General features: G+C 40.1%; 5 protein-coding genes across 6 annotated transcripts; 2 read left to right on the top strand and 3 right to left on the bottom strand.

The window, feature by feature from the left end:
- Nucleotides 1–4,774: 4,774 nt before the first annotated feature.
- On the top strand, nucleotides 4,775–23,605 carry hs3st1l2 (heparan sulfate (glucosamine) 3-O-sulfotransferase 1-like 2). Its single transcript, XM_044025273.1, has 3 exons — nucleotides 4,775–4,843; nucleotides 20,600–21,008; nucleotides 22,227–23,605. Exons 2-3 carry the CDS (start codon nucleotides 20,736–20,738, stop codon nucleotides 22,890–22,892), a joined length of 939 nt encoding a protein of 312 aa, XP_043881208.1. The 5' UTR covers nucleotides 4,775–4,843; nucleotides 20,600–20,735; the 3' UTR covers nucleotides 22,893–23,605.
- Nucleotides 23,606–27,870: 4,265 nt separating this feature from the next.
- Nucleotides 27,871–30,535, bottom strand: LOC122769624 (histone H2A.V). Its single transcript, XM_044026310.1, has 5 exons — nucleotides 30,422–30,535; nucleotides 29,332–29,409; nucleotides 29,109–29,222; nucleotides 28,881–29,010; nucleotides 27,871–28,764 (listed from the first exon to the last, which is right to left on the bottom strand). Exons 1-5 carry the CDS (start codon nucleotides 30,422–30,424, stop codon nucleotides 28,703–28,705), a joined length of 387 nt encoding a protein of 128 aa, XP_043882245.1. The 5' UTR covers nucleotides 30,425–30,535; the 3' UTR covers nucleotides 27,871–28,702.
- A 474-nt stretch (nucleotides 30,536–31,009) lies between these two features.
- LOC122769623 (transcriptional activator protein Pur-beta-like) lies at nucleotides 31,010–34,369 on the top strand. Its single transcript, XM_044026309.1, has one exon. The coding sequence runs from the start codon at nucleotides 31,025–31,027 to the stop codon at nucleotides 32,114–32,116; it is 1,092 nt and encodes a 363-aa protein (XP_043882244.1). The 5' UTR covers nucleotides 31,010–31,024; the 3' UTR covers nucleotides 32,117–34,369.
- A 20,767-nt stretch (nucleotides 34,370–55,136) lies between these two features.
- Nucleotides 55,137–66,752, bottom strand: ckap2l (cytoskeleton associated protein 2-like). Of its 2 annotated transcripts, none has more exons than XM_044026967.1 (9): nucleotides 66,555–66,752; nucleotides 65,148–65,214; nucleotides 65,005–65,072; nucleotides 63,174–64,333; nucleotides 62,511–62,706; nucleotides 60,807–60,965; nucleotides 59,904–59,964; nucleotides 59,349–59,511; nucleotides 55,137–55,625 (listed from the first exon to the last, which is right to left on the bottom strand). In XM_044026967.1, the coding sequence occupies exons 3-9, from the start codon at nucleotides 65,029–65,031 to the stop codon at nucleotides 55,325–55,327; spliced, it is 2,067 nt and encodes a 688-aa protein (XP_043882902.1). In that variant the 5' UTR covers nucleotides 65,032–65,072; nucleotides 65,148–65,214; nucleotides 66,555–66,752; the 3' UTR covers nucleotides 55,137–55,324. The 2 variants fall into 2 exon arrangements, with proteins under 2 accessions (XP_043882902.1, XP_043882901.1); XM_044026966.1 differs by having other exon boundaries at nucleotides 65,005–65,059.
- A 1,074-nt stretch (nucleotides 66,753–67,826) lies between these two features.
- LOC122769171 (interleukin-1 beta-like) lies at nucleotides 67,827–69,866 on the bottom strand. The gene is made up of 5 exons (XM_044025497.1): nucleotides 69,805–69,866; nucleotides 69,388–69,609; nucleotides 68,895–69,059; nucleotides 68,598–68,731; nucleotides 67,827–68,381 (listed from the first exon to the last, which is right to left on the bottom strand). Exons 2-5 carry the CDS (start codon nucleotides 69,584–69,586, stop codon nucleotides 68,160–68,162), a joined length of 720 nt encoding a protein of 239 aa, XP_043881432.1. The 5' UTR covers nucleotides 69,587–69,609; nucleotides 69,805–69,866; the 3' UTR covers nucleotides 67,827–68,159.
- Between the last annotated feature and the right edge of the window lie 2,223 nt (nucleotides 69,867–72,089).

Genomic DNA, 72,089 nt, shown 5'->3' with positions numbered 1-72,089 from the left:
ATTGAATTGATCTACAGTTCGGCATTGTTGATTCTTGAGTCACACTTCTTGTTAGTGACGACACTTTGACCAATTAGTGACCGGCAGTCTGACGACGTCACGCAAAGTATCGGCTCAGCTCCTTTGGAACCTCACCAGTGCAGGTACTAAAAAACAGTACCAGGTACTATCACTAGTGGGAAAGCAAAAAAAGGATTATTTTGCTACTTAGCATAGCAGAGTACGACACTATTGAATAAATAAATGACCCACTTGTGCTAGTATTCTAGGACAAGGACAGTTATCCATTTAAACTGCGTAGTCAAGCTACTGTGGTTGGAACCGTCCCTTTATCGTCAGAACCACAGCACCATGTACAGTCCTGACGTATGTATTGCAGCGTTTAGAGTCGCTTTGGGGGGTTTCGTATGTTGTATGTGTATGAAGACATTTCTTAAAACGATGCTGTGTTAATGAAAAACTGAAAAGAATGAAAAAGAAAAAGATCATATCGGGAAGGAGCTCTGTGGATGAGGCCTGTGTCTCTCAGGTGACCCTAACAACCCTCTTTCACACCTATATATATAAAATGTACATGTAAATAATATATAATATATAATAATATCATTAATACATAGAATTGGACCTGATCTGTTTGTGTGTGTAGTTCTGAATATACCAACATTTGTTATGTTTCTCCGTTGCTTTAATGGGATTTTCCTCGCTTTCCTCGAGTCTGTGAACAGATGTACAATTTTCCTTTCATAAAAAACAAATGACTCTGTGAACCACTGCAATAATGTGGTGCTCATCTCCTTTAGATAATGTTGCCTCCCTAAAATATTCATTTTAAACCAATTCACCAACTGTACAGACACTCATGGCCAAGTTCTGCCTCTCTGGGCTCTGCAGCGCAGCATGTGGTTCCCACCATGAAGATCCTTGGAGCTATTTTGGACCGAAAGCTCACTCTGGAGTTAAAAGACTCAGTGATGTTTGTCTCATGTAGGATCTTCGAGGTTTTATTACTTCTCATATCCATTATTCTAGAGGGGCAGAAGTCTAATTCTGTCTCGCAGACCACATCATTTACTTTATGCTTAAATGATATTGTGTAACTTTTAAACAAATGACTGTAGAATGAGTTCACACAACTTTCACCCGACGACATTCCTGTGCTGCACACAGGAAGTGATTCCTTTGTGTCAAGACCGTCCGTGACAACAGCGGCAACAGTATGACACAAAGAAGCATGAATTCAGTGGTCAAACAATAACAATAACAAGTTTCTCAGCAATTTGATGGGTTAAATTTTTCTTGCTTCACTGCAGGTGTATACACACAAATGCTCCCTCAGGCAGATCTGTTAGTATCGCTTTCAAGACCCTGATTTTAGATGAAGAAAACAGCATAAACAGAGGCAGAATAATAACATCACCATCATCATCATCATCGTCAACAGAAATCGCACAGCAGCTTTAAAGGCTATCATCAAATTATTGATCCATAATGACAATACTATACTCTATAAAACACTGACGGTATTTTTGTGACGGAGAAGGACGAAGATGCAATAGAAATCTTCACATCTTCACATCCAAAAAAAGGCTGAGGACTCACAAAAGGTTTCTTTAACAGGCTGCAGCTTGGAGAGGATACTTCACCTTGCAGTGCTCTCATTTAATTTAAAAAAAAACAATTCAGTCTGTTTCAGTCAATTTTCACATGTGTTTTAGCAAGTTCTCCCCCTGCACACACATCCCTCTCTCTCTCTAGCTCCCCCCGGTCTGTGTCAGGTTATGGGTTTGCTCGTGGCAGTGGGGTAATGGGGAGCGGAGATGGCGAGGCGGAGTGCACCACTCTGCAGACAGAGGGGCTGCTTTTCGTCCTTGCATTATTAATACCTGATGTTCACAGTTGACCTGGCGCTCACACACTTCCTTCTCCGAGCCATGAATGGAGTGTGTGTTTGTGTGAGTAGGAGAGAGAGGGAGACAGTATAAGCAACTACTACTGCTACATCCCACTCACTGTATAACATAACATAACATAACATAACATAACTTCTCGTCGTTTTAAAGAAAAATGCCCACTAATACCTTCTTTTCAGTCTCACAGTGTGAGTGTGAGCGTGCGAGGAGCTTCGCTCCTAATAGCCGTTAGTTCTGTGCAATAAGCTTTGCAATTTGCTCTCAATAATTTGCCTTGATTCAGCCAGAAGTGGCGCTTCATTACTTCCTTAAATGAGACCAGTTCTACCCAAATACCCCACGACAGAAGGAAGCAGAATGTAATATAGATAATTTGCCCTGAAAAGAAACAAACAGAGCGAAGTGGAGTTGAGCTATCTGTCACAAACCCTGTGAGAAAACGTCACTGACAAGCATATAATGAGCGTCTGCGAGGGTCTCCCACCAGTTTATTGTGTCTTTATCTCCTCTCTCTAAACTAGAAGAGTGAATAGGAAAAAAAAACAAGGGGCTGCAGGTTCGGAGCAAATTACCCATGCTTATTTATTCAAAGATGTCGCCTCTTAAAGCAACCAACCCCCTGGGTATTCTCACAGGCCTGAGCGAGTGCCAAATTACTTTACTGTTAGGAAGAAGAGAGACAAATGTCAAAGAATGAAAAGGAGAGACAAGAACAAAGAAAAGAAGAGAAAATGAGTGTTTGTTTTTTAAAAGCAGTTAAGAAAGAAGAGAAAGAAGAGTACATGCCAGGGTCATCACAGTGAAGATGAGAAATGGAGGAGAAACAGGACAAGGAGAACATAGCAAAGAAAGAGAGGAAATGATCAGAGCAGCAGATCAAAACGAAACTTAACTCAAGTCTCGGAGGGAAGGAAATTAGAGAGAGACTTGGAGGGAATTTGGAGGTGAAGGAAACTGGCAAAGGAGGAGGTAAAGAGAGGTGGGGTGCTGGTTGAGCCTTTCCCAGGAGTCTCAGAGGGAGAGGAAGATGGCTCAGTGAGTACACCCCCCACAAAGAAGCTCAACAGGGGGCCGGCTTTTTGTTTGGGAGAAAGAGAGAGTGAGAGAAAAGCTCCTCAGTGCGTTCAACAGTAATATGATGATAACAGAGGCGCGTACACTCCATATTTCAGCATGGTGTAGAAGCTTTGTTCTAAGAGATGTGGAGCTCCTTCTCATCCAGTCACTCATCTCCCACCCCCACAGTCTCACACACACAATTTAAAATACACAGCATGTAAGGACAGAGACATTTCGTTTCCTGTTCTAATTTCTCAGGAATCTTTATAATCTGAAATGAAACATCAGGTGTGAAGCAATTGTTCAACGTGTCTTTACGCACATTACTTAAAAAATGCCACTGACCTTGACAAATGACACAGAAAGTAACAGACCTGGTGAGTAAATCATGTCCTACAGACTGAAGGTTATGATGTTAGTTCAACCAAAACCAGAGTCTAAAGGGACTAAAAGTGGCCAGGACGCTCTGTGCACGCACCACAGTGTCCAGCGTTGGTTTAAATCCAGAAATAATAGACGAAGCTGCACTTCTCACAATAAGTGACAAAAACATGGCAGAATTCATGCTGATTTTATCCTCTGTCAGCTAAAAAAACGTACATTTTTAAGTTTATAGATGGTATGGCGCTCGACAGCCGTCAAACAGCTTAATATAATAAATCGATTCCATGCTCGTGCCGATGGGAAGAGGAAATTTAAAAAAAAACAACAAGATTAAGTATTTTTCAGAAGCAAATGACAGAAGTTCGCTTCAAACGCCAGCGAAATAACGAAAACATCCAGTCTGTACAGAGCGATAAAGAGACCGTAACAAGGCTCGAATTAAGACATCAAACAATAATAGTCCTCATCTGAATGTTCTGTAAATGTTAGCCATTTGTTTCCTAATTGTTCATCCAGATGTTCATTTGTGTTCTTCAAACTTTGGACAATGTCAGAAATGAGGGATTTATACGTTTTGAAATGAATGTTAAACATCCTAAATGAGGTTTACACCACACTGCCTCTGATCAATGTCTGATCAGGAATTATCACTTAAATTACTAAAAGATTAATTTCTTTTTCCACCTACTCCCTCATGTTCTGCAATTATATCTCTTTTTAAAAAAAATATGTTAAGTGCAAACATGGTATTTTTTTTTTAACTGATATAAAGCCAAACAAAAAGCAAGAGCTTATAGAGAGAGAGGAGATATTTGAGTTATCGTGTTGCCTCTGTGCTGTTCTGGTCCAGCTCTCTGTAACTTATTCATGAATCAGCAGACGAGCAAACTGAAGAGGGAATATGAGGAGTAAAGACAACAAAAGACGAGGTTAAAACCTGAAAAATCAGGCAGGAGTCAGAGAGGAGCGGGATGAGGAGGGAGGATGGAAAATGTTTCCCTCCGTGTGCCCTTCCAAGGTGATGAGATGAAAGAAAAGATCCGATGGAAGAGAAAGAAAAAAGACAAGAAAGACGGGCTGTGAGGGAGAGAAGGGTGTTTCCCCAAGGCAGTGATATGTTTGTGTGTGAACTAATCTCTCACACACACACACACACACACTCACACACTCACCCTCTCCCGTGCCGTCAGTTTCAACAACACGCTCACCAAGGACAGCAGCACAAAGCAGAGCCTCTCTCTCTCTCCCTCACTCACACACACACACAAACAATCCCTCTCTCTCTCTCTCTCACTCACTCACTCACTCACACACACACTAAGACGTGTGACACACACCTCCTCAGGAACACCCGGGAAGCTGAAGCAAATCTGACAAGAGGGAGGAAGAAAGAAGGAAAGAAAGAAAGAAGAGAAGGAGACAAGGTGAAAGAAGAGGAAGAAAAGCACTGAGAGGAAATATAAAGACACATTTTGGGACGAATCAGCGAGGTAGGACCTCTTTCTCATCCCTGCTCATGCTTATTTTCTTAATTGTGCAAACAATTGTGTGTGGAGTCACTGTACCTGCACAGTGTGAGACTCCTCTCCTGCATGTGAGCGGACACAATTTAGACACAGACGGAAACTTTGAGTTAAATCACTGTTTGTTACTCCACAGAATGAGAGAGAGACTCAGTTGTCTGTTGTCTGTGTGTGCATTCAAATGTCCTCTGGATGTGATGTATGGTGGTGTGAAGAGACTTGTGTCCATCACACTGTGAGTGTGTGCTGATGAGCAACTTTGACACTTGTTCCTGTTCCGTGGTACGAGGAAAATGTACAAAAAGTTAGTTTTAGGTATCGTTGTCTAACCATAAATCTTTTTAAACACAAACTTTTCTGGATGAATGAATACATGCTAATACTTTTTCTCAGTTAAATATCTGGGAAATCCACTGATAGAATTGTACGGAAGAGTATGAGGGACACTTTTTTTTTTCTTTCTCGCCCTCATACTCTTCTGTAGAATTGAAGATATCACTGATTTATGAAAGAAAAACACCAAAATATGGACTCAAGGACCAAAGATTACTCTCCTCTCCAGAAACACAAGCATATTCGCGATCAAAGATCTGTTTAAATTTAAGTGACCGTCACGTCTTTAAGAAACAGTGACACAAAGTTCACAGAGAGAGAGAGAGAAGAGGTTAAAGGCTTGAAGGACGAGTGACCTCTGTATCCACTCTTTTTTTCTTTTTAGCCACAATCACTTTTAGATTTTTACTGGGTGGCTATTATTGTAACCATGACAACGAGAACAATAGAATATTGCAACCAGTTTTAATCATGTTAATGAAGCTTTTTTTTACGTTTACCTTTTGTTTTCCCAACAACAGTTTCTACAGGTGCAAAACAATGTGTCCTTTTACGTACATCAAATCAAAAAATGATTGTGTCTAACTGATATTTTGTTCCTTTAATCACATTTTGAGTGTTAAAGATTTTATTGTGTTATCTGTGATATGATTGGTGTTTTATCTACACATCTGCAGCATGATTTACCTAAATTAAAGGAAGCACCGAATCAACGTAGCAATCCCACATGACTAATTATTTATCTCAGCCAGTGCCATGAAAACAATAACCCTATAACCTCGGTAATCTAACCTGCTGTGGAGCATCGGAAGAAACAGGCTGTTAAAAGACAAAAACCAGAGCAGATCGAGGTCAGCGAGGCTTCAAGGCCACGGGCGTAGTGTGTGTGTGTGTTGTGTTTTTGACCTTCACTGTGTTTATAAAGAGCTGATGTGAGCGGAGGAGAGAGAGCTAGGAAATGAATGGTGTTATTGTATGGTCTGTTTGCGTGTGTGTGTGTGTACCTGCTAGTCCATAGCTTGTGGGGACCTTGACACAGTCACATTATGGGGACTTGTCTTCCGTATTGGGACTAAAACCAAGTAAATGAGGTTAGACTGAGGTCAGGGTTAGGTTAAGGTTAGGGGTCAGGATTAGGATTAGACCAGTAATAATTATGGTTAAGGTTAGAGTGTAAGTCTCTAGGAAATTAATTCAAGTCAATACAATGTCCTCTGAAGTCATGGAAACATATGTGTGTGTGTGGGGTTAGGGTTAGGGTTAAGGTTCAACAAAGATGTGCATCATGTGACAAAGGTGATCACATTATAGTAAACATCCTTCAACCTCTCATGCAAGTACGTTTTTTGGTAGGTTGACTCTCGGCATCACAGGAATTCCAAAAAAATCCATGTGCTATGTTTTCAAAATTATAAGGAAGAACAACTGGAAATAAGTTTTAAAGTCCTACCCTACATCATAGTGCAATCAAAAAAGATTATCCTTCAGATCCTTAGTATTATCCTTAGTAAAATATCTTCCTTACCAAGTTACCAGCTGTTTCGTCAATCATTGTCAAAACAAAGACAAATGTGGACAGATATGGAAATACAATAACAAGCTGACAGATGGACATACTGAGGATAATATAATGTAAACTGGGACTCCTTTAAGGGGTCACCACAGCAGAACGTCTGCCTCCATCTTGTCCTAACCCCTCATGTCTTCTTCTGTTACACCAACTGTCCTCATGTCCTCCTTCACAACATCCATGAACCTTCTCTGTGGTCTTCCTCTGTTCCTCCTGTCTGGCAGCTCCATCTTCAACATCCCTTTTTCCAGTATTATCTCTAACCCTCCTCTGCACGTGACAAAACCATCTCAATCTTGCCTTAGTCTTATTATATTTTCAAACAGTTCAACCTGAGCTGTCCCCCATTTCTAATCCTGTCCATCCTGGTCACTCCCACCAAGAATCTTTTAGACAGTGCCACTGTCTCCAAGCCATAGCAGGTCTCACTACCGTCTTGTAGACCTTCCCTTTCACTTTGGCTGCTGTCCTTCTGTCACACATCGGTCCTGAGATTCGTCTTCACCCACAGAAATAACAAATTTTCAAGTCTTGTAAATTGTTAGCTACTCAACTGAGTTGAAGCCTGGTGTAGGCCGTCATTATTTCATTCAAAGAAATTGTCTCCAACCTCCTGGGAGGTGTTTAGGTGTGATGAAGGCAGGACACATTTGTGAGGAGCTGTTGAAATGGGACAGGTGATTCATCTTCAAATGTCCTGAATTAATCCGGTACAGTGAGCAAAAGGGATATTTCATGAATACATTTTAAATTTGACACACACATTTTGAACATCTAAAACATCATTATTAAACTATGTACAACCCAACCCTATGTACAAGCCATAAGGTCATGACCTTATTTTTAGCATTCAAACTAGTAAAAGTGAATTCAGGCACGACCTAAAACACGTGACCTTGTGAATGATTGTTTAACTGGAACCCTAATCCTGGATTAGGGTTTATTTTTATTCTCAAAAAGTAATATAAAAGTGTAAAATGCAGCAATATTAAAAAAATAAAAACAATTGTAAATAGTAATAGCAAATAAGAAGCCAGCGGTAACAGACAGCATCCAGAGAGGGGAAGTAAAAAGTGCCTTCATTGTTTATATCAACTTCTAAACTTGAGTTATTTTGCATTCCAGAAAAGTTATCGTTCCACTAAAAAACCCAAACAAAACACACGGATCACAATCTGCCAAAGCAATTAAAACCACAGACAGTAAATGGGCAAACCAATTACAGAGTGATTAGATCATAAAACACTATCAATAAAGTGCACACAAGCAAAGCAACAGCCATAAACAGCACACCTTAAACTGATTTTATGCTTTTTCAGGTCATCGTCTCTCTGAACTGTATTTGTTCACCCCGAAACTGAATCAATTTCATTTGAACAGAAACTAATTGAGATTACATTGCTAAGCTTCACTGCCAGAGCTTCACAGCTACAAATCTTTGTTTAGACAAAATCATAATTGTGCAGAGAGCTGACACCACCCTCCTCCTCCTCCTCCTCCCGCCACAGTTGGATTTTCTGTGCTCAGATGCATATTTTCTGTTACAAAACAAAGGGAGGAGAGGTAGCGTGGAGAATTATGGGGGGAGGAGTGGGACACGGAAACACCAACAGTGGAGAATTAGGGACAAATCACGCAAAGTTTGATGCAAATATGGCGAGACAGCGAGAGCGTGAGCAATTTGGATCAAAAAGTAAAATGGATTTATGTCTTTTTTTTTTAAAAATGGAACAATTTTAAGCATGATGAAAGCCGAACAGTGACTCTGACAAAGACATCGTGTCAAATCCAGTAATGGCAGTTTGACATTGTGTGTGTGTCTGTTTGAAGGGGTCTCTGCCACCTTGATAGCAAAGTACATTATGGCTGTTTGGGCACATTAAGGGGCATTAGCTGGAGGAGCATCCATGAATAATGCATACCCCTTATTTATGAACAGAGTGCCTGCGTACCTCTGAAGTGCACTGAACTGGGGTGTATACACACACACACACACACGCACACACAGTCCACCTTTTCACCCACTCTGACATACTTATAAAATCACACATTTCTGCAACCCGGCAACATGCACAGACAGATAATCATTTATGTGTGTGTGCGTGTGTAAGAATACTGTATGTGTTACCTCTTCTTGAGACCTTTTCAGGCATGAACATTGACCTTGTCAGGACCACTATTCCTTGTGGAGACCAAAACCTGGTCCTAATGAGAGAGAACCTCATTTCTAAAGAACTGTTTAGAATAACACAAAGCAGGACTTGCGTAGGTTCAACTGTCGTAAACTTATTGTCGCTGTAACATGTAACGTGTGCTTAAGTACCGACCCTAATGGAACACACAAAGAGTGCAAAACCTGTGTGTGTGTGTGTGTGTGTGTGTTGTGGGGAATGAGTGAGTCCAGTCAGTGGGACGTGGGAATCAAAGAGAGAAAAACAGGCAGAATGAAAGGAAAGAATGCACCACCAGTGGAGCTCAGTGGAAATAGCGACAGAGCAGATGCAGCGATTAGGCTGTAATTTGTCCAGCTACATTGTGTGAATAAATAGTGTGTGTGCATGTGTGTGTGTTCGTGTGTGTCTTCTGAGTCAGAATCTCGGCCTAATTTGTAGCCGCGGCAGGACCCCGTCCTTTAAACTTGCCTTTTTCCGTCGTCAAAATAAAGAACGTTCAACTCTGCACACATAACAATATCACAGTCACGGAACAGCATCTGAACTAATGAGGTACCAAACTTTTTTTTTCCCCTCATCTGCATGTTGATCACAATCTCTATGGAGACCCTGTCGTAGGCAGGTTTTCATCATCCGTCCTAAGCTACTTATCAGATGAGCACCGACAGATGCACAGTTATCGATTATTCATTTATCACTAAATCAACCGTTTTGAAAAGCGATTCATTCTCCAATCTTTCAGCTTCTGTAACGTGAATAATGGTTTGTGGACATTTGAGAACAACATCTTTTTGAGCTTTGGAAAACAATGACCAACATTTTTCACATTTCATGGACCAAACAAGTAATCAATTTAGTTGCAGTCCTAGCGACCCATGGTCACAGGCAATCACTCCATTTCTATACAGCTAATTTGTCTTGCTTTTTGCATTAATTGTCTAACTGTCTAATAGTTTGCGGCATTGAAGGTTGTTACCAGTGTGCGATTATCACTCCACCGTAGGAACTGCCCTGTGATTGGTCAAAGTCTCTCATTATGAATCAGATTTCACCAAAGCTGGAAACAGTCTATAGATTTGCATTACCCCATGAGGTTATTATGATACTGATCAAGAATCTCTCCTGCTGTGAAGAAACAGATCCTTTATCAACCCCCTTATTTGGATCTGCACCAACTTGTATTGGTCCTCCACATGTTTGTGTTAAAATCTAATAGATTTTCTAAGATCCTGGTTACAAATAAACCAACTGACACAGGTAAAAACACAGGTACTGTCACGTCCTACAGACCTAGTTGCTTGCCTGGGTAAACATCTCTGTTTTTGTCTGCTGAACAGGTGAGACACTTTTCAGACAAATCATCCGTTTTGGACAACAAAGCCACCTGCAGTTAGTTTGGCCTATTATTATCGCCGTAGGGCACCATTTGGCTGTAACACCACCCACCAACTGTGGCATCGTCTGTAACTATCACTGCCTCCCTCCCTTCATTCTTTGATTCTCCCTCTGTGGTTTCTCACCTTGTCTTTCTCTCTTTTTCCATCCATCCCCTACCTGCTCACTGTAATAATCCTCAGTCCCTGGGGTCTGCCGCCCAGGTGAGAGGGATCCAAACAGCTGTTGCCATGGTAAGCTGCCAGCAGGAGCCCAAACACACCTGATGACGCAGCTATATTTCTTTCCTTTGTCCGTCTCCTTTTTCCTTCACGTGTCGCGCACTTTCTTCTCCTCTTTGTCCAACCATCGACACAATCTGCTTCGTTATCTCCTTTAATCCCTGACTTGTTTGTGTTTCCCATCTGCCGGTGTAGTATGTAACCCAGAAAAAGAAAATGCAGTTCAGGACCCAGATAATATCTGGGGTCACTGGCCTGTGATGATATTGACCAGACACAAGTTGCCCCCCCCCCATCTGTCAGCTTGCCCTCGTTCCACACTGATATTTGTACTCAAGTGTGACACTCGCACATGTTGATGGGGGTCCACTGTCCCAAAAACTGCTGCCTTTATGGGCATAACTGAATCCTCCTATTGTACAGCTGATGCGATCGATGGGAGATCAGACATGCCGTTCTGTTCGGAAAAAGAGAGAGAGACACGGAGTGTTGCCTCTTGCTGTGACAGTATGATGTTTCATCTAAAGACATGACGGACTCATTCATCACGTGTCTCACCTGCTGTGAAGAAGACGTGTGTCCAGCTGTACACGAGAGCATGTCCCGGTAGTTACCGGAGTGATATATATGTATTATATCCGGTTATCGGGGCCAGTCTGCCTCGGCCATGGACAGTGTTCTAAATTTTGCGCCCCAAAGTTTCCTATATTTTGCATTGCAAGGGCGTTCCCGTGTGCATTGCAAAAAAACTCTATGGTAAAGATTTGTGCGCCCCAAAGGAACCGGAAATACGGCACTCGCTGTAAATGAGTGAGAGAAAGCTTTTAACTACATTTGAATGCAGGTTACACACAGTAGTCATGGACTGAATAATGTGTAGCTCATTTATTTAAATTTCCCATGTTTTTATAAATTATTTTAGATGATTCCTATCCTCCCTAGCGCCCTCTATGGACGGGCCGCCACTGCTCCTACTGTCTCATTGCTGCTCAGTCCCGCTCTCCTGCTTTGCCTCAGTGACAGTCGGGTTAAATCCACTCTGACAGGTCGGGCTCCTCTCACTGTCAGGCCAAGCTGTCCCTGTGAGAGAGACCACATATGTTGTGTATGTGTGTGTGTGAACAAGGATTCGGGCAGTAGGGCGCTACAGGACTGTGAATTAAGCAGGATGCTGTGGTGAGTAAAATCAAACGTAATCCCCAGAGGTGTGATCGCCTTTAATTCTTTGAGGGAGTTAATCCGTGACGTGGTGGAAGCGTAAAACGTTTGTTAGTGTGTGAACGAGGGGAAAGCCGGAAAACTTGAGGAAAAGAAAGAGAACACCCACAGACAGGAAACGTGGAGCTGAAAGAAAATGATGGCTCATCATGTGTGTCGTAGACTCCGGGAACGACCAAACATCCCCAGCAGGTGGGCATCCTCTCGCTCACCTTTATAAACCTAAAGCCCATTCAGTGGTGCCAAGTGGGACACACACACACACACACACACACACACACATAACCACACAAACAGCTTGCTTTTGTATGCATGCATTCACAAACTGCATTATCTAAACAGGCCCCACCCACAGTGCAGCCCCCTTTTCTGTGCACATGCACACAGTAAACACACGCAAGAGTAAAGGAGCAGACATATTTTGGGCTTGTGTGTGTGTGTGTGTGTGTGTGTGTGTGTGAAGGGGGCAATGGTTTCAAATGGAGAGGGGAATTATCTGCATGTTATGCATGTTTGAGTGAATACAGTGATGAGGGGGTAAGAGGGCGGTGGGTTTGGGCCTCTGGGCTCTTCAGAGAGTTTTTTTTTTTTCCCCCGGAGAGCCTAATTCTGAAATCAGCGGGGGGCTGATGGGTAACAGACGGACAGACCTCAGCGAAGGTCAAAATGAGCTCGGAATAAATGGAGAGAGACCCAGATAAAAGCCTGAGGAAAACGATAAAGCTACATGAAGTGAAGAGATGCTTTGAGCAGTCATTAGTTCTTCTCGTCAAACGTGAATCCGGTCCTCGTCAATTGCGTCAAAGGAACTGAAAGGACACACATGATTTGCTGCTTTCTAACTGGACATGAAATCATCTCTAACGTGTGGCATGTAAAATTGGTGGCTGGCCGACAGTCTGCGTCTTAATTCAGCCGGAGGCAACAGCTGACAGATGACATTGGCTCTTGCATACTTGGAGTCCATCAACTTCCTTTATAGAAAAACAATGGTATCATGTATTCAATGTACATTTTAAATAAGGTGTCATTTCTAGAGGGATTTGAAAACCTGACCTGAGCCCATTGGTTAGAGTGTAACAATTAGTGACATCTAGTAGTGAAAAAGCATAGTGCAATAAAAGGAGGATTCCTCTGCTACATATATATATATATATATATATATATATATACACACTGTGACTTTACACACTGGATATTCTTAATAATGCTTTTACAAGCTTTGGCAGCACAGGTAAACTTAGAAGTGAGAGACAAAGAGAGGAGAAGAGGCTGTTGTCAAACACTTGGACAGTTCAGGATTCTTTACTTTGAACCTGTCGAGAAAAGATCAAACCTTCCACCCGTGCAGGCAACTTAAGCAGAGTCCCCCCCCAAACTCCTCTAACGCTGCTTGACTTCAATAGAAATGGCAGAGTTCTTCTCACTCTCTCATTCATATCTCATGTTTCTTTCATCTTATCTGTGAACTTTGAAATACCTGGCAGGAGACGAGATACTTTGTTAGACTTAAAAAAAAACACACACTGAGATGGGTTAAAGAAAGCGCATGGACTTTTCCTTTCATGTTTCTCTTTATCCCGACATCATCCAACATTACTAACCACTATCCAAACTTTCCCTGTTCATTGTCTTCCATCTTTTCTGTGCAATAACAGAGAAACAGAGGAAGAAGACCCATTGTCCACTCGATTTAGAAGCATGACTGATGTCCCTCTTTTTCAGACGGCTTCATCTATTTTGATTACATACACCCCACACACTGAGTGTTGGCCATCTCTTCTCTTTGCGAGTAATGGAAACGAGATGGGAAAACGGACCCTGTTACATTTCCTTTGTTATTTTGAAAGGCAATCATCTCTGTGACAGTGATGTATGTGAGGCCTAATCAGTGAGTGTGATTGGTCGGGCCGTGATCTAGGTAGGTATATGGAGACGAGCAGAAGACCAAGAAAGAAGTTTGGAGGTAAAGAAAGACAAATGGTGGAGGAGATGAAGGTGGGTCCCAGCAAATAAAGAAAAAGCCAGTGTGTGGAATGGTGATGGATGGAGGTTGGAGGACTGGATGAAAAGACAAAAAAAAAACGGAAGGAAGACAGAGAAAGTTTTATCTGACTCTCGCAGCTTTGGTGATACTACAGCCTTAATAATCCAAAGTAAGGATTTCAAACATGCCACCCCCTACTAGGGACAATCTTCCATGCACACACACACCCCCTCCTGCAGAGAACACACACACACACACACCAACTGTACCTCAGCCACATCCTGCTTCCCTCCTGCCCATCTCCTCCCTCCCTGCCACCCCGAGTTTCTCTGTGCAGGATTAACCTTCCCCCACGCCCCCCCAAATACCAATGTTCAGTGAAAAAGATATTTCCAAGGGCCTGGATCACAGGCAATGGCACGCTGCATTGTTGCCCAAAAGGCAAAGGCACTGCACACATGCAGATGAGACTAGATACACACACACACACACACACACATACACACACTCTCTCCCAAAATGCAGATGAAAGCATCTGCCTCTCACAGATAACTATACTCCACCCTCCAGATTTTGTTCTTTCCTCTCCATCTCTTTGCTTTCCCGGGCCAGACACGAAACCCTTGTGTTCGTCAATATGGAGGATTCATGCATCATTGACAGCGCTGGCATCTTTGTTGTTGTTTGTTGGCTAATGTGAATCACAAGAAGCGATGAGTGGGAAAGACGAGGACTCGCCATGATTCATGTGAGCCTCATTAAGCAGAAGCTAAGAGGCTAAGTAAGAGCTCATATGGTGCTGATGAAAAGCCCTTCAGCCATTAAGTGGTGCAAATGAAGACGGCCCGATTTTGGACCAGTGTTCTTATGTCCTTTAAGACTTCTTAATAAAGCTTGTTTTAGCCTGTGTGCAGAAACTCACACATCTAAATGAAGTTTAAGCAATACACAGTTCTAAAATAGCAGAACATAAATATAAAAGGTAGAAAACACTTGTACAAACAATATCAGGTATTTGGTAAATCACTTGTACAAAATTCTGACAAAGGAAAATCATATTTTCAATTTTTTAAGAAAGTTGAATAAGTCAAAAATATGTTGGGGGTAAAGGCACATTGATGTTTTATTTATGAGCAGCTAAGAGGCTGCTGCAGGGCATCCCCCATTAACATGGGTCTGTTTTTTTGTTTTTTTTAGCTATCCCAGAACAACCCTCTCTCACACAAACTATGTTCCCGCACAACTGAACTGCATTCTTGAAAGTATATTTAAGTGTGTGCATCAGCATCTCTGTGTTGTAAACAAGAAGTTCAAGTAGTTTTTGTCCATTTGAAGTGGATGGATTACAAAAATGATCTCTTCTAATGTTCTTTTTTTAATGTCAGGTGAAAAATAAAACAGGCCTACGTCAGGAAAATCAGAAACTATAAATATCAACATTTAAAAGTCCCTTCAGCAGTAGCGAAGACATGCAAATTAGTGTCATAATTATGGTTCATAAAATCTGTTCCTGTCTAAGCATAATGAAGTTTATTTGTGTGGGGAGGCGGCCCCGTAAACATCAACAAAGAGTTCAGAGGACACGGAGAACAGCGGTGAAGGTACGGACAGAGGACAAGGACACATGAGAGGAAGGGTAGAAAAGGTGGACGAGGTTGATGAGACAAGGTGGACGTGAAGTGACTTGACAGCAGGGAAATATTCCCGCTAACAGAGGAGTCACAGGGGGGACTCATGCAACCACTTAACACAAGACATGTGTTTCACTGTGCAGCACGCACACACACACACACACACACACACACACAAACCTCCCCAAAGATCCGTCTTTGTCTGAGTTGCTCACACACACACGCCCAAACTACACTGTAATTGGCATCAGCGGACTTTGAATTTGGGATTCTCTTTGTTTGCTTCCGTAGCAGCATGTACATGTTCACATGCAAGGACAGCTGATTTTAGCATTATTTTATAAAATGTAAAAGTATTTAAATCACAGCTTCGAATTGGTGGTGCCACACATTTATCACACTGTGACGGGCGTGGAGTCAGGTAATAATGATGCAGAGCGAAGTGTGATGTCCCTGAGGAGGAAAACAAAGTGCTGGCGTATTTTATTCAACAACCTCAACAGCTGGAGTCAGATCATGTTGACTGACTGATTTACACCAAGATATAGTAGATGTTTTCACACCATTCCCACTGTCACAGGTTTGTGTGTTCCTATCACAGTAATGATTTTTTGGGTTTAATTAATCAGGTTTTTAAGAATCAAAAATAATTTTCTAACTCATTTCTGACGGATCTGCACTGTGGATCTGTTGCTTTACTTCACTCGTGTTGGGTGCAGTAGAAACTGAGGAACTTTCCATGAGGCACTACGTGATAAAAACATGTTTTGTTTATACAGTTGAGGACGAAATGATTAGCCCCCTATGAAAATGAAAATGTTATCATTTTAAAAATAGTGCAGAGCAAAGAACTTTTAACACAGGTTTTTTCCTTTTCAAACATCCTAGTTTTATTTTGAATACTTCCATTAAGAACTGAACTTAGCACAAAAGGATGTACAAAACTATCACAACGTTTCCAAGTGTTAAGAACTGGAGTTGTTTTTCGTGGAATAATTTAATTTCTGTGTGCAAAGTCAAATAATGGAAGTATCCAAAATAAAACTAGGATGTTTGATGTGTTAACAATGATTTGCTCTGTTTAACAACACTGTCAATGTCGTCCTTGGTAGGTCAAATATGGGTATTTGACTAAAAGTTGACACAAATATTAAAAATTTAGCCAAAACACAGTTTCAAAGTTAACAATGCACGTAACAACCTGTCCTATAATTAAATATTACGAAGATTACACAGATTCAGGATTTGTTTAAAGAGAGTGATCCTGCAGGAGGCATAGAGTACAGGTTGGGGAGGGTTTTTATAGTCCAGGCCTCCATCACTTCATCCACTCACGTTGAGCCAAGTCTTCCTCAAATGAGCCACTCACAGTGTGCCACCTGACATCCACCCAAGAGACTGACAGTCAGTGACACACCACACAGACAACACACTCAGGGAGGAGAGCGCTGCAAACAAACCCAAACATGTGATCCAGGGTCATAACATCCCTACAGAGTCGGCCATGAGAGACAGAGACACAGCTCTGGTAACTTCCGAAAGCAGCAGCAGCAGCAGCAGCAGCACACTGACTGCCAAGTATGAAAGCGACACATGAGGACCAAGAGGTCAGATTAGTCCAAACAAAATCTGTCCTGCAATTATAAGCTGTTATCTAACAGGGTAAATCACCTGTTTATGGAAGCCCATTTCCCCAAGAAAAAAATCAAAAGAAAGATAAAACTTAGCCTTGGTAAGGAAAATATCCTCTAAGTAAATCGAAATTATGAGATAAAAAGTCGAAATTATGAGATAAAAAGTCGAAATTATGAGATACAAAGTCAGCAGTTCAATAGCAGCTCATGTGTGGTGTGGGGAGACTGACAGACATGGATTGCGAGTATATTGAGGACTACTTCAAACGTGGCTTTACAACAAATGAAATCCGTTGCGATTACGTCTGATCTAAGTAAAGTCACCTCAAATTACCTCATTTATGATTGCATATTGTGAGCATGGTTAGGCCAGCGAGATGATGGATGAAGGGACCATTGAAAACACTGCCACTGAGGCGCACACTTGACTTTTTATCTCATAATTTTGACTTTTTTATCTCATAATTTTGACTTAGTGTCTCATAATTTCAATTTAGTATGTCATAATTATGACTTAGCTATCTCATAATTTTGACTTAGCTATCTCAAAATTTTGACTTAGTATCTCATAATTTTGACTTAGCTATCTCATAATTTTGACTTAGATCTCATAATTATGACTTGCTATCTCATAACTTAGCTATCATAATTTTGACTTAGTTATCTCATACTTCTATCTCATAATTTTGACTTAGTATCTCATAATTTTGACTTTTTATCTCATAATTTTGACTTTTTATCTCATAATTTTGACTTAGTATCTCATAATTTTGACTTTTTATCTCATAATTTTGACTTAGTGTCTCATAATTTCAATTTAGTATGTCATAATTATGACTTAGCTATCTCATAATTTTGACTTAGCTATCTCAAAATTTTGACTTAGTATCTCATAATTTTGACTTAGCTATCTCATAATTTTGACTTAGTATCTCATAATTATGACTTAGCTATCTCATAATTATGACTATCTCATAATTTTGACTTAGTTATCTCATAATTTTGACTTAGTTATCTCATAATTTTGACTTAGTATCTCATAATTTTGACTTTTTATCTCATAATTTTGACTTTTTATCTCATAATTTTGACTTAGTATCTCAATTTTGACTTAGTATCTCATAATTTTGACTTAGTATCTCATAATTTTGACTTTTTATCTCATAGACTTTTTATCTCATAATTTTGACTTTTTTATCTCATAATTTTGACTTAGTATCTCATAATTTTGACTTAGTATCTCATACTTTTGACAGTATCTCATAATTTTGACTTAGTATCTCATAATTTTTTTTCATCCAGTGGCGGTAATGGGCTTCCATACCTGTTAGATTAAAGCACTTCAAATGAAAAAGGAGATCAAATACAGGACACTCCGTAAACATTCATTCTCACTGCAAGTCTTTGTTTCAGTGTCAAGTATCAGTGAACATCTCACCTGCAATATCAACAAAGAGCAAACAAACACCCTTTACAACGAAACTCTCACACACAATTAGCGATAGACAACAAAGGTTGCAACACTGATGACGACAATGTCACCGAGCCAGGGGAAGCAGCGGAGGTCGGAGGTGCTCTAAAGATCCCTGAAGGTACAATTAGTGTTCTGCTACAGGAACAGCCGCAGACAGGGTTTCTCATCTGAACCGGGACGATGCTGTAATTAATAAGTCTGACACGTCAGAGCAGCTTCAGCTCATTTGCAACACCGACAACAGCAACAATGAGGAACAACAAGAGGTTTTTGTTTTGCTTACAGTTGTTTGTTGTGGTGTGAACTCGGCCCAAAACAAACTGCGCAAGAGCAAATCATCTTCCTACACCGAGGGGAAATGAAACATCCGAGAAGTCAAACCCCAAAGCTAGTAAATAAAATAAATATAATAAATACAATTTTTTACCAAAACTTGTGGTCATTTACTTACAAGTGAAACAACGTTAGTTATACCTTGAGGGATTTTGTAGCTGCAGAATAATGAAAAATATTTCCAAACACTTCCCACCTGAGTGATCAAATAAAAGTGGGAGGAATTAAAACTTGTACCTTTTCTTGCCTTGAATAATTCCCTCTCCGAGTGTGATTTCACCTACTAGAGACCGATTGGACAGCGTACAGAATCACAAGTTTGCTCCACCATAAATTAGGTAATGCAAATCGAGGGCATGTTTACAAAAATGCTAATGGAAAGTGCAAATCAATTATGCTGTCTTCAAAAAGTGGGTCATGCTTTTAATAAACACGCAGAGCTCCCAGTTCACAAACTGACATGTTTTCAGGAATAATGAATTCAATCAATTGCCATTGGATGATAATGTCAAACCTACAGTTACATTATCTAAAAACAATTCGCACGGGGAAGCTGTGGAAAACAAATCTGTTGGATTTAAATCTTTGAAGCTCATTTAAAACAAAACCACCTTGGCTCATTTCATGCCAAAATGGAAAACAAAACGGGGAAAAGGGAGCAACACAGAATACAGAGTAAACCCAGACGCCAGGAGACGTACTGCAGCATTCAGGCATTTAGAATTTACTGCATCGCGTCTCCTAAACTGTAAAAGTGGTTCAGCTGAACTCAGGGGGCGTGTTGGTTCTCCTTGGGGAGACCCCAAACCTCATAACATCATTAATTTTCCATGCCTCTTCTCTGTTTCTGCTTTAGATGTAGATAAATATTTTAATATCTTCATGGTTGTAATCACGTCCTGGCTCGAATATTCGAGGCTGAAAACCACAAGTGCTTGGACGGAGACTTTGTAAAATGGCATAATATATATATATGTGAGAGTGCAGCTATTTCATACATGTGGGATTATGGAATTATCGAGCAGGGATGCGTGCACGAAGCAAAGGGAGACACAGACTCTTTGTGAATGTAATCTTTTACAGTGCCTGATTTTAACACTACGTTTCGCTTCTCCAAATGAATATTATATGTTGTAATAGACTTATTGATGTTATTGTTTTGTTGTTGTTTTCTTGTAATGTTCAATAATGCATTTGGCATTTGTTGGATGTGATTTGGATTTGGATTGACAGAAGCTAAGAATGTGTAATAGAGGGCAAAATAACAGAACAAACTATGTATAACGTTACGATATATAATATAAAATGTGCAATAAACAAGTGTATTTATTGAATTTTGTTGTATTTAACTGTATTTTACTGTGTGTGTACACATTGTATAGCTTTCTTGGTTTCTTTATTATTTATGATGCTTATTACCACTCTTTTTTTTTTTATTCTGCTGACTCAAGACGCCTGCACTCACACTGTAACCATATCTTTCTACAATGCCTGCAGACATGTTTTTGTTTGTTGTTGATGTGACACTATATGTTCTGTGTGATTGCAGGTGTCATTTAATGAAAGGTTTTTGCTGAATTTTAAAAAAGATAGCTTTTAAAAAATTGCCCGGCACAACTACACCGACCAGATTCACTGTTATTTTTTTATTATTATTATTAAGTTGGGATGTATAATAACAAAAAATGGTGGAGTGAGACAGCAAAATAGGCAACGAATGACCTTTATTTTTTTTGTCTTCTTGGCTTTTTAGGTTGTGAAATTGAAGAGCTCCCTCCCGACGACCCCTGCAGAATAATAACAAGCACAAATCCGTACAAGTCTGGGAGCTTCATGAGTGTGTGTCCATAACAGCCACTCTACCTGTGTGTGTGTGTGTGTGTGGCACCATGCTGTGGACGGTGCTACTAGCTCTGTTGGTGCTTCTGCTGCTGCAGACTCAGCTGTCTGTGTGCTTAAGGGAATTACGCTCTGGGGTTTCCAGATCCCCTGCCGCCTACTCCACTTCATCATCCTCATCATCTTCCTCCTCCTCCTCTTCTTACAATGCAACCAAGCAGCGGCTGCCCGGAGCTATTATCATTGGCGTTCGGAAAGGTGGCACCAGAGCCCTGCTGGAGATGCTGAACCTGCACCCAAACGTGGAAGTCGCTAAGGCTGAGGTGAAACACTGTCACGGTTAACGATTAACTGTCATCAGAGTAACTGTGTAGATTTACTCAAGCATTTACTCAACCACGCTGTTTATTAGTTGTCATTAGGAAAAAAAATTACATTTAAATCAAATGTTTAATTAATACACCACACTGTGAAATAGTTCACTAAAGAGATGGAAAATGAGAATCAAGTTAACACCCAGCACCTTCCCTGAACTTTTCAATGGAACCACTCAGGACTGTCCCATTCACACAAAAAGCCTCTGGTGGCCTCTGTTGGTAAGTGCAAGTGTGGACGCACAAACAAACAAACAGAGCCACTAAAAACAATGCTTCACTACTACTCTGTGGGGTGAAGTAATAAGAGTAATGGCCCTTTACACTTTTGTGAGTGTATAACTTACTATATAACTTACTATATGTCTTACTTTTGAAGTCTTCAGTCTTTAAAAATATTTAAAAATATTCAGACACAGGGTATCATTACAGCATTTAAGCATAAAAAAGCACCAGGTACTATCGCTAGTGGAATCGCAAAATAACCTAAGGGGGCATTAATTGTGTTATGTGAGCCTTTTGCTTAGTGGCTAAAATCTGTTTCTCCTGGGCTGCTGCTGGAACCCATGTTCTGTGCGTCGGTAACTCATACAACTGGGCTCTAATTTTAATAAAATACAAATAGCCACTGCAAGCTTATCAGATGATACAAGCAGAAATTCTGTGCTCCGTCTGAAGTCACTGGTGTAACGGAAGTTTGTAGTTTGATAAATCTGCTTCAGTTAACTGAGGCACTGATTAATTATTTACCCGCCCAGTTCTCTAATTAAACCAGTCATTCCAAATGACAGCAGTATCTGCAGAGTAGACAAGTGAAATTACACCTCCGTCAATGCAGAGAGCTGCAGATGAATCAAGACAAGCTTGACAGCTCCTCGTCCTAGCAGAAGTTTGTGTCATTTGACCACACGGTGATGAATGACCAGCTTGTCCCACTGTAGCTGCATGCAAAAAAAAAAACCTGATAGCGACAGTTCAAGGTGAGGAACGCAGAGATTGGTTTGGTGATGGGTCAAAAGGAATGTGCTGGGTCTGGATGTTTTTATTTGGTAAAAAAGTGCAACAAATTCTTTCTTTCACGACCAATGAAGACAAGTATTCAAAACCACTGAAGTGACATGAAGCCGCCATTTCCTCTTAACACTGTATGTTCTTTCCTTCTTTCAGGTGCACTACTTCAATGTAGAGGAGCATTACCGCAGAGGCCTGGCCTGGTACCGAGCCCAGATGCCCCTCACCCTACCTGGTCAGCTCACAGTGGAGAAGACCCCGGGCTACTTTGCGGCTCCACAGGTTCCTGCACGTATCTGGGACATGAATCCCACCATCCGCTTGTTACTCATCGTACGAGACCCCGCCGAAAGGCTGGTTTCTGACTACACCCAGGTCCTCCATAATCGCCTGACTCGCCACAAGCCCTACCTGCCACTAGAGGAGCTTCTCCTCCACAAGGGCCACATTGACCCTGGGTACAAGGCACTGCAGAGGAGCTTGTACCATCAGCATTTAGCCCGCTGGCTGGAGGTTTTTCCCAGGGAACAGATCCATGTGGTGGATGGTGATGCCCTCATTAGGGATCCTTTTCCTGAGCTGAGAAAAGCAGAGCGGTTCCTGAATCTACCACCCAGGATCAGCCCCAACAACTTCTACTACAACACCACCAAAGGCTTCTACTGCCTCCTGTCTGCCGGACACGACAAGTGCCTGGATGAGTCCAAAGGCAGGCCTCATGCACCCCTAAGCACCCAGGCCTTCAAGAAGCTCTGCCGCTACTTTAGGAAACCCAACAAGTTGTTCTTTGAAATGGTGGGGAGGTTGTTTTCTTGGTGTTGACCAGTGGACTACAGCAACCTGGGAGATGCCAACACATTCAGGGACTCAGAGGAAGGAAGAAAAGTCTGGTTTGTGTGTTTCGGTTGGTACATGAGCGGAAGAACTTGAGTTCTATTGAAGTCTTAAACATCACTTATTTGTTGATACCTACTCAGGTACAAATGTGGCCAACGACAGCGGCACATAGAGTATGTGTGTGAAGATATTCAAAAAGCTGTTGATGAATATGTGGCCGACAAAACTTTTACCGTGACCATGCAGGTGCCTCCCTTGATAAACTCTCTTGACGGATCTCCAACAACCGTGCCATACGCAACGTTTAGACGGACGACACAGCTAACTCCTTGTCTTTGCTTTCTGTGAGGTGTTCAAAACATGTGCAGACTTTCACTTGACGTAGAAATAGTCAGTGAAAACATGATTTCACTGATTCATTGCACTATAATCTCTCATGCATTTAAATCCATTTTCAGTGTAGGCAAAACTGGAAATCAATTTTTATTAACAGCTGTAAGATGTTTGTGTCAGTATAACTGTTATTAGATTAGCCGTCCTATTTACTTCAATCTTTTGGCATTTTACAAAAGCTGATGTTTAGATATTCAGTGAAGTTTTTTTCTTTTTAGGTTTTTTGAATGTAGACTTTGGTGTAGTACTCTGACTATTTTGTGTTTTTTTTAAAGATGTTCTTCTAATAAATGTGTTCACCACTACGTTTTTCTCTTGTCTGAACCCAGCTATGACGTCAACAGGTTTAAAAACATCAAGCCCTGACAGGCCTCACGTGAAGCTCCTCTCTCTCAGACTGCATGAAGATGTTTTCTGTCAGTGTCTATCTGACATGTTCTTCAGACACAAGCTACAGTTTTTACAGTTATTCCTTCCATTCCGTAAACTTAAACAATTCCATTTAATGAAACTCAAAATGATTTAGTCGGAATATAATATTATAAACCATTATCACTGTAAAAACAAAACCTGCACGATTCTCCTCCTGATTGAGCATTGAACAACCCACGTTCCCATTAACCTGAGGTATATCACATCACCTTTACCTAATGCAGAGCACGTCCTCCTGCTAAGTGGTGGGAGGTTCCAAAAACAGAAACAACAAAAATGTCTCTTACAGCCTTCAATCATTCCTAAATGAAACTTCTGATTCCAATCTTATCAATTACCATTGTCCATTGTAATTTCCAGAATTTGAAGGTCTCATTCTCACTCATATCTTGTACTATCCAGTGAATAGTTCATAACAAACAAAATATTGCATTCACGGCGATGAAAAGAAACGTTAATAATGTTAATAGGTGGGAAGCTTTTACCAGAGAAATGTGTTGGGTTTATAATAATCACAATTGTTGCATTATAGTATAAATAAAGTTCAGGCCACCAGAAACACTTAAATTAGTTCCACATCATGTATTTGACCAGAAGTAATTGTGCATGGGACATCCCAATTTCTAATTATTTGAATACTATATCATCAATTTGTAGATCTCATGACACATGACAGTAAAGTGAGTGTTGGTGGATGACTTACTTGAACACTAGTCCATTTTGGATTTCAGGCATCCCCTCTTCAGTGCAGCAGAGAATAAACACTGGAGGCGTCCTTCTATCAGTCACCATCCCACTGTCCTCAGGAGAAAAACTGGAAAGACAGAGATGTAAGAATACACAAATGATTCTTGTTCTTTGAAGATATGAGCAGCTGCATGGTATGTGCGTTCCTGCAGAGGCTCACACTTATCGTTTCAGAACAGTTTCATCACCAACTTTATCCTGAGCCAAGTGTGATTCTCATTACCAGTGAACACCAATATGTGGTAAAGGTAAATTCATTTTCTATTTTTTGGGCACGTTTGCTGCAAATCGAGCTCTTGTCTTGGACTTTCTGCTCTATTGCTCCACAAATGTACTTCATTTGGGTTCAACTAAATTATAATCTGGTGTGTGACTACAATATTCTTTCTTTCTCTCTTTCTTCATAGGGGGGGCCCACTGCTTTGGCCCAGCTCTATTTCATGGACAGCCCTGACATTTCATACACACTTTCATTGCGTTTGTGGAGGAAATGTGAATGACAATTGGAAAGAACATTGGTACAGACAGCCATGACAGATACACAATAATTAGTGTTAGCTTTGATAATTATCATCCTTCCATAAAGTGCAATTATCTTGTCTAAATGTAATTTTTTTTTCAGTCAATGGTTAATTGCGAAACATAACATTCTCATTAGCTTAACATTTGTGGTCATTGCTAATTAGAAAAGCTGCAAAGCAGTGTATTAGGTTGGGCAGACCAGCTAAACATCAACATGTCATTGGGCTGATAACTTGACTTTAGAGTTGTGCTACCACATGAAAAAAACAAAAATACTACCTTACACACCAGTGTTGTATTGTAATGTTACTGTACTTCAGTACAAAATTCACATATCTGTGCTTTACTTTATTATTTATATTTCATGCAACGTTCACTCTACTACATTTCCTAAATAAATGGTGTACTTTTACCCCACTACATTTCCTCTACGACTATCTTTGTTACTCATTTCTACCAAATAAAATCAGAAGAAGAGTTGGTAATGGTTGTATACATCACTTTTCTAGTTTTCTAGAGCTGCTTTATACTTTTTCAACCATTCGCATGCTTCAACATGGGGTTAAGTGTCTTGTTCAAGGACACTAAGACTAGTAGAGCCAGGAATTAAACCCACAACCTTCCATTTGAAAGACAACTCTCCCTACCACTGATATACCATGGCGCAATTCTAACACCTCACTTTTTTTTTTAAATACATTTACTTCTAAAACTTAAGTACATTTTATGTCAGGACAATTTCTTTTGTTACTTAAGTACAGTAAATGTCACATACTTTAAGACTTTTATTTAGGTAATATTATAATAAGTGACTTCAACTTCTATTTTCCTTTTCTGGTAAGATATGTGTACTTTTACTCAAGTATCCCTTTTAGGTACTTTATACAAGACTGTTACACACACAGAAAAAAAAAACAACGCAAAGCAAAGCAGCAAGCAGTCTGAATTACCTTATTGAGATGTCTTTGTTGTCCCTCAGTTGTGTGCTGAAAGTTCATTTAATTTGTGGCTGATTATTAAACAAACTGTAAATCACTGACTCAGATGTGATGTTTTGTTGTGTAAAGAAAGGTCCAGCTGTGGGCAACAGGGCGCTAATGGAATTAATGCTGCTCTTGCAAAGGTCAGTCCTGTTGATGACATAATCACTGCCAGTGCTGGTGTCAATCCGCCAACACAGCATTTCATCATCTCAGAATCATCACCCCTTTGAGTCAGACACGAGTGAACAATCATTTGGCTGTGAATATATGTATTGTTAAGTTTTCTGTTCCTGTCACCCTCAGAGCTGCTTGTTCTTCTGCTGTTTATTTAAAAATGAGTCTCACAGCAACTGAGGTCTACTTTGTAGAGGCTATTGCAGGTTCTCCCTGTGTTTGTGGGGCCAGGTTAACTGGAGAGTGTCATCGCCGCACCCGTGCATGCATGAATGTACTTTTAATTTCTTCCTGACAGCAGAGACTGGGGAAAAGTGGCATAAACTCAGAATTTTGATGATGAGTGAGAACCTTCGTGCGACTCCCCACCATGTCTCTGTTTGAAGTATATACACTTCTAGTTTCTGCAACGGATTTCGAAGCATCATCAACAGAAGAACTGCCCTCCGGCACCACTTAGACAAATACAGAGCACGGAATAATAAATAGCAAACACAAAAATGTATTGTATGACGTGCACCTCATGAGTCTCGCAAGACAAGCAGCTGAAATTGTGCAGTTGTTTTGTGTAGAGAAACAGCTGCAGAACAACATGGGATTGTGCACGTTTTTCAGACGACTGCAGTGTTGAGTGTCCAAGCACAGTGGAGCTGTTTTGTTATTATGAAACTCTATGAGAGGAAAAACTAGATGATGCTTTGTACAATTAACATTATTAACTGCTGCCCACACGACAGCACCCACGTGGAGTTGGCATTGCAGTTCGTCAAAAGCCTAAATGCAAGTAAGTTGTGTTGGTATGCAACTCATGTGAAGTGATACAGTTTAATGAGGATGAATAATGAGAAAGGAATATATTGGTATTTATCTTGAGTGGTTGCACACACACACACACCTATATATGTACAATAGAGACATCATATATTGTATTTTTCCATTACTTCATCTCAAACTTTGATCAAATTCTACAGCAGTATGATGCACTACTGGCATGTGTGTTTATTTAAATATACATTTTGAGATATTTAGTGAGATCTGAAAATTAAGAATGTGGCTATGTTATAGATATGAAGGGCCTGTTTCATGGTAATAAAACACATCTTTTGTTCAGCATCCCACATGTTATATTCACCCGACTCCAACAACTTGCCACATTTTCTTTGTAAACTGAAAATGTAGTGACACATGATTTGCAAGCATACTAGGATGTACAAGCTTTTTATTAGAATATCATCTATATCCAAATAAATGTAATTGCTTTTCTCCATTAATCCGAAAAACAACCCACTGGGCATATATTCACTGTGCAGATCTGGTTGGCTGAGGGAAAAGCACGATACATTGCATTTAAGTTTGTTTATTTTATAAAACACAGTGGCTCCCCCTGTTGGCAAGCACAGGCGATTCTATAGGGTGAATTTGAAGTATTTAACCTGGTTATGAGACACAAGATGCTAGGTTTTCTTAATCAGGTTACTATCACATTATTTATCGGCATTATAACATGCATTTACTACACTGGCACAGTTTTAAGTTACTAAAATAACTTTTAACTATTTTTATCAAATGTCCATAATACACCCATCTTAAAAAACAAACTGAAAACCATAGTGAGGATTTCTTTATGTATTGTTGGACAATAATAGCACCTCACATAAAATGTACAAATTGCAAAACTGCGAAAATAATTTCAAGTATGTGTCAAACCAAAGTCAACATGCATATGGTATTTATTCAAAGATAAAATATGCAGTCATTTCCCTGAACAGATAGCATTTTAGAAAAAGACTTCACCCTATTGTAATGAACATTTAATTGTGTGCATTCACTTGAGTACTGTGGTTAAATGAAGCACAGAGTTAACCTGCTATATCTGGGTATAGACTATATCAAGGAGCGATATATGTCATTGACAGATAGCAGGATTTTTTTTTTCTTACTCATTGATAAAATCTGCAGGAACAGTGTCAACTGCTCACTGCAACAGATACTTGCACCATCGAATGCACAAGTTTAACACTTGTCAGCCATAAAATTCAACAAAAAAACACTGTGGCAGTGTCATGTAAAAAAAGGTTTTCAAGACATCACTGCTATTGTGCAGTTCAAAAAGATTACAAGTCAGATGGAAAAAGCACCATGTCACATTAACTAATTTGCTGTTCAAAAAACACCTTAGAAATTGTACTATCAAACATTTTAACTTCAAGAAAATAACGACAAAGAAGGTCTTTTTTTTTATATAAAAATGGTTTAACAATTTCTTTTTTCAGTATAAAACAATACAGAGTCCCAGGCCAATCAAACAAATTCACTGTCACAACTTGTAATATTCATCAACTCGCCAGTCAAACATTCTACAATAACATACAAAGGTTTTTTGTTGTTAAGGGGGTTTACTGTACTTTTTTCTAGTTATGGGAAAATATAACACAAAAGCCTAACAATCATTCTTTTTTGCTATAATGTTAATAAAAAACAAACAAATGTGAACTCCTGGTCCGATCAAAGCCCAATCCCCGAAACATATGGTCAACATGGCATCTATGCAGTCTTCTGCTGGCCCTTCTTCCCAATGAGGGATTTGTGGATGTGGGGAATGACACCTGAAAACAAGCAGAATTGGTGAGATTAAATGTCTCATGCTGTGTAGGAAGACAGAGAAAAAAAAAAGGGAAAACAAGTGGACAAGAGTCTTCTGCTAGCAGAACTGTCAGCATACCTCCTCCAGCAATTGTTGCCTTGATAAGGGAGTCCAACTCCTCATCACCACGAATGGCCAGCTGCAAGTGACGGGGAGTGATACGCTTCACCTTCAAGTCTTTGGAGGCATTGCCTGCTAACTCTAGTACCTGAGGACACAGATTTTCATGAACAAACATTCAAACTTCTCACAGACACAACATAACACTACAAGTACCAACTTTATGTAAACAAAAAACAGACTTACTTCAGCAGTGAGGTACTCGAGGATAGCAGCACTGTACACAGCTGCTGTGGCTCCTACACGACCATGGCTGGTTGTGCGGGTTTTCAAGTGCCTGTGGATACGACCCACTGGGAACTGGTAGGAGGCAGGCACACGGGGACATGGTTTAAGAAGAAACAATTGAGAAACCATGCAATCGAAGAAAATATACAGCAAAGCCACAAGTGATGACTGAAATGTTTACCTGCAGTCCAGCCCTCTGGGAGCGCGACACTGCTTTTGCCTTGGCTTTGCCGCTGTCCTTTCCTGCCTTACCACCAGCCTGTTGTGGGGGGAAATTAACAGTTAATTGTTTGAATAAGAAAGCTGACTATTAGAAGTGTGAGGCAGTGTATTTTATTAGGTTCTCACAAAATATAAACACTGCTCTTGAATATCCCAACGCCGAAATGCAGGGGGAAATGTATTTATGTGATAAAATAAATCAAATTCAAAAGGAGAATTCATCACACGATAAAGTCAGCATTAACCGCACAGCAGTAGCGGTTCAATGAGAAACACAGTTGAACTGTTACCGCTTTCCCGCCAATGCAAAACAAAACGAGCAAAAGGCGGAACCGATAACGGTTACCGGGAATCACATACACACATTTCAACAGAGAATGCGTTAAAATGACCAAATAACGGGTCGTTCTTAGAAATAATAAAAAAAAACCATAAGAAGCTGTCAGCGGGCGGCTGTCGCTGCAGACCCCGCGCTAAACCAAAAACAGATACACCGCTTTAAGACCGCCAGCGTCTAAAGTTTTCATTCACGGAATTCGCGGAAAAAGTTCAGCCCACAGAACCACACAGAAACCACATACATACATTGACTCAAAGCTCCTTTAAAACAAGCGCAATGTTTAAGACATACGGTCTACTGCATAACTATTGAGCCAGGAATAAAGCTAAACTTAGCTTGCTAATGGCTGCTAGTCCACCATTCTGAGGCTACACCGAGTCAAATAACACTTTTATATAAATTAAGTAAATGCTTGTGATTGAGAGTATCGTATATGCAAACAACGAAGTGTCCAACAACCGCATCTTAGCAAGTATCACATTACTTAAGTAAGGAAAGCAACAAAACTCGGACGTCTTATGCTAACGTTAATGCTAACATGTTAGCTGTCAGTTGGCTCTTCAGCGAGCCTTTTTAACCACACAATCCTCCGGTCGAATTTACCCAGTTCCATTTCAAAATAACACATGCTGCAGGTATGCGTTACTCACGGCCCAAAAACACCCACGGCTGCGACAGCTGCATTTAGCGTCGGCCGAAGCGCACATACCATTTTTCCGTGCCGTTACTTGATTGTAGAAGTGAGTTGATAGACAACAATTTCGGATCCCGAAAGCAAAGAAACAATAAAGCCTGTCGCAAATCCTTTGCATGGGACCGCTCGTGGGGAGTCGGGAGAGCCAATCGCAGAGCACGTTGTTACTTCGAATCTCCGCTTTGGCCAATCGCAGAACGGCTTGCACAACAACCGCCCATCCCCCCACACTGACATCGTCGTGCCCATAGGTCGAGTCTGCCTTTGCGCACGAAACCAACAAGTAGGCGGGACCGTGTGTGTGTGTGCATGTATGTGTATGTGTGTTGCCCTTCCAGGGATATCCGTCCCCAAATATCTACAATATATACAACCAGGATGGCCACTGTTGAGATTTTCTGCTAACTTTCACTAACGTGGCACTCACAAGTGAAATACACACATTTTTGGATTAGAAAACTTGTTACAGCAACATTAAACCACATAATGGCGAATCCTGATGTGCAGGTTTTACGTTTGACATTAGCAAATACTGACAATAATCAGTTCTGTGCAGTATATATTATAAGTACTCAAATGTCATTCAAAGGGGGTTACGTTTGGTGACAGGCAGAGTGAATGGCGAATGAGAACGTGAGCCCACCGAGTGATGTTGTGATGAGCAGCAACAGCGGCCAATCAGAACTCCCCGAGCAGCGTCCGGTTTCCTCTCCGAGTATAGACGGCAAGGCGGAGGTGGGGGGAGTGGGGGTCAAAGATACGCAGAGAAACGGGCTGCTGGTGGCGAAGATGGCGGATGGGGACAGTGGCAGTGAGCGCGGTGGTGGTGGCGGCAGCGGCGGAGGGGGAGGAGGCGGTAGTTTCCAGCACTACCAGCGGGAACCGGAGACTCAGGAGCTGGCCTCGAAGCGGTTGGACATTCAGAACAAACGCTTCTATCTTGACGTGAAGCAGAACGCCAAAGGCCGGTTCATCAAAATCGCCGAGGTCGGCGCCGGGGGCTCGAAAAGTCGGCTGACCCTCTCTATGTCAGTTGCGGCAGAGTTCCGAGACTACCTGGGAGATTTCATAGAGCACTACGCACAGCTTGGGCCTAGCACCCCGGAGCAGATCGCTCAATCATCCAGTGGGGATGACACCGGGCCTAGACGGGCCTTGAAGAGCGAGTTCCTGGTGCGTGAGAACAGAAAATACTACCTCGATCTAAAGGAGAACCAGCGGGGTCGCTTTCTCCGGATCCGACAGACCGTCAACCGAGGTCCCGGCTTCGGAGTCGGAGTGGGTGGCATCCCCGGTGCCGGCCTTCAGTCCGGTCAAACCATCGCACTCCCGGCGCAAGGTTTGATAGAGTTCCGCGATGCTTTGGCCAAGTTGATAGACGACTATGGGGGGGATGAGGAGGACCTGGCCGGCGGCGGAGGCGCAGGCGGCTACAGCGAGCTCCCGGAGGGCACTTCCTTCATGGTGGACTCCAAGCGCTTCTTCTTTGACGTGGGTTCCAACAAGTACGGAGTGTTCTTGCGGGTGAGCGAAGTGAAGCCGAGTTATAGGAACTCTATAACGATCCCATTCAAGGCGTGGAGCAAGTTCGGGGGAGCTTTCAGCCGCTACGCCGAGGAGATGAAAGAGATCCAGGAGAGGCACCGGGATAAGATGTACGAGAGGAGAGCCGCAGACGAGTCCGAGGGCGACGACGTGGACGACGACTGATGGAGCAGGGGCCACCTGTGATGAAGCTGACAAAATGATGATGCAAAGTCTGGGGAGAAACAAGAGAGACGAACGACTATTCTGTGCATGACGAATCGAACTTTTAAAAGCTAAAACAATGGAGTAAAAAAAAAAAAAAGTATATTTGACTGAGAAATTACTGTCTATATAAGAGAATATGTCCTAAAGTTTAGGTGGATGTTATAGATAAATGAGTGCAGACTGCATTAGTCAGCTCCTGTATGAGGTTTCCCCATTGATAAAAATTATATGAATATATATATATATCTATATATCTAGAGATTGTCCATTTGAAAAATCTCACATGTGTAGCCCAGCAATTTAAGTTTGACAGTGCTGAAGACACAGCAGCAGGGCGCTATGCCAGTTTCACTTCCATGTTGATATCCAATGGAAAGAGCTCACCTGTCTCTGACCTATAGTCTGTGTGGTTATTATTAGGAAGTGTGTGACAACCTCAAACCAGCAGGTGTGGGAGTGGGAGTAAGACGGAGTGTGTCTGCATCACTCGCCATTGGCTGTGTGTTTTTGTCTGAAGTGACCTGTAACGATTGACTTGCTCAGACAGACCCACAACACCCAGAGGCACAGCATCAGCTAAAGGGTGGCATCCTTGGCATCACAGGACAAACTCTCAGGCCAGCGAGTTCCCATTAAGATCATCTGTTACAAGCACACAACTCATTTGGATTCCCTGGACAATCCAAATGAATCCAAATGACCTCCCTCATCCTCCTGCTCCTCCCTCTTACCCTCATTCTCTCCCTGCTGGGCATCCCTCAGGTGCTGAGCATCTGCTCCAATAGCTGAATGGTGGTGAGACCTACTCACACGTGGCTTGTTGTGTCTCAAGTCCTTTCTGTATTATTTTGGGGGTATATCAGCATTACCTGTGCCTGTGCATCATCCTCAAGATGTACCCGGGGCGCAGATCTGGTCAACCAGTTGCTGCAGTTGAGACGTCTGTGGCAACTGATGATGTTTCATACAGTGTAGGGCCACATTTGGCGCTCAGGCCTTTAGCGCTGGTCATGTATTTTCGATTTAAGGCTTAATATTGCAGGGCTTGAGATACGGTCTCAAGGGAAACTGACCTTGTTGACTTCTTTTAGGATGCATTATTTGGATCCTTTAAATCCTGAACTCAAGACCATTTATGACTGAAGTAATATTCAGTCTGATTGTAAGAAAAATTAGGTGCTTTTTGAAAAATAAAAACCCACACGTGGGGGTGCTGTACCTAAAAAGAAAAAAAATATATACTCAAAGAGATTTACTTACTAAAAAGATCAAGTATAGAATTATTTTTCAAAAGAGATATATTAAATATGTCTTGAGAATATGAGACATTTATAAGATAATGCTGCCTAAAGTGGCTTATTTAAAACACTAAACTTGGATGCAACTGTCCAGGGTGATATTTCATACCTGCTTTTTTTCCTAACATTTCTTTTATTCCTTAAGAAATTAAAAAAATAAAAGAGCATACAACGAATTGATGATACAGTATGTAATAGCAATTTCTTGAGGCAACCTCATTCTAGTAGTTTGTCGGCAAACACTCAGCACTCCAGTTCACTTTACAAAACTTTACATCAAGTTGTCCCCTTGTTTCAGTCCAACTGTTTTACCACATATTGTCATGAATTGGCGTTCCATCAGTTGCCATACGACGCAAACACAAACCTTGCAATCATCAACATTTTGTCTTTTGTGCTTCTATTTAAGAGATGATTATTTTTTGCATGCCTGCTCTTGTGCGGAGCTACCTTGTGTTCTTTTCTTTTGCATACCCTGATTGCTGTATGATGGTATTTATCAAATATAGAGAGCAGTTTCAAGTTTTATTACCATATTGCAAAGGAGAAATAAACAGTTGAAAGTTTACTTTTCAGCCTAATAATAATAATAAAAAAAAAGCGCCACAACTTCCCGTGCTTTGGGGAATTTCACTTTCATTGTCCTACTTCCTTTGGTGTGTAAACCTCTCGTTGAATTTTACTTTTTCCACTTCAACACAGCAGAGAAATGCCATATTAAAGAACAACAAACATCTGGGAGCAATAGTTTTTTCTTTTCTACTGATATACTATATATAATATTACACATGAGATTGAACTACATCCTTCTTCCTGTACTGTGTTACGTGAAATGGCAGCTGTTTCAGTCATGTGTGTTCTGCTGTAATATTCTATCATAATTTCAACGAGAAATAAAGGTTTTTGCTCAGAATAAGTGTGTTTTTTTTATACTACTGGTGGATTACATGTTAAATTACACATTAAAGGCCTTTACAGATATTTGGCAGTGACATTTCATTAACAACTCAACAGGGAATACTGTATTTCAGTAACTTGTTTGTTTGTATCTGTAGAGTACATCCTCTCAAGTTTTCTTCTGAAGGGGTCTTAAAAAGTTGCAATCATTAGGTCAAATCTAAAATTGTGTTGTATTCTGTAATACAATATTGATTTATTTTGAAAATCTTGGTTGAAGAAGTGATAACTAAAGGAAAATTGGAAAATAAATTTTAGTGCTTTTGATGTGCATTTAAAGGGGAAAGGGGAAGAAGAATCATCAGTTACCATATGTTGGCACTTCAGAGCTAATGCTTCACTTTGAAAGAACTTCAGGTAAAATGTCAATGTCAAAAAGAGGTGAAAGTGAGAGAATTTTTTTTCCATTTAAATAAATTCATGTTATATCAGTGTTAATACATGTCCAGTTCCAAATTGGACATGTATTAACAGTAGAAATTATAATATAGTAATTCAAAAGTATCTAAAAGAAGTACCTAAACAATTACACATGAATAAATGTTATTAATAAAAATAATGTTATTGCATGCATCAACAAAGATGCAAATAAATAAAATAAAAAACATTTTTTTAGATAAATGGCTGATTAGTTCAAACAAGAGTGGTCAATAAATGTAATCTACAATATAAATGTTAAATATGGTTGGTTTTATTCCATTATAGACCACATAAAATGAACCAAACATTTGAAAATGGGATTAAATCATATGAACAATACAGTGCAAAAAGTAATCATGTAAAGACTAACCACTGTATGCTTATAATAAAATGTATTCATTTTATTGTGATTTAATATGAACGCCAGGTGGCGCTCAAGATTCTTAAGCTATCCATGACCTATATCCATGATATATTTTTCTTAGTTTAACCTTTTGCTAAAATCAGTTAAGTCCGTGTTAGTACAACCATGCTTTAAAAGAGCTGAACACTGAAGAGTTCACTTGACTTGAAATAAATGAAGCGTTCAATAGCTGCAGTATACATTTCTTCTTACCACACGCACAACCCCTTAACCACCTTGACAGTCTTACAGCTCTTGTCGTAACATTAACAGAGGTGGTCATGCATTGCCGCACCTACTTAAATGTTACGGAAGTATTTGTGAGCTTGGCACATCCTTTGAGGTTTGCCGGAGCCCTAAAAATACTCTTCGGCATACACAGGCCGACATGGTTGCGGGTCAACAAGGCAATATAATAAGTCCTGACAGGGCCTGCTGCAGTGTGCGGTGTGTTTTTGCAGTATTGAAAATGAACTAGCTGTTTGTGGTCTGTCAAACGTCATGTAGAGGAAGGGTGATTCACATGAACGTGTCATCTGCTGCTGCTGCCGCTCCCTGCTTGCTACAGACGAAGGTTTCAGGTCATGTCGCAGACAGTCAATACAGTCAATTCAGAATGATATGGCCCTATCATGGCAAACATACAGTAGATATCAGGTGAATGCTATTCTCTGCAGTGATTTGAATAAGAAATATTGCACTTACATCTGTATCATAAATCAATTTAACCTTTTTTTTCCCCCCACAAAAAAATAATAGCGAGAGCAAGGCTTATGGAGGATCAGTGTGATCCGTTTTAACATCTTAAAAACAAGTTCAAGCCAAACAGTTCCCTATCTCAGCTTTAAGACCCAATGTTTAGCGTGAATAAGTATATTATAAACATCTTGGTTCATAATGCTTCATCATGTGGTTGTACAAGTGTTTCTCGGAATCTGTGTGTGTACTTGTATTTGTTTCCTCTTTTTCTTTTCCGGCATAAACACTAACCTTGTCAGGACCAGTAGTCCTTGCAGAGACCAAAACCTGGTCCTAATGAGGCAGAACCTCATTTTTGAGGAAGCGAAAACAGTTTAGGGTTCAGATTGGAATTGTGGTTTGGTTAAGGTTAACTGTGATGGTAGGGATAAGGATTTGTTAAGAAGTCATGGCAGTGAAGACTGACTGTCTGTTTGTGTGTTCTTGTATGGGACCACAACACTTTTAGGTTAGCAGTCGTCTCCAGGAAATGAATGTAAGTCAATGTATTGTCCTCTAAAGTCATGGAAACCAGACTGTGTGTGTGAGAGTGTGTGTGTCAGACAGGTTGTTGTTATTATTATTAGTATTAGTAGTAGTGTTAGTAGTAGTATCATTATTATCTATATTATATAGCCCCGGACAACTTTGATGAAGTCAGAGTTGTGCTCAGACAAATGCAGTGAAATATTACACACATACAAATGAAAACTGTTTTGCAATATGGCGTCATGCAAAACATGAAAACATGGGCTGCAAAACAAAAAGCCCATGTTAAATAAAGTCAGTGCCATTGTGTGCATTTTCCCAAGGAAGCAAAATGCTGTTGAATTTGTAAATAATAATAATAATAATAATGTAAACACAAATGTTACTTTTGTCCATATGGTGTTTCACTGCTATGTCTTCACTGCGTCCACACTGTCCATTAAATGATGCTAAATCATCCCACTTTGTTTATCTCCACAATTCAGCCATAAAGACTGCAATCCATTTCCCTGAAGTGCACATGATGAAGACTGTGTGGAAGAAGAGAGGAACAAAGAAGAGGCACCAGGCATGAATATGTGTGTGCGTGTGAGCGAGAGGGAGAGAGAGAGAGAGGACAGCTCAAGGGCACGTAATACCGTGCTGAGCCTGGTGCCAGTGAAAGAAGGGATTATTTCACATGGCCCTGGTGTCAAGATGGCCTGCTCCAGTGATATGAGCCACACTAAGCTGCTCATCCATCATTGAGAGCAGTCAAGAAGTGAGAGCGACTGAAGGCTGTGGACTGAGTCTCCACTGCATTACATGGTGGATTGTTCAATCCAGTACACGTGAATCCCACAACTACACTCGGCTAAATGCATGTATGCAAAAACTGCTGAGTCATGACATAAGATGTTGTTCTCTAAGGTAAGTCAGTGGTTCTCATACTTTTATACCTACGGACCACCTGAGAAAATGTTGGGCTCTCGAAAGTTACATTATCACCGACGTTAACATACAGTGGTGTAAAGAGGTCGAGCAAAGTCACAGGAGGCAGATTTATTCTCGATAAGTTCATTTGCTCTTTCGTCCTCCTCCTCTTCCTCACATATATTGCCACACACTGGTGTAGCGAGATTAGATTAAGATGGAGAGATATGGTTCTACCACTTGGTACCACGGGGGTCGCTGGTGGCAATCTCAGCTGACACAGGGCAAAAGTCGGGGCACACCCTGGACACGTCGCCGGTCCATCACCGGGCCACATAGAGACAAACAACCATCCACTCTCACATTCACACTTATCACTTCATGTTTTGGAACTGTGGGAGGAAACCGAAGAAAACCCAAGTATACACATTTGCTGTTGTAAATTAAGTAATCATTTTCCATTTAAACTCGTTTCTTTTTGCAGCTAGCGGAGTTGCCCCCTGGTGGCTATTCAGTATTTAATTTAATTTATAATTTATAATTTCTGTGTTGTCCTCAGGTAGCAAACCAGAAGACAATGTCCAATTTTATGTATGGTCTATTATTGTACCACTTCCGCTGTGGTTAGACACCAGAAAAGAACAACATTGAGGAAGAGCAGCAGGCCACTAACCATGCTATCGCTCATTATAGTCCTCACAGTATAACTTGCTTTTTACCACACCCTGAAAATGAGTGAAAATGGGGCTTCAAAATGCAGATGTAACGAGAGACACGAGAGACTTTCAATCCCAAACATCACAGGCTGTAGTGTCAGGTACAACATGCTTCTGTGATCAGGTGCCTCACTAAACAACACAATCACTGTTCATTAGAACACAGCTCGTCAGGAAACGAGATTTAGGCAGAATCAGTACAAAATGGTGAGGAGGTGTTTGCCTCTTTTTGAAGTGGGGAGTACCTGGTGTCTGTGTAGAGCGAGTAAACACAACAACTGGGTCACTGGGTACTTGTTGGGTTGTTGAAAGGGTTTTCCCTCCTGCTGGGCTTCCTGCTTCGCCTGTCTGACACAAATCCATCAGCGGCTGGTTAACAAGCTCTGAAAAGAGAGGCAGAGAAAAGGTAGAGCAGGGAAATATGTCAGAGAAAGAGGACAGAGCTGATGATGAGAGGAGGGTTAAGGAGGGCAACGTAGAAGCAAGTGTCAGGTCACCAAGGAGATGGGGCTGCAATCCCATGTCTTCTGAGCAAAAATTCTATAGTGGTGACTAAGCTGCTATTTTAGCCAGTGTTTCCATGTGTAAATTGTATATGGAGTAAATGATCAGCTCAAGTTTATAGTTCAACTGAACTACTAAGATGATGTAGGTTGTCTTGTTGTGTCCTGTTTTTATCTGCTGCTGTCTTATGTGTTATATAAACAGGACTTGTATGATGGCTCTCTCTCTAATAACTCCTTACCCTTCTGCACGACCCACTTTAAAACATAAATCCAACCATCCATCATCCACCTACTACCACTTTATCCTCCACATGAGGCTCGCTGGTGCCAATCCCACCTGACATAGGGTCAACGGATGGACAGTTCGCCAGTCCATCACAGGGACACATAGAGACAAACAACCCTCAACTCTCACACCTATCTATGGTCAATTTAGAGGGTCCAATTTGCCTAATCTCCCAAGGTCCTGAACCCGGGTCTCCTTGCAGCAAAGTGTCCTAACCAATATACACACCGTGTGGCCCTCAACAACATAAATCATGACATGACATTTAACTTAATTTTACACATACATACATACATACACAATAAGTAACCATTACACAAAATACAAAATTTCTCTTGTTAGAGGAAACCGGAGCACCAGCAGACACAGATGGAAACATAATGTGATAATGACACACATTAACAGAAACACGAGACAGAATCGGACTGAATTAAGGGCACAACTTAAAATGTATAGACGTATGTATACATTAGATTTAATATTGTTGGACGATGGAAAGTTCTGGAACTCTGAAATGTTTGTAAACCAGAAACGTTGCCTGGAGACAGTTATATTGAGATTTAGCATTTTTTGAATACAGCAAATAAATCCATACTTTACAATCTACATACATTCTGGAGTCTAAATTGACTGATCACATGAAACTGCGTTTTGTAACCTGTGAAAAAAACAATCCAATTTGCTTTGCAGGCAATACCTCATTTCAGCCACATGTGGGCAGCATGAAACCAGTGCAGGGAGGAAAGCCACAGCCTGCACTGAGAGTCACTGTGAATTCACTTTTGCAGCAAATGCAGCACAGTTTGTTTGCTGCAAAGTAGCTTCGTCCTCACAGAACTGTGTTGTGAAAAACTGTCCTTTCAGTGGTTGTGGTTGTTGAGGACTGTCATGGTTTACAGTTTAGGACAGGGGTGTCAAACTCATTTTTGTTCAGGGGCCACATACAGCACAATTTGATCTCAAGGGGGCCGGACCAGTAAAAATAGTAAAATAATAGCATAATAATAATAATACATAATAACCTATGAACAACAAGAACCCCTTTGTTTTTTGTCCTTTGTTTTACATTTACTGAAGGATCATTTTACAAAACATGAAATTTCTTGAGAATTATAAGTGCAATTTCAACAATATCATGCCTAAATTTACTATTTACACAGCACACTGGATCTATAAAGGCACAAACGTTTAGTCACGGGTATCTGGAGCATTTGACATTACGTTTAGATTAGTGTGAAAGTTTAACAAATTCTCTGGTGGGCCGGTTCTGGCCCCCGGGCCGTATGTTTGACACCCCTGGTTTAGGAATATGGACGTAAAGTGTATTATAGGGATTATAGGCTTAATCACATACATTTATTATCCTCACTTCTCGGACTGTTTTGTGAATAACATGACCACCATGTTTGCAGTGTGTGTGTTTACATTCAAGTCAAAAGGGAATAATAACAACATGTATACAAACGATATGCTAATCTGCTTTGCGCTCTGTGTACGTTTTATCTTTGCAGAATTTGGCCATTTGTCATCTCTCTGCAGATTTCCTGTCTGCTGTCATGTTTGTTATGGAAAGAAGGAGATCTGGAATTACAAGCTCATGTAATGATCAATAATGATGCCCAAAATAAACTGTGTCGTGAGACTTTAAAGTAGGCCAAGCTGTTTTATTTATGAAGCACTTCTCATACACAAAAGGTAAGGTAGAAGGTATTAGCAAATGTAGAAAAAAAAAGAAAAGACACATAAAGTTTTTAACAAAAACAGGACCAAAACCACCCAGATCAAATAAAATAACAGCATTATCGAATAAACATATTCGTTCTTTTACCATTTGGATTTTCTGTCCCAAGTTTGGAGTCAAGTGGACATATTTTTGCGTGCAAGATTCGAACAATAAGCTGATTCACTGCAGGAAGTGCTGCCTGTCAGATAAAGTCACTCACTCACTGTCACTCACTCACTCATCTTCTATTGCGCTGGTGCCACTGACACAATGACCACTGTGTTTAGGAGGATTCAAAGTAAGAGTTTCCCACAAAGTGCCAGGTGTCACCAGACTGTCACAGTAGCTCAGAATCCAATTTTCACAATTTATATACACACATGTACAGTTGATTTCCAGAATTACAAGAAATGGACAGAAAGTATTGTCATAAATGTTCACACTTACATTAAAAGTGGTTAATATTGTATGTGTATTATACCTTTTTTTTTATTATTATTTAACTATTTTCCTTTTTCTTCGATTTGTTATTTGATTGTTTCATATGCTGTAATTTGCAAACAAAAAATGAATAAACACGTTTATAAAAAAAAGTGGTTAATACATGATTCTTTCTTATTGAATTATAAAGTTATTTTAAGTGCTATTTATTGCATTTTTTTTGTTTTTGTTCAATCGGATTAAGGGTGTACGATTTAGATGAAATTTTTAAGATACAATTTTCTTTTTACAGGTGAAAGATCAATCAAGTGTGAATGTTGATTTTTCGTCCTGCCGCGCGTACAACTTATGGTCCGAACTGTAGAGGTAAACCTTGTATTTCACATTTTTCAGGCAGCAAGACGAGCTGAGCCCTTGGTTCTCCGCTTGAAACCAGCAACTTTCAGAGATGCTTTCTAATTTGTCAGTAAACCTCTCCAGCTGTAACTGTAAACATAAGAAACATAAGGTTAAGGAGTCAACAGTGAGTTCTAAATAGTATCTTTAGAACATTCACATCCTACGAATCATTAACATGAAGATTGATAAATTATTTGATTTCTCCCCAATAAAAGTTATAACTTGCTGCAAGTTAGGGAACACTGTGCACTGCTTTATACAAAAATAATTAGGCAATTTATTAAATATACTGGTTAACTTTTTGCAGCCTCTCTTCTTGTCTCGAGTTGAGGTACTACTATGCGACAGACACATTCGATTTACATGAATAGTGAATTCATTACAAACGTCTTTGCAACCTCTAGTGAATTGTAGTGAAACGCAATTACAATGAGTGACTTGTAAATATGGCAAGTATGCATTGATTGAACATTCCATGGCTGTTCCAAACAGGCCACGATGAAAGCAAACCTTTCATGATCCCACTTGAACCCATAAGTCATTCCGGTTTGGTTAGTGAGGACAAAGGAACCAACAGACAATGAGACAACGGCAACCACGAAAGATTTTCAACACAAAAAAAAAAACAAAAATGAAAATCTATACACGCTTCAGTGCACTCTATCTTAAGAATACGTTCACTGCTGTACTTCCATGCTTGATTACGGTTGAACGAAACATTTCCCTTGCCATCCATGTCTGGCTTTCTGCCATGTCATCTCATCAAGGGGTGTCATATTATTATTATTAGTAGTAGTAATAATAATAATAATAACAATAATAATAATAAAATATAAACAGTTGTTGTTTTTTAATCACAGTATTATTGTACTAACAACATATGGCACAGCCCCATCAGAGCCCTATTTAAATGAGTCTATTATTTTGCCTAAAACCTTTAACTGATCACTTCATTGTTTATAGAAAAAAGCAAATACACTATATATAAAGTAATACTATTCTTAAAGGTTGATATTTACCTGCAAATGATTTTCTTCCACCTTTGCGATATACCACTCTTGTTCATACATGTAGCGGAAAGCCACGTGGATTCTCTCTCCTTCTGGACGTGTGCATATCCACACCTTGGGAGCTAAGAACATGAAACATGCTTCTTATTACACATTTCCACAAATATTCAACAACAGATTGAAAGCAAATGTGACCAATATCTCCAAAGAACCCAAGATTCCTCTCTTTGATGTTTCCCTTTGAGTCAAGTTCAGATGCTGGCACCTTTGCAAAGCCGTTTTAAAGAGTAGTGGAAATAAGAATGCAATTTTACCTCTGCTACCTTGGATATCTTTGGTGCACAGCTTGAGTTTATTTTCATCTTCAGCCTCAGAATCGATGGTCACAAAAAGTTCGTCGTTTTTCAGAACACATTGCTTCCATTGGTCCTTGACATATGACATGATCTCTCTTCAGTGGTATCCTGAGAGGATAAAAAGGACTAAATAAAGTTATCAGTCAGAAATATAACACAAGCTTCATTAAACGAGGTGTTCCAACCATCCATCCATTCATTAATTTTTACATTCAGGGCCACACATAGACACAAACAACCATTCAGCCATTCACTCTCACACTCACACTTACAGTCATTTTAGAGTGTCCAATTTATCTAATCCCCATATTGCATGTATAACAGTTTCTGGACTGTTGGAGGAAGCCGGAGAACCTGCAAAGGCAAGATTGCTAACCACTAAAACCAAACCTTTGAAAACATATTACAGAGTGCTGTTTTACTCCAATCGGTTCATAACATTTTATACATGGAGACAGAAAGTTTTGGCTTGTGTTTACACTTTCCTGCTCCTGCTCACTAAAAGCGTGTGATAATATTGCCCCCATTAAATCAAATGAATTGCCCCTCCACTGCACACCCCTCCCTTTCTCTGTCAACGTGAACGCGCAGAGTGGACACAAACGAAGCAGTTGCAGTGCATATCTGCAGCCCGCACACATGGAGTCGAGTGTACGGTTAGTTCCACATGTTGCACAACGTGCCCTTATTTTTCACTGAGCACCTGCCCCCAAAATGTCTGTACGCCACTGACCAAGCTGTATAAAACAGGACACATCACACGTAACATCAAGTGACCCTTCTGAGAAAGACCACAGAAAGCGGTTAAAACATTTCAAGGTAATAAAAATAATAATAATTAAAATAAAAAAAAAAACTGAGCCTATTCTTTTACAAGGGAAAGGGAAGGTGGGGGATATTGAGAAGCAACACTGCAACTTCAACAATGCATGTTGCTTAATAGTACTGGACCTTGAACTTTGTTTGACTTCAGTCACTAAAAGCTTTCTGACGGTGAGATAAAGAGGTGAACATATTCTTCAGACATCAACGACTTAAGTAGACGTAGGTTTCATGAGGTGAGTCTTTCTTTAAGTGGCTGAAATCTGTTTTGCAGAGTTTTTTTGGCTGTTTTTCCGGTGCTGGTGGTGCACTGCAAGCATGCACAGCAAATTCTACACACTCGCCCTTTGAATGATCACATAAAATATAATATAAGGTAATACCTTTATTGTCTAAAATAGTTTTAGTTTAGTTTTTATTTGTTTCCACATATTATTATATGTTTTGCTTTTTAAAATCATATGTATGCATGAATGCTTATTTTATTTTCTAAGTACTGGATACAAGAGACATGTAATGTGATAATACGCAGGCAGCTTCCACTTACCGTCAGTGAGTCCTTGGTCTGCTGCAGGAGGGATCCTCTGTCTGAACAGCTGGTGTGTGTGTGTGTGTGAGCGCCTCCTGCAGCAGAGCTGACGGAGCAGCCTTTAAGTATCCTGAGGTGCTGCTGCGTAATAAACATTCCCTGATGAAAAAAATGAATGATGACAGAGGATTGGCATGATCCACCAATTCAGCTTAATCTCTCACTTTTTTTTTACATCTCAGTGAAAACACTAGACAATTTACAACACAAAGGAATAGCTTTATCTGTGCCAAAGCCAACAGAGCGAATGTAATTAGTCTTTTGTGGTTTTTAATGCAGTGGTGCTTATTATAACACAACACAACACACGCTCTAGGGCAGGGGTCTCAAACTCAAATGACCTGTGGGCCACTGACTGTCTCGTCTGGTCAGTCGGGGGCCCGTCAAGTAAAAAAAAAAAAAAAGACCAACTTTTTTGGGAAAACCAACAGTTGCGGTGGACGTTATGAGCTCAAAATGACATATCAATATGCCGTATTAATTACTTTTTTATATATAACTAACTTCAAGCTGATAACTGCCTAACTGCAAACTGACGTCTGCTTAACTGTGGTCACCCTTTCCAGCTCAACAGAACAAGTACGGCGGGCACAACTCGACTGTCTTTCTGAAGGTTTATTCCACATACACAGTTAAGCAGACGTCCACCATTCAAACAGCAGAACAATACATACATACTTGCATACTTGAGTATTGAGAAACAACCACATACTTGTGTACTCCCCTGTACTTGGCAAGTATATACTCCCAGCGTACTTCTCAAGTATATACTTCCCAAGTATATACTTCCCAAGTAAGCAAGTACATACTTGCTAACTTGAGTATTGAGAAACGGCCATTGTCCTTGATGACACAGTGGCACCCTTTACCGAAACACACCACCAGCCTCTCGTGGAGGATGGTGGAGGGGTCTTGATCCTCTTTTCGAAACACACCACCAGCCTCTGCTTGATCAAAACACACCACCAGCCTCTCGTGGAGGATGGTGGAGGGGGGTCTTGATCCTCTTTTCCGAAACACACCACCAGCCTCTCATGGAGGATGGTGGTGTAATGGGGGATTTCAGGACGGATCCAGAAACCATCATGTGGTGGGGAATCTATTTCTGTTCCTCCACTGGTAACAGAACCACCAGCCTCCTGACATCTCTGTGAAGGATGGTGGAGGGACAGTTCTCCTTCTCATTGCCTTTCTCACTTTGTCCACTGGAAACCGAACAACTTTGGCACGTCCTCACTTTAACGTCTTGAACTACACCTTTCACATCAGGATGGGCCTCCACAACTTGACCGAGCCTAAACTGGCCCCTCAGTGCATTCTGGTCAGCCACCACACTAAGTCTCCCACTGCGACGTTCCTTGCGTGTGCGTGCCACTTCCTTCGAACGAAGAGGCCCGGGCCCACCAGCTGGCTCCACCGCTTCCAGAACTTGTCGACCTCGATCTGGACCGCTCTCAGGCGCGCAACGGGGTAAGTCAGGTATTCGAACCCTCGAGAGTCCCCACTGGGCCCAGCACGGCCAAGCAGAAGTGAGTTGGGGGTAATGACTCCCACAGTCTCGTCTTGTGCCTGGACTTTCGCACCGATTGGTCTTTCGTTTGACAGATTAGCTGCCAGGTAGAGGAGAGTCTGGAACTCCAGTGCTGTCAGGTGACTTTCCACCCCGATGTTGCTCAACACTTTCTTGAGTGTACGGACTGCTGCTTCAGCTGCTCCGTTTCAATGGGGAGAGTCTGCTGGGTGAAACACCCACGACCAGTCGGTCCCAGCGGCGGTTGCCTTGTTCTGGACTTGATCCTTGTCGATGTTGTTCAGGAAGTCGTAGAGTTCCTTTAAAAGTGGCTTGGCGCCCACGAAGTTGGTCCCTTGATCTGACCAAAGTTTTCTTTCACTGTCTCCGCTACTTTTGCTGCAGATTTCATAGGCCAATCTTTAACTGGACTAGACAGGAACTCGGGACCCTTCTGCCACGCGGAGTTTTCGCCTAGTCGCTCGGGTGAACACCCTCTCGTGACGAGATCGGCGACGTTGACTTCACCTGGGGTCCACCACCAATCAGTTACGGACCCAGCCTTCTGGATCTCTCCGAATCTATTTGCAAAGAATGTTTGAAATCCGTAACTGTCTCTCTGGATGGCTCCCAGCACCGTCTGACGTCTATGAAGTGGTACCACTTTTCCAGTGTCAAGTTCCCATGTTTCAGCATGTATTCCTTCAGGCGTGCAGCAAAGACAGCCCCACAGATTTCGGCTTTGACTGCGTTGCCTTTCTGGTTTAAGGGGGTTAACGTGGCTTTTGGGTCCACCAACCAGGTAACTGCACCATCTGACGTTTCCCATCGCAGTGTGTACTCCTTGATTAGCTCGATTGCTTTCCCCGTTCGTCAGGGAGGGACTCATCCCAAGTGTCCTTAGTGAACTTGCCAGCCTCCTGGGAGGCCTTCCTCACAAGAACCACACCTTTTTGCTTCACAGGTGTTGTTAGATCGACAGGGTCGTACAATCCAGTGATCTGGCTCAGTAGGACGCGACGAGTTAATGGGTTTGGTGCTTTTACATCCATTCTCCTTCAGTAAGGAGAGTCATTTGGTCAGGCTTTGCCTCGTCCTTCCTCCCACTTTGATCAGACTGGACCCAGGGCTTGAGGTAGAAGCCACTTGCTTTCAGGATCTTCTCCACTCCCTCTAGGATCCTCCTCCAGTCGACCGGCTTCTCATGGTTGCTGGGTCTCTCAGAAATGTTAATGGGGATTGGCTTGCTGAACTTCAAACTCTCTACTCTTGTGGATAATGACTTTTGGCCTTTCAGGAACAATAAGAGCCTCTCGAAATGGTTTCCCGGGAAGGCATTTTGGGGCTGCTCACATGTGAAAGCCACTGGGTTAGCCTTTTCTCAGAAAGTCTGCTCTCTAAAGACAGTATCACCAGGTGCCTCTGCTCTTGTTTAGTGAGCTCTGGCTCCAATGAGCTGTTGCTCATCTTCAGTTCCTTTGTCTGAGCCTCCAAACCTGTCTGGTTTGGAGTTAACAGTGGTGTGGTTAGCAGGAGTTGGCTGGTGTTGATAGCCAAGTCCTCCTGTGCTAAGCTCAGTCTTTCTTCTGGTGCCTTGAGGTCTTGATGCAGAGTCGACTCTTCTGACTCTTTCTGGTAGAAGTCAGACTGAAACTCAGTGAGATTCTCCTGATTTTGCACCAAGGTCTCTTGCAGCTCTGCAGTTTGGGTCTTTTCAGAGCTCAGCTCCCTGCTGAGCTCAGGCATCTTGGCCCTCGGTTTAATCTGCTCCTCTACCTTCTTGAAATTGACTCCCGTTACTTCCTGTAACTCTGTCACTTGACCCTTCAGTTTCTTCCGCTCCACTTCAAAGGACTCTGTGGGACCCGCTTGCGTCTGGATACTCTCCCAATCAGCCTTCTCGTTCCCGGAAAGCTTAGGCAAGCTTATCGGTGTGACCTTTGCTTTGGGTTGGGCCCTCTGAGTGCTGTCTCCTCCCGTGACTGTACCAGAGTTGCTGGTGAGCACAGTGTTCCTTCGTCCCATACTGAAGTGGACGGGAGTAGCGTGAAGTCCTGGCATACTAGTGAGGGTTGGGGGTCGAGCAAAACTGACATTAGGTATACGGTTAGGTCGTTGAGGCTGCGGAGGAGGGCTGGTAACACATGCAGTACTCCCACCATGCAGAACAGGTGGGATGGTATTAACACGGGTTACTGGTCTGATATGCCCATTTCCCCGTTCGTTATCCCGGCAGCATGACCACTCATCCATCAGTTCCTCCTTTTTAATTTTCAATGTTAAAAGGAGTCTCCATTTTTCCTTACCGTATGGCCGATAGTCTTTCCAAACATGCACAGCGTCTCTGAGTTCATGGAGTTCTTGATCCAGTCCCTTCCTTCTGGCCTCTCGCTGACACCACTGTAGTGCACTTTTTCTTCCGAATACCTCGGCCGGGTCAAAAGCTGAATTGAACCGTCCCACGAGGGTGCTTATATCCGGCTCGGCATCCTTGAACCACAACATTTCCATAGTCTCACGGTACCTTTGCACAATGGCGTCCCTCATTGCTAGGGCATTGCTCAGTTCACAGTTATCGTCCGTTGGGTCTATTTGTCCCAGTTACATTACATTACATTACATGTCATTTAGCAGACGCTTTTATCCAAAGCGACTTACAAAAGTGCATTTAAACATTTGGGTACAATGTTCGCAGTTCTTCGCAGAATGAACTGCGCAGAATGTTCTTCAATACATTCATTGCTGGCATCGACGAAAACACCATAATCACTCTTCAATCCTGTCACCTCTTTCGACAGTTCATCGAGGTGGCCAGCGTTAACTTTAATATAATATTATATAAGTGCTTGTTTTAATATGCAACAATTAAAAAAAAAACATATTTATGATGCAAAATGAATCTATTCATTTAAAAATAAAAACATAGAGAAATGACTCGTTACAACTTGATTATTATTTGGAGGGCCACATGAAATCGATCTGAGGGCCACATGTGGCCTTTCCCTAGAGCGGCCGCCAGTTTGAGACCCCTGCTCTAGGGAAAGGTATTTGTGTTGTATATCACTTCCTGTGGCAATCGACAGCAGAGCTAAACACTGCTAGACTGAGAAATAGAGGGAGAGTCATGTGGAGCTAATCAGCATTCTGTGCATTCATTTCAAATGATTTTTCATGGAACAAACCTTTGTTTAAAGTTTTAAAGTACAGCTTTATTGAAAACACACTCACACCTGTGAAGAGTTGTCAATGGTCTGTATGTACAGAGCGCTAATCTAGGCTTGATGAGCTGCTTTACGCTATAATTTCGCCATTCACCTGGGGTTAAGTGTCTTGCTCAAGGACACATAAAGACTAGCACAGCCAGGAATTTAATTCAAGTGATTTTATAAAAAAAAAGTGACTTTAAGTCATTTTCTGGTAAAGATACTTGTACTCAAGTATCCCCTTTAAAGGACTTGATGAAGAAGAAACCCAGATGCCATTTTAACCTCCGTGTCATGTTTCATCATTGTTACATTACATTACATGTCATTTAGCAGAAGCTTTTATCCAAAGCGACTTACAATAAGTGCATTTAATTTGGGTACAAACAAGAGAAGTATTTAAGTGCTTCTAGCGTAAGACGTGGGGGCTTTCTGCCGTCTGGATGTCGACCGGGAGCTCGTTCCACCATTTGGGAGCTAGGATAGCGAACAGTCTTGAGTTTCGGTGAATGCCTCTGCGATCCTCTCAGTGAGGGGGCAGCGAGCCGGTTTGCCAACGCAGGTAGGTTTTGATCATGTCCTGGATGTAGGTTGTACCGGATCCGTTTGTAGCATGGAACGCAAGCACTAGAGTCTTGAAGCGAATGTGAGCAGCCACAGGAGGCCAGTGAAGGGAGTAGAGCTGAATCGATTACTAAATAAATCGACAACTATTTTGATAATCGGATAATCGGTTTGAAGCTTTTTTCATGATTAAAACAATATATCTGATTGTTTAAGCTTTTAAATGTGAATATTTGCTCTGGAGAATAAAGAAATCATTAAAAGTCAATCATTTGGTTTGTGACATTTGAGAACATCATCATTTTCAGGTTTGACGAACACCGTTCAACATTTTTTAAGGTTTTCTGATATTCTGAACACCAGGTGATTAATCGATTAACCGATGATAAAAATGATACTGATATCAACTTTAATTGTAGCATAATCATAATGGTGATGATGTGATATTAATGGTAATAATAATAATAGCCTCGAAACTGGATCTGGATCCTGCAGTCTGCAAGATGAGGACAGAGAGAAAGAGAGGGAGAGAGTGGACAGGAAGGAAAGAGACAAACTGGGGAGAGAAAGTTAACAAACAAAGTTAATGAAATGTAATAAAGTCACATTCATACCCTGAGAGTGTGTGAGTGCACCACAGGAATTCACCCAGCAGTCTAGGTCTATCACAACATAACTAAGAGATGCTCAGCTCAGAGAGAGTGTCCGCCTCCCAAACTGTCACAGGGAGCTGGTTCCACAGGAGAGGAGCCTGGTAACTGAAGGCTCTGCCTCTCATTCTGCTCTTACAGACTGTGAACCACAAGTAAGTCTGCATCTTGGGACCGAAGGGATCCGTTAGGATGATAAGTAAAAACTAGTGCTTTCAGGTATGAAAGGGCCTGAGCAATAAGTGCTTTGTACGCGAGGAGGAGGATTTGAATTCATTATTAATTCAAAACTGTTAAGTTAGCGCGCTTGCCTTTACAGCAAGAAAACCCGAATTTGAGCCTTGGGTGGAACAAGGGCCTTTCTGCATGGAGTTTGCATGTTCTCCCGATGTGTGCGTGGGTTTTCTCCGGGTTCTCCGGCTTCCTCTCACAGTCCAAAAACATGCAATAATGCAGAAGACTCTGGACACACATCCTACTCCATCTCCAAAAGACCTCATTATTTTGTTGTGCAATTTGACAATAAACATTCTTTCTTTTCACCACACTGAGAGCCACTCCTGATGCTTTGTCCGTTCACCCATTAAATCATTATCATATCAAAAGACATGTCGGGGAAATGACTGGACACCTGTTCACAGGAAACCAACATTTTTTTCCCCCTATCCTTGTGACATTAGTCACAGTGCTGTTAACTGTTCAGTCAATCATCTCGTGCATTGATGCCAAGCTACTTGTCTTGTAAAGAAAAGCCGTCAGTCATCAGTACTCGGGTTTCTCAGCACGGGTCCAGTTCAAACACCTTCCCTGAATATGAAACTGTTTCGCAACATGTCAGAAACATTAGATCAGCCAGTGCTGGGGCTCGATTTGAATTTAACCTTTAACCTTAAATCACCACCCTGATCAACACCTGAGACTAGCATCAAACATTCCTATATAGAGCATATTATTATTTTCATGTAAAACGGTATACAAGAATTCAGTGCAGATTAATAATCAGTGCACATATTTATGAGCTTTTTTCATCTTTCAATACATGCATTAGGTTATTACAGGTGGGCTCCATGTAATACTTCATATAACATTCAAAGGGATCACTGTCAAAGTGCATGATTATCCATCAACACAACTGACATTTACAAATGAAAATGTCATTGATATGTTTTATTCCTTATTTAAGTATTTTTTATAATCTATCAAACATATTTTACAGCAATTTAAAACTTAATTACAAAACTGACAATTAAGAACATACTTGCAACTTAAATGCAGTAACGCCGCATAACCCACATCAAATCATTGCATTACATTATTAGAATTATTTCCATTTTCCAAATACGTCTCATATGCAATTTCAAGATAAGGTGCCATATAACCAGTTCATTACTGCTGCTGCTATACTGAAAAACAGTTTAGGTTGCAGTCGAAAGCAGCCCTTTTACAATAAAGACACGAGTTGAATAAATTGTGCTTAAGGTATTTTAGATGACTTGTACGAGGTAGCAACAAAAAATGAACACAGTGCCTAGTGATTTATGATGTCAAAAATTGAAATCAAACATGAGGCAGAGGAATAAAGGAAAAATAGATTTAAACTACACTTTCTTTCTTTTTTTAATCTGGCACCAATTGGTTACCTTACCTGTTCACGAAGGTGTGATCACATCATTTTTAAATTGTTGTTGTTCTGGCTGACTGAGCAGCAAGGACGCTTAGATCTGATGTGATAAAACAAGGTTGACTAATGAACTAATTTTCCCATGACCCTATTCTCAAACTTCTGGGTTTGGCCTCTGTGTCATGACAAAAAACGTCCGTCACATGCCAGTGCACAGGCAGGGCACATGTCCTACCACTTTACCTCTTTACACCCACTGAACGAGGGTTGTGGACTTGACCTAGAGGATGTGCATCCACTGTTAAAGTGTTCAATTCTATTTTATTTTATATATATATAAATATACATACATATCTATATATCTATATCTATATATGTATATACATATATATATATATAAATATACATACATATCTATATCTATATATATATATATACATACATACATATCTATATATATATCTTGTTGTAATCACATGCCACTGCAGACTTCAAGATGTCAGAATCTTCTAAGCACTTGTCGTTATTCTTATTAATATTTCAGGGAAGTTGATATCGTACAGTGTAATTCAAGTTTATAATTGTGTATCTTCAATTTGAGGGGACTCAATTTCATCTACAAATGCACATGTTACATATTTCCCATTCTTTAGACAGTTTAGAGGTGTTAGCCGTTTTGTCAGGTGACTTTGGAGGTCAGGTTAGTCCTCAACAGCACACAATAGTTGAGGGAGCCTCCTCTAATAGTGCAGTAACGGCCGTCATAGTTTATCTTACCCAGTCTGTGAAAACATTTACAGTGAGTAAGCTGACTTAAACTCTGTCTCTGTATTGTTCTGCCTGTAGTTGAAATAATACCTTCTGCATGCATATTGAATGTAAATGGCAGCTGAACCCCAGTGTGCTGCTGCTCTTCAATTCATACAAGTTATGATGAACTAGTCTGTTTTGTTTTTTTCCAGTCTCGACTTCAGGTTCAAGTCTGATACAAGTACAAGTCTAGTTTCTGTCAGAGATTTCTTCCTGATACCTAGTGCTTGCATTCTGAAAGGGCAAAGTATTTAAGGAATGCACTCCAAGGAATGGAGGAAGCGGTGGACAATGGTAAATTGGCAATGCAGAGGCAGTGTCTCCTTGCCTACCATTATATTAGGTAACACCCACCCCCACCCCTGAAAGTCAAGTTAATTTTATTTTCTATATAGCGCCAGACTTAAATTAGCGCAGGATATTTTAAATGGTGAATGACTGCATGGTAACCTTTTTAGCATGAAGTAAACCATGACACCGAAGGACACTTCCACACCTCCTCTGGGACGTTAACAGGTGTGGGGGAAATGTGGCCCATGAGGACAGACTTTGACCACTCACAAAACACTTCAGAGATAGAGATGGCGCTCCTATTGGCTGTCCTCGTACAGCTCTATGGTCCACATACAAGTCCCTGTGGTGGAAGGCTCGCTACCTTCAGCATTGGTTACTACTGCCTACACCACAAAGAAAGCTAAAAAGAGGGAAAAACTCAAAGACAATTGAAATATAAACAAAATTAAATGCCAATTTCAGCTCAGTATTTTGATATGGAGAGGTTGCCCTAGGTCAAGTTGTGGCAACAGGCACAGAGCACACAGACTGTCTGTGCAGTTGTTCAGGGGAAAGAAGTCACTGTTCTGTTTTTTTGACAGATGACTAGAAAGAGTGTTGGACCTACTGATACCATGGAAAGAAAAGTGAAGGCACATGTTGTCGTAGATGTGTTACAAGAATATATGGAGACACTCTTGTGGTCAGTTTATACTGAGACTTCCCATTACAGTCACCTGTCACATACTGTATGAGCCCATGAACCCATGAGTGCTTATGTGCATGCTCAGCTGAAAAGAGGAGCTCAAGACAGACCTGAACTGATAAAGATATATATATATATATATACATATAGATATACATATATATATATATATATATATATATATACATACACAAGAACATGTAATCAAGTTCAATCACAGACATCAACTATCAACTCTTTTTCTAGCAAGCTTGCCTTTTAAGGCCCCATGTGACATTCACTGGTGAGCTTCCCTTTTACTGAGCTCATCTGGAAACTACAGTGGCCTTGGCATATATTTTGTACAAACAGGAGCAATGTGCTGTGTATAAGTCTGGATGTGTGTTTATATATACACAGTACGTTCAGCTCGGACTGAAATCATAAAACACTTTCTTAATCATTCAAATTTGGCAAGGTGGGTTGGCAACAACATACTGTTGGGTGACAAACTCAGAAGAGATAGTTTTCATTGCTTTAGCCAGACTTTAAAGCAACATAGAAGCATTTGCAATATCTCAAGATGTTACTAACCCTATGTAACTATATTTCTTCATCAGACACCTTACGACACACACCATGATTCACAGATTATTTTTGTGATGGCGCCACTAATGAGCACACACACTCGCTAGTAGAGACGCATGCACACACCCAACTGCTTTCAGCAACATTTGTAGACCATCAAGGGTGCACACTCGACGCTGCTACATAATCATCCTGTTAACATTTAACTTGGTTCAAACTTAAATTCACCCTCATCCTCAGTTTACGCCGGCAGTGTTCCAAACGTTTACGTCAGCGGCGCGCTTAAATGACGACGATGGCGGGACACTTAGTGTGACGTCACTTTTTGTAGTTCCGTTAATTATTATTGATACTGTTTATTAAAGGTGGGGACAATAATTATTGTGGCACCATTAATTTGGGAAACATTTTGGCTATATTTTATCTGGGTTGTTTGTTATAGTAATCATGCTTGTGTTCATTTATTGTGATTTTTGGATCATTTATGTTTGGATAGGAGGGGCAGTCTACCTCCCACTCAGGTACTATATATTGGGTTACAGAGGAGGTAATACCTATTTTTGCTCACAACTGAATTTAATTGATTTGATTGGGACTAGTTTTTTTGGATAAAGCATTTTGGACAATTTTCATACTTTTTTTTGATTTTCACCTGTAAATATTTTTCACGGTATGCACCTTGGGTTAGACAAATAAAAGGAAAACATAACATCAGTTCATCAACTACGCCATCATCTTTGGTTACATTGAGTTGCAGCAGAACCTGTGACAATCTTTGCGATATCAACCCTTACTCTTTGGAAATTTACATGCCAGCCATTACAAATTATTTAATAACTGATTAAATAAAATATATCATTGCACGGGTATCTGCAGATGAAATCAGACCTGAAATTGGTAATGATGATAAAGCTCTTAAGAAGTTAGTATCACATGCAAAATATTATTTCCCAATAACCCAATGTTGCTGATACTGAATGTTGTACAGAGAAGTGAAAATTAAGGAATATGGGTAGTAAAAACAAATGTTTATTTTTTATGAACATGTACACTATAGTTGGGAGTAATTAAATATGACCTAAGTGTGAGAAACCCAACTTTTGAAAATAACCACTTCATAAAACTTATTTTGTGGAAAATACCTCAGAACATTGACAGATCATAAGAATTTTGACTCAGCTACAAAACTGGTCAAATTTAATCATAGACGAGTTTGACCAGCACCTTGTCTTTCAGTGCTTCGTTCTGCCTGTAGATATACATTGCCGTGTCATTAACAGATGGGCTTGTTTCACTTCCCTTCACCCCATCATTTTTCTCTTTCTCCTCCTCAAGGATCAGGTCACTGTAGGAGGCTACGCAGACATCATGGTCCTGGAGGGACACAGGATATCGGAGCGAGGCTCTCTCAATTCGCAGCGAGCGCCTAACTGGAGTGAAAAAGCGAATCTCCTGGCCGTTGACCCGCGCTGGTTCTCTCTGTTGGCTTGGTGGGCCACTAAAATAAAAGAAAGACAAGGATGAATTCTAATTTCCAACCTGTGAGAAACAACAGTATTAGGGTCCTCTGACCCTCTTAAACTATTCCATTTAGGGACAAAACACAACATACCATATTTTACACTTGTAGCATAATAATTACTGGTAGCTCATGGGCCTCAAAATATGGGGAATTTAGAACTAATTTGATAACTTCATCAATGCAAATCAATGCAATTCTCATTGCGTATCCCGTCTGGAATGCAGCCTTCTCTTGGACCCCCTCACCCAGGGATTTGGGTCACCCTCTTTCATTTATTTCCTCGGCATCACTATTTACCGGGCCATACTGGACCCGTATTGTATTTCCTGGCCCGTGTGGCAAAGCGGGACAGAAATACCAATCAATCAAATTAATGCATCTCTCTTTAAATCAAATAACCTTATTTTACAAATTTTAGCTGAAAGTTTGTTGTGGAGTGTGGCTGAACTGACACACTACAGCAGTGGGCATTGCCGGCCAAGTGAGAGGTATGTGTTTGGACACGCCGCATGGCAAGTTCTTTTGTATAGCGCCATTCTTACACAAGGCAATTCATAGTGCTTTACAGAGGCAAGTAAATACATGGGAATAAAAACAAAATCAATCAAAAATAAATTCTGGAAATTAAAACAATTTAAAACATTAAACAATTTAAAATCAAGCAGACAAAGAATTGTTCATCCGTTCTGTTTGCCCTTCCTTATTTGTCCCCGATGTGAAAATGAAATAAGTCACAGGGCTTACACTCCCACTCAACTCTTTTACCTGCTCTTCCCATTTCATCTAATCAGTCCCCCTTTAACACAGAGAAACACCAAACAGATAAAGCATCTGTCGACATAAAGTTAATAAAACATTGGAATGTAATTTTAAATCATTAAACAATCAGTGGCTGAAATTGGCTATATCAGAACGCTGCAGTAAACAATAATGTTTTCAACCCTAATTTAAACTTGGGTGTTCAGGGAGCTTGTTCCACACAGGTGAGGACCATTTAAGCTAAATGCAGCTTCACCCTGCTTGGTTTTTTGGGGGTTCTTGCACGGAATTACACTGTAAATGTTGTAAACGCAACAAACGGAGCAGTATTTCTACCGACTGAATAAACAGGAGCACACTGAGCTTGCGAGGATTCTTTCTGTGATGTAGTGTGAATGTAGTGAAGTACAATTTGGTGTCAACGCGGGATCTTTTATTCTGAAAAGTAAACCGGATGTTTTGTTTTCCCACTTCCTCTCCCGCTCGTGCTGAATGAGCCTTTCAAAGTATACAAACATTCCAAGCCTAACGAGAATGCACACGCAGTTTGGGGTCAGAAAACATCACAACAGGTAAGCGAATAACATGTATGTCCACGGTCCTCCACCGAATAATTTTGAATATGTTGTTTCGTTGCCGATTAAGGACCAAACAATACCAAATAAATTAGAAGTAGCTGACAGCAATAGCCTGCCTTACCCCACTTCCATAAAAGATTGGGTAGATATATTAGCAAGCGATAAGGTATCCAGTGACCAGCTATTCACTCTTATAGATAAACCTAGCCCGTACATGTGAGAAAGTCTATGCTCATACAAGTCTTACAAGGAACGTTTTAGCAGACCGTGTTTACTTGTCAACGCACTAGCCGGCCGGCAGCTAACTACAAGCTAGTTATGTCCAAGACCACAACAAAGCTTTAGGCAGCATAGGTTTCATGTACATATGTGCAATGACACACACATTCCTGTGAAATCCAGGCTTTTCACCGTAATCTAACAACAGACGGTGTCTATGTTTGGAAAGGGATGCGATCCTGTAAGGATTATGAAGAACTTGACACAATTGATGGTTCTATTTTCACAGCCAACTACGCTACAAGTAGGCATCTCATGTGTTGGACTGTTGTACAAGTTAATGGTACGATTAAACTGCGCATGCACATTTCTGTGGCGTAGCTCTCAAAAGGGTTGAGAGCTACAGGTGTGCCCCACCCAACTGCTGTGTCTCTGGGGGTGTGGCTAGAGGAGGACGAATAGTGACAACAACAACATGGGAAGAGCCAGCTAATACGAAAAGTCATAATGTTATGGGAGGTATTTAGCCAGAGAAGAAAATACGTAATTCAAATACTTTACACAACTACAAAGAGTTGGACCTGGATCAGTGAATAATATTACTAGATAACCATATACACTTGTTTTAACCTGAAAAAAGAGGTTTAGGGGTTTAGTTATTTTTTAACCACTGTAGCTGATGGCTGGAGCCGTTTTCTGGAATCTTGTTGACATCAAGGATCATCAAGGATCATCAAGATGCCTCCAGCGATGAATATACTGAATTTACTGCCAATATCAGAGATGTCAAGGAAAGTATCCTAGATTTCACCACGGGTCAACTTCAGATAAGACAACCGCGAGAGTGCCAGAATGTATCTAAAGGCTTGGTTCAACGCTCCCATGTCGACCACTGCTCCATGGAATGACCTCTGCCTTTTGCAAGAGCTGTGAAATTATACACACACCCATTGCTGAAACAGAAGTTGGCAGGACACCAGTGATATCGGTCTGAGGTCAAAAAATGCTTGGATGATTCACTAGCATTCTTTGCTTCCCTTATGATGCCAAAAGCTGCTTATTAATGTGTCCGTATAACGCAATGCTTGGTAATTGTTGCGATAATATTACGAGAATGTGATGATGATGATCAGCTGCAACCTGCGTCAAGATGAGTAATGGGGAGGTTATGTGAAGTTATATCTTTTTTGGTTTGGGCTTCACAAATAAGTAATTCTTAATCTTTTTGGCACATCAGCACAACATTGTCATGAGCACCAGGACAAAAATGTAGTCTGTTTCTGGTTAAAACTGCATGATATTCAAATAGGTTTTGTAGTGGAACTATGGCTACCCTCCAGTCTGTTCTGTTGCAATTTATTATTATCATTATTGTTATTAAGGTCATTATTATCATTATTATTGTTAAAATAATAATGATAATAATAAAATAATAATAATGATAATAATGGGAAAAAATGATTAAAATATATTTTGTCCTCTTCGGTTTCAGTGTGACTTGTATCGTGCAACGTTGCAACGTACAATACAACGCTATAGACACGGGGAAGGGATGCTTATTTCAGCTTTAGCAAAACTAACACTTTTGTTGTTGCTAGCAACTGCAGTGTTTTCTGTGCAGCCACCCAGTTCCAACAGTGATAGAAGGCTCAATGCAAATGTGTAGCTGTTTACTTACCATCAATTTTAAGACATCAATCTATGCACTAAATAATACAAGAGAACATTATTCAAGCAGCAGCCAAACAGGCTAAACGAAGAGAGGTGACTCTCACATAACAGCTGAAGTCAGAGCATCGATCAGTATCGATGTCAGTACAGGTATCGATAAAACCCCAACACAGGCCAACCACTGTACTTTACCTGTAGCAGTGGTGTTTGTCATCTCTAATGCTGTATTTCTTTTTCCTCATCTGTTGGACCTGTGAGCTATCATGCTCTCAGTATGCATGAACACCTTGAGGCCTTCAGCAGCCATATCGCTGAATTTCTCCAACTGTCAGTCTTGTGCTGATAAGTTGACTTGCAAACCGCCATAGGCGATCAAGGTATCAGGCTGAAATCCTAGTTTGTTCACTTTATTACAGAAATATTATAGTAGTTGACAGTTGTAACAATGATGTAAAAAAATTGTGAAACCTACCCAGGAGTTGCTGTGATCTTATACTTGACTACAGACGAGTCTCCTTTTTCCCCAGAGATGAAGACTTTTACAGGTTTAGGGGTCGTCACTGGGTTGTGGCTAAACTCAGGAGAGCTCTCAGCTGTTGGGATTTGGTCCCCCTCTTTCTCATTTGCTTCAGATGCTAAAAACATGAACATTTTTAATTTAAATTAAAAAAATGTAAACATACAAAACAATAACTTGTTAAAACAGTTGACCATTTACACATCTAACACATTTTGACACACACACAACATTATCATTTATTTGGACTTATTTATGAACCAATGCACTAGAGATGGAAAGATCCCCTTATAAGAAACCAGAGCATGATCGTCTGCAGCCCATGGGGACATCTTGATGTATTGCAGGCACACCCAGAACTGATACGCTCAATATATTTTACTTTCAATAAACTATTTGATATCTGAGGTTAAGGAACTAAGCACTGCAACGCATAATGTTCTTCATATTATGACAATTTCCGTCAGTTAGTATCTTGGTGGTCTCTCCCAATGCATCCGGGATAATTACCTTGCATCATGTCTTTTTTCTTCAGGATCTCAAACACCACAGACCGCAACTCATCTACAGGCTAAAAGGAGCAAAGAAATTTTTATTAAAAACAGCAGAAACAATGAACTTGTTGGAACGTTTGCAGCAATATTGCATAGTGCAATATGGTCAAATAATGGTTTCGGGAAAGGTTAAGTATGATTCTGTTTATCTGCCTCATACACCCACATAGCAATCAGAGCAGAACAGTCATTTCCACAGCCAAATTCTCTCTGCGCAGGCCTGGCACCGAACACCGCTCATCAATTTCCAAAGGGTCACAATAAAGTTACTGCACAGAATGTGTTGGTTTGTTTATTTACAATTTTCATTTAATGAGCAACTATAATTGAACAAAAATTATACAATTAAATTGAACAATGTCAACCTAATATCTTCAGGAGGAACTAATACCAGTCCATGATTCCCCTGAATGTTTTACATTGTGCTCTGGCTTTTAAAATCTACTTTGTGCTTATCACTTCAGGACTTTATGTTATTGCATCTGTATTTAATGCCCTGGTTGTCTATAACTGTGAACTATTGTTACTGTCCTGACCAGGACTCTATTGTAAATGAGACCCAATGTCTAACTGCCATCAGCAGAAACCACCCAGAAACCCTAAATATAAAATAAACACTTCACAAGCACATGCTGTAAAGAGAGATAAGCACCATCTAAGTCATGTGACCAGGTTTGAAGCTTTTTTCATTATTAAAACAAGCTTTCTGATTGTTTCAGCTTGTCAAATGTGAATATGTTCTCAGTTTCTTTGCTCCATATAACAAAGAAATCAGTAAAATTCAATCCTTTTGGTTTAGGACAAAACAAGACATTCGAGAACATCATCATCGAAAACTCTTATTTACTGGATGATTTACCTCCAACACAACACGAACAGCTTCTTCAAACATGGGCAGGACATCTAGTTTGCCCTCTCGCTCCATTAGGCGGACCTGACATATCCAGTATTTTGCAAACTTCTGGGACATAGTCGGCAGCCGTGAAAGAACCTCCTTCACCTGGTCTGGAGGGCAACCCTGTAGATACATGAATGACTCACATCAATATTAGGATTAGATTAAATATATTAGTCTTTATCGTCCAAAAGAGAATTTGTTTTGCTCGGGTGAGCAGCAGACAACAAAGAAGACAATATTAACAGCTAAAGATTTTAAAAAGAAGGACAATCTTTTCTGCTATATTTCTGAATATGTGTGTGTGTGTGTGTGTTTTGTGCATGTGTATACAAGTGTCCACCAGGAGTGCAGAAGTGCATGTATAGCAAATGAAGAGATTCTTCTACACACATACATGTATATACGCACACACACACGTATATATATATATATATATATATATATATATATATATATACACAAATATATATACAAATACATACATATATACTGTGTATGTATATATATATATGTATATACATACACGTTTTGAACAGTGATTCCCAAAGTGTGGGCCAACATGTTTTATTTTTCTTTGATCTGACTTTTATCATCTAACATTGTGACATTTTATGCCTAATTTATCAGTATTTGCACTTTGTTATTTGTAGTTACTCACTTTGAGGGAGTACTTTGTTGTGAAGCCTAATCTTTCAAATATAATATGGAGCCCAGCTGTAATAACCACATAGTGTCAAAAGACAAGGCAATCTGCACAGAATTAGTTTATGTTTACACGTTCACATTCCATGTTTTAATCAGAGTTGTGATTCAAGGCGTGGGTGGATATTAGAGAATTTTTTAGACTTCAATGCGGGCCACGGCACTTGTGGGAATGGCTGTGTTAGAAAATACGCTGCTGTACATATGGATATTCTTGTGAAGTGACACAGTGACATGTGGGCAGATAATAACAAAATCAAAAGTGAATAAGAAAATGTTGGTGTATTTGTGAATGCATTGTTCTGTTTTGACAGCATTAATATTTCAATTCAATAGTGTGTGAGATATATTAGAAAGAAATGCATACAGAAATACAAAATGCACATGGACCTGAATTAAGATACTATTTCTGTTATGTTTATTGCAAAAAAATGTGAGAAAATGTGAAAATTCAGGCAAAACAAGCTTTTCAGTTTGTTTGGGTTGAAATAAGTGTTGAGGATATTTTTTTTTTAAAAACAGGAGTAGCTCTCAGCCATTTTCATTTTGTAGCTCTCAGAAGAAAGAGTCTTTGGAAACAGTGAATGCTGATAATAATGTTTAGAGAGCAGATTTACTTAATTTTCTCTCCAAGACAATGTCCAAGCATATTCCCAACAGACCAATTGCAATGAGATTTAACGGAGATGAAAATAATAAGACCAGAAAAACAGACTTCCCATCACACTACACCGCTCCCCCGCTCCCTTCACTGGCTTCCTGTAGCTGCCCACACCCACTTCAAGACTCTAGTGCTTGCGTTCCAGGCTACAAATGGGTCCGGCCGAGCCTACATCCCGGACATGATCAAACCCTACACCCCAGCCCGGGTGTTTGTACCCAAATGTTGAAATGCCCATATTTTAAGTTGATTGGATAAAAATGTCTGCTAAATGACATGTAAGGTAATGTAACGTAACATACCTCTCTGAGCAATTTGATACAGTCGGCCAGTGACCTGTCTACAGCACAGATCAGGGAGTGGGCGTCATCTTCCTCCTTCATGGCAGTCCAGAAAGGATGAGGCACAGCAATAGTGTGCCTCACTGGAGGTTTCACTGGCATTGGAGGGCGTTTGTAGGATATCCCCTTGGCTTCCCGCCACTCCTTCAGTTTTCGCCTACAGAAAAAATGACAGTGGGGGGTGAATGGCGTGAAATTACATGAGATAGTAAAGTACCCAGGCACGCACTGGGACTAAGAATATTAACATTTAAATGATCTTTAGTGACATTATACAACTGAAATTGCAAACAAAATTTCGAGGTCAGGTGGAGGGTTGATCAGAGCCGCTGCGACTGAACGTGCTGCCAAAAGGGACCAACCTGACCAAATGTGTCTAACATGTTTCGATTAAGATGATTAAAATTTTATTCTCAATAAACAATTTGGTTTCTACTTGAAAATATTTAAAATGCTAGATCAACCAGCCGCTGTTGCAGCTGGCAGTTATGAAAGATCTGCATTATTGCAAGTCCTCTGCAGCAGGAAGGTTTAAGTCACAGGCAAAACTGTACCATGCACATAAACATATAATGATTCAGTAGTTAATACATCAGTGGTTAACAATTGCACTGCTGTACTTACATTCTTTCCTCTTGGGCAGCAGTCAGTTTCTTCACTTCAGTCTGAGGAATGACCCTGACTGGTACCTTTGGTGTCTTCATGTTTGTGGTTGGGCCTGTATGACTGATGTTCCTAGCAGGCTTAGACATCAAAGGAGCACCTGTTTTGTTTACATTAGCCTGTTGTGGAGGGACATTTGCTGAACCATGTCCCTTTTTGCCTCGAGTATCCTTACTTGTCTTGCTTTTCTCTCCCAGTTCAGCCACAACAGCACGTGTAACCCCGGCTGCTCTCACACTGCACTTTTGAGTGGGAAGTTTGAGTGGCTTTCCATTTTTCTCCTCTCCGTCTTCAAACTTCTGTTTTGCTAACCTGTCTGTGGGCATACCAACGGTTCTGTTAGTTATAGAACTCCCCTCTCGCCTATCTGGCTTAATAGGTTCTGATCTGCACTTGGAGGCCACCGATTTGAGTCCAATTGATAACTGAGCCTTACAAGAAAGCTGAGGTTTACCCAGGAGTGGTTTTGAATTAGCCTTGGTCTGATCTTGAACTTTATTGTCTTGTATTTTAGTTGAAGAAACTGTTATTCTTTTGTTGACAGGGATGTTCAGAGTAGTGGAACAAAGTGTTTTCTTCTTGGCCCTGATGGGCCTCTGGGAAAAAGAGACTGATGAGTTGCTTGATTGCATAATGGTTTCAGATTTATTGGCTGCTGTGGAAAAGGTCTGTGTCACAAATTTGTTCACATTTCTTGGCTGAGTCACTGCAGGGATGAGTCCTGTTTTTGTTTTGACAGTCGGGCCAAGACTTATACAGCTCGACAATCTGCTATTAGAATCTGCTTTTGAAGAAGCTCTGCAAGAAGAGTGCATTCCTCTGTTTGATTGCTTCTTAAAGTGGCTGGCTGTATTAGGATTATATTTGGGGGGCACAGCGGTGTTCATCCCAGTGAGCACTGAGTTCCGATTAAATTGTGGTTGTATGGAGCCCCTATTTGCAGATGGACATTTGCCATTTGGCAGTCCAGTCACAATGCTGCCTTTGACATTCACTTTGTTAGTGATACCGAATGCTTTCCTAACAGGGTGCTTTGTGGCTTGAGTAACCAGAGTTGGAATTGTTGTGGTCTCATGCTTGAATATGTCGGATAGACCTTTGTTCTCTTTCCCCTTAAAATCCTGTGAAGACAACAAAGAAATTAAACTACTAAATCATTAAAAGTAGTAGTTAATAATAGCCAATAGTTTGGAGCTATACAAATGCAACTTTTATTTGATTTGGTGTATGACACATTCAATCTACTGTCAAAAGAGTTTACACAATGCTGAATAAGCTTATCAGCTCCAAATGACTCTCTATGTTTATCAATACATCAGTGTTCAAATCTTGTGTCGCCCAGCAAAATTAAGATGCTGTTCACAAAACATGATTTGTGTAATGTCAAGAAAAACAGAAGCAACGCTAGTAAAGTGATACTGCTGCAAACAGGTACAAATAGTACCTGTAATAGATACTTCTGCTAAAAAACAGAAATCAGGTTGTTTGACATGATAAATGCTTCTAGCTCCACCCCTGTTCAATGGTTTGTGGCAAGTCAAAAAAGTTAACATATTGGAAGCAATTTAAATGAAGCATGACTAATATCTGTCCTATTTTCCATATGTCCCAAATTCTCAGCGCAACAGTGTAAGTGGGATTATAGTTATGATGGAGCATTGTGCCACATTCAAAATGAGATTATTCTCAATCTCTATCAATTGTCATTTAACAAATGATTAGTTACCATTGTACACTTCACTGTTTAAGGTATTACATGACTTTACATACATGCATGTGCACACACCCTTACCTTTTGCGAAGATATCCCAGGCTTCATCACATGGTTAACGTCGCGGAGGTAAGGTCTAGGGAGTGAAACTGGTTTAATCAGTCTACATCTGATACACCAGTCATGAAAAAATTGCCCGTAAAAGGGAGAGGCTTTTGTCTTACTTAGGGTTGGGCAGTTTCAGTCGTCCCTTTTCTGCCAAATATTCCATTAACTTCTGTTTACGCAGCTCTGAGAAATAAAAACAATCAGCAGGTCAGCATATTCTAAAATCAATGTGTTATTTATTTATTGATCACCATTGTATTATGCTGTAAATCCATGCCTCCTGTCAAATCAAAAACTTACTACTACCCCATGACTACATATTGCTTAATTTGTGGTGAATCTATTGTCACAAGGTGGCAGCAGCAGCAAGCATTGCATCTCCAGCAGTGTATCCTCAAGCTGCTCCTCTTGCTTCAACACAATGGGATAATTATTTTTACAAACCGGTACCGGCAGTATCTGAAATCACCTGAAATGACACTTTACTTTCACCTGAAAATGACCTCTGGATGATGCAAGTCACATCTGAAGTGACTGAATAACATAATGCCACCTGGGGGATAGTCAGTGATATAATATTGTGGAAAATGTACATTTGAAAAAGGGAATACATACAAAAGCTAAAAATAGTATAGATCAACTCACAATTTATATTCAATAATAATAATAATAATAATGACTGATTGTTGATATATTCTTTTAACCAAAAAAGCTACATCCAACCCCTTTTTTAAACTTTCAGTATGTTATGTTATTTCAACTTGCTAAATGCAAATACTGTCTGAAAGAGAGAAAGAAAGTAAGAAAGTCTGGTTTGTGGACAATACAAGACATTTCAGGAATAAATCATCTTAATGTCTGAGGGAAAACTAAAACATTTTCACAATTTTCTTACATTTTTGGGACTGAATAATTCTATTTAGTGAATTAAGGGAAAAAATAATCGTTAGTTACACAAAATCAAATGATTCATAGAGTTTTAATTTGCTAATGGTTGTTTTTTTGAGTCTGGTAATATAGATGAACTGCAGTGAATGACAGGCATCAAAAAACGTGTATTGAATTGACAGTAGACCTGAACAATTCATCAAAATTTGATCGAAATAGCATTATGACTTACTGCAATTTTCAAATCGCAAGTGGGGCAAAATTTATTTAAATATTAAATATTTTAAGATGAAATATTGTCCTGTACCTATACACATCATATTCTACAGACTTAAGAAAACATCTTGGTTTCTCTGCACACATATTAGTGGGTTATTCAAATGAAACTATCATACATGTTAACATTTATGACAGTGGGCTGAAATAAATTACTTTTAATATCTATCTAAACCTTTTTCGAGGATACTATATAGAATTTAAAAAACAGCTCCTACCATTTAAAGTATATGAATTATGTTTAGAAATTAAACTTTTCACTGGGTGTGAGAAAGCGTGCTATCTAGCGTTAGCGATAACATGCTAATCAGTGCTAAATATCTGAGCTAGCATTTACGCTACATAACATGCTGACTAACCCTTTCGGGACAGATGTGACACGGTCTCTCCCTCTTCCATTGCTGTAGCACTTCAGTTTCTTCTTTAGACGTTGCCAAAATAACTTATTTAAATATCCCTTTTAAATATATATCTATTTTGTTTTAAAATGTTAGTAGCTGACGGTAAGTTTAACTGCTCACTCCAAAACAACAGAGCAACTCGCGCATCCTGTTTTGAAATTGCCAGGAGTGAACGCCTTCTCTTCACTGATTGGACAATTTGAAATTTCATGTACACAGTGCGCATGTGCGACACTAACCGGAAACTACACACAGGATGTTGTGGGCGTAGATATATTAATACGTAGAGCAGCGTCGTACGTCGACATCGCCACCATATTGTGAGTGGCATTAGTGGGGACGCCTCATTGAAATACATGAAATTACAATTGTTTTCATGAAGATTATCTTGAAAGTACTTTCATGTTGAGATAATATTATTGTGATTATTGCAATAAATAATTAATTTAAACATTATTTAAAAGATCCATTGAACCAAAATCACACTTTTGTAACTTGAAATTATATAGCAGTTAACAGCTGAATATATATATACATATGTATATATATATATATATATATATATATATATATATATATATATATATATATATATATATATATATATATATATAGTAGTTGATTTTCTGGATGTTGTTTACTTTGGTCACAGCTGTATTGTGATTCTTGTTTAGCATCATCAAGTCTGGTTTGTCCAGAGTCTTTGTGCTGTTATGAATTTACTGTATGAGAAACTGAGATGGGTGGAAGAAGAGAGAGAAGAATGTGTGACATGTTATTTTATAGAATATAACATGATATTTGCAGATATTCATTTTCATACTGACGTATCACGTGTCGAAGCACCACAGTGAATGCAGCATCTACTTATTTACGTCTCTGGGCCTAGAACCATGGTTCTAAAACTGTGGTACGTGAGTTTCCTGTGGTGGTACTGGGAGGAAAATCAGAAATACTGTTCTACTGTAAATACCAGTGTATGTGATTGAAGTGAAGGTGAGGAACTATGACAGGAAAATGTACAAAATGAAACAAATAACAAAATAATAATAAATTAAATAATAATAATTATAATAATAATAAAGTCTGCTTATGTCTCGCTCCATCTTAATCTAATTTCACTATACCAGTGTGCTTAGTATTTGTGAGGAAGACTTTTTTGACAGCCATACTGCTTTAGTTGTGTCACAATATAGCAAACACATTCAACACAAATCCAAATACAGTAAGTTATAAAAGCTTTATTTAAATTTTGCATAGCATTAAAATAATTTATAAGTTAGTAAGCAGATGTTCAAATACACACAAATGTTAGAATGTTGCATAAATAGATAAATAAATACATAAAAGCATTAACAGGTGGTTTTGAAAACAGGGTGCTCACCAGACAGCACAACAATGCCACCATATGGTGAAACTTGACTATGTCAATACACGAAGCATTTCACTTTCTGTACTTAGTACATACAGTAAATACTGTTCTGTAGAAATTACATCTCTTTTGTTGATTATGTAAATCAAATTAGCTGATCCACATTACACTTTGCATGTCTTTGGCAGATTCTAGCTCTGACGTTGGATGTTGAAGGTTCTGTAGCGTTGGGCCATCTCTGTGCACATGTCCACAGCCCTGTTGTCCTCATCTGCTGTGCTGATGAACCAGTTAGGGAAGCGGGCAGACATGAGGGTGCTGAGGCTCAGCCCGGTGTCACGCTTGTAGAACAGAAATCTCAACATGTCACTTTCTGCGCTGACGGTTGACAGACAGCTTTTGTCCTCCACTGCCTGAGGTGTGAAAAGGGACATGTCAGATTGTTTACACTGTACATTGTACATTGGTGTCAAATCTATCAGCTGAGCTGTAACATTTCACTCTTCCATTAACAGCTAATACTAAGAGCTAATCATTTTTAATTGGATACTTAGAGAAAAGTGGCATACAGGGAAGAAAGTCAACCAATCAACACAATAAAGTGTTTGAGATGAATTGAGCAGTTTTACCTCCAGGTGCAGGGTTGGCTCGCCATCTCCCATGTGGCACGACAGGTAGAGATTTGTGTCTTTAATCCCCAGAGCTACAGGTCTGGCCTCAGTGCTGGGCGAAGGGTGCACATAGGTTGACATGTTCAGATAAACTGCAGGGGAGGGAAAAAAACAGAGGATACTATTTCATTTTTGAGCATTTTGCTAAAGGAGCATGATAATTTGATATACATATTAAATATATTAAATATATTAAAATATCAAGCCAAACAAACCTATCTCTAAACTGAAACATCTGCCATGATGCAACTATACCTTTGCGGTTGTCACTGCCTCCCTGCAGCATCACTGCATGGAGCTCCATGCTGTTTTCCACCAAAACAAAGTTCCTCTTCTGCGTGTCCGTTATGCTGCACTGGTACACACCTGTCCTGCTGAACTCATCAGATGGAGTCGCACTACGCTCAAACACGATATGTTCTGGGGGGGAAAGAAAGGGAACATTTGATCAGTTACGTTTTTGTTATGGCTTCATCTCTCTCTCCACAGGTCAGTCGACCTTAGGACTTACTACACTGGAGCAGTAAAAGACAAACCACTGCCCCCTTACTGAAAATGAATGGATGGTTTCAGAAAACACTAAGCATTGTATCTGAATATAGGCCAACAAGAGGACACTAGTGGCTCATTAGCTAAATTCTCACACTACATCAATTACACTTGTCTTCTATTCAGTGGCCTTTTAAAAAGTTTGACAGTGATTCAAACTGCAGCGGTGTTGAGATAACGCTTCATTGGTCGTATTTACCTTCCACGATACTCTCCAGCATGATGTTGAGCAGGTTTTCATCTCGGAACTCAGTGCTCAGCACTGACTCCGACCTGCTGGCCTTCAGCCTCTCCATGGCAATGATGAGGTTAACCACACGCCTCATTGTCAGAGGATGCTGGGAGATCTCCAGGTCCAGTCCTTTGGGCATCACGGGGCTCAACATTTTAGATTCCATTGTTTTCTTAAATTGATAAAGATCTACAGGAGGACAGGAAAAGACCTCTGGTGTCACTGAATTGCAAAACATGTAAACATGGATTTCTGTGTTTTACGCTTTACACATGCCTACATACAGATAGTATTTGTCCCTGTGCTGAAAAAGATTCTTTCTATAATATGCTCCATATTCAGATGTCAAAGGCAAGAGAAATATGGCAAGAAAAGTCCATTTACCTGATGATTCCAGTAGAGAAGTTGTATTAGTGTGCTCTGTTAAGCTTGCCAGTGTTGTTCTGTCTGCCTGTGTCAACCTGCTGGGTTTATATACACTTTCACCACAATCAGTACAGGAATTTTCCCGGACAGACAGGAAGTGGGAAGGTCTTTTCTGCCGCACTCACTGCGATGATGAAATTCTGTACAGACTGCGGGGGTATGATAAGGGATTGCAACACAACACAACCAGATATTAATTTACTTATTTATTTAGCCCTTTATATTTTAATGATGGCATGTACATGGAGGAAACATGTAGTGCACCTCCATCTATAGTCTAAAAAGGTTTTTTTGTTATTTGATTGATATTGATATTACATAACATATACAAGATGTCTGAGAAGGTTCTCAGTCAGACAGGGCATTGTATCAGGCAACTGGATTTACCATTTAGTTTTTAAGTAATTTAACAAAAGCACATCCAGGTCTAAACTTCTGAAAATAGCATATTCAAGTTGAAGTTTAGTTTAATGAAGTGTGTTTACATAAAGTACAAACAGCAATAAACAATCTTCTTTTTCAGTCTGAAAATGAGTGTTTTTAGTCTGTAAGGACACATGAGCTGTGAATGTGTGTTGTTCTTATTCTTTGTTTGTATACAATCTGACTGCTTTGTCTGTACAATCGTGGCGGTGCAAGATGTTGCCTTTATAAAGCAAGTACCTTGCCTAAAGTACATATAAAAGGCCTAGGCTAAATAATTATTAAAATACAATTACACAAACATATTTATGGGTAGTATGTGCATGCGTGTATCTTAAATGTTACACAATGAGCCTGTAAAATGGAATAAGCTTTTTTTTTAAAGAAAATTTGAACCCAGATTGAAAAGAGAAATACACTTACATACAGATAACTTTACTTATATCCCCTAAGTGCAATTCAGTTTCCACAGTTTCACCACTCCACACAACCATTCATCAAAACACAGATCCAGAGTGCATGAGGAAACACTACATGGCATGTAGTAGACAATGCAATAAACATTATATCAACAAAACAATGAAAAGTGTGACAGTTTAGAGCCGAACTGGACAAAAATGAAAATAAATAATAGTAAAAAAAAATAAAAATACAGAGAATAAAAACAATATGTTAGAAAGCTAACAGTTTAATTGGATTGCATTACAAGCCTGCAATCTTGCAAAAATCACACATTTAGTGACTGCAAAACTGCAAAGCGCTGTTACAGAAATAGACACATTTTTGCTGAAAGCTGCTTCCTCCATGAGAATTACCAAAAACGCCACATAACACACAAACTCAATCAGTAACAGATCATTTGAGGAACGTAAAAGTTCCTTTTGTGCGCTTTCTTAATTCTCACATGTCTCAGACAAGGCTCCTTGGAGTTTTGTGGTTCTTTTGATTTGAGAAAAAAAGAAATTCCATCCAGCCATAGTAGAGTTGGTTGCATAACAGTGGCTTACTCTGACATTTCTTCACATCCCTGTTGAACTGTGATGTAGTGATGTAGTAGTAAATGCTCTGTATGGTGTTTATGTTGTAGAGCAAGTGTGATTTATGACATAACTGCAAAAACAAAATAGACAGCCAAAGCTATGCTAAATAAAGTACACGTTGTCATCTTGTATAGAGTTATTGGTAAAGCGTCAAACATGTGGTGAAGAGCCCTCTCTGTAGACTCTTTTCTCAGTTTAGATTCATATTCAGTTTCTTTTTGATATTCACAAAACATCCTGAACACATGATCATGAAAAACACGCTGTGATTCTCAGTGAAGCAGTGTTTGGTTTTTTGTGTTGCCCGTGACATTCTCACACTGCACACAGTGACACATTTTGGCATTTGACCTTGAGTGTCCTGAAAAGTGACTATAAATAAAATTATTATTTAATCTTAATACTACTGAAACATTCTACTCAAGTAAAAGTACCACTATTTTACTAAAGGTACTGGTGTAAAAATGTACAAAAAAAAATAAGTAGCTTGTTTAATTCGCTGACAAAGTTTCCAGTGTGTGAATGTTTTTATTTAATTTTTTTTCCATGCCAACATTTTTTTTTTACTCAGAAACTGATGTGAAGTGAGAGTGGTGAAGTACAGTACTTAAACATTACAGTAAAACATACTTAAGTACACAAGTACACAAAAAAAAACCTACTCAATTACAGTAACGCGAGTAAATGTAATTCATTACTTTCCACCTCTGGTATTATATTATAACTGATGAGAAAGAGAAAATAAAAAAATGTTTATATATATATATATATATATATACA

This window comes from Solea senegalensis, linkage group LG5 (assembly GCF_019176455.1).
Source record: "Solea senegalensis isolate Sse05_10M linkage group LG5, IFAPA_SoseM_1, whole genome shotgun sequence".
NCBI lineage: Eukaryota > Metazoa > Chordata > Actinopteri > Pleuronectiformes > Soleidae > Solea > Solea senegalensis.
This window is presented reverse-complemented; position numbering and strand designations above follow the sequence as displayed.

Coding starts and splice junctions, on each gene's coding strand:
- ckap2l (XM_044026966.1), bottom strand. CDS start 66,594: ATGGAAGAGGGAGAGACCGTGTCACATCTGTCCCGAAAGG. Junction 62,707..63,173: donor GCTGCCCAAGAGGAAAGAAT/GTAAGTACAGCA, acceptor TTTTTTCTGTAG/GCGAAAACTGAAGGAGTGGC. Junction 55,626..59,348: donor AAGATCACAGCAACTCCTGG/GTAGGTTTCACA, acceptor CTTTTATTTTAG/TGGCCCACCAAGCCAACAGA.
- LOC122769624 (XM_044026310.1), bottom strand. Junction 29,223..29,331: donor CCCAGAGGGCTGGACTGCAG/GTAAACATTTCA, acceptor GCCTCCTACCAG/TTCCCAGTGGGTCGTATCCA. Junction 28,765..28,880: donor GGCAACAATTGCTGGAGGAG/GTATGCTGACAG, acceptor GCTTGTTTTCAG/GTGTCATTCCCCACATCCAC.
- hs3st1l2 (XM_044025273.1), top strand. CDS start 20,736: ATGCTGTGGACGGTGCTACTAGCTCTGTTGGTGCTTCTGCTGCTGCAG. Junction 21,009..22,226: donor TGGAAGTCGCTAAGGCTGAG/GTGAAACACTGT, acceptor TCCTTCTTTCAG/GTGCACTACTTCAATGTAGA.
- LOC122769623 (XM_044026309.1), top strand. CDS start 31,025: ATGGCGAATGAGAACGTGAGCCCACCGAGTGATGTTGTGATGAGCAGC.
- LOC122769171 (XM_044025497.1), bottom strand. CDS start 69,586: ATGGAATCTAAAATGTTGAGCCCCGTGATGCCCAAAGGACTGGACCTG. Junction 69,060..69,387: donor GCTGGAGAGTATCGTGGAAG/GTAAATACGACC, acceptor TTTCCCCCCCAG/AACATATCGTGTTTGAGCGT. Junction 68,382..68,597: donor AGCCAACCCTGCACCTGGAG/GTAAAACTGCTC, acceptor TTCACACCTCAG/GCAGTGGAGGACAAAAGCTG.